The sequence below is a fragment of the Falco peregrinus genome, chromosome 2 (genome assembly GCF_023634155.1).
Source record: "Falco peregrinus isolate bFalPer1 chromosome 2, bFalPer1.pri, whole genome shotgun sequence".
NCBI classification, from domain to species: Eukaryota; Metazoa; Chordata; class Aves; order Falconiformes; family Falconidae; genus Falco; species Falco peregrinus.
Window position 1 is genome coordinate 16,975,486 of NC_073722.1, and position 72,089 is coordinate 17,047,574.

The following is a 72,089-nucleotide window of genomic DNA, read 5'->3' on the forward strand; positions in this document are numbered from 1 at the left end:
CCTGTAATGTTGGAGACAGAGGTTGTGAGCCCCTGGATGGCTGACACCAGCTTGTCATTCAGTCCCACATCACTGGTCAAAAGTTTGCACCTGGAAGCGATGACAAGTTACTCCCGCTGCTGGCTGAGCTGCATGGGTGGGCTTTGCTCAGACCCTAAATCTAAATCTCTCCTGGGGGCAGGGAAATAGAAAGAAAAAAAAATAATAAAAGGACTAAGCATGTCCAAAGACTGAATGTCGCCAAGCTTAGGGCTCTTACATCCTGGCTGTGCCTGAATAGAGGCCCTCTTCATATATGGGTGTGAAAATCTCTTGCCTGGAGAGCAAAGAACTGTTTAAAAAGGAAATGGCAGAGCAGAAGAGTAGATGCAGCTCCTTCTTAGCAGTTGGTATCCAACCTTTTTTCTGTCGGTTGTTGTATTTTCTTCTTCACTGATCAATCTGAGTTACAGCACTACTAAAAACGAATGCTGCTGTGTCAGAACCTGACACACAAACTCCTCATACGCTGTAAGCAACTATTGATGTAACGCATGATCTGTATGTGTAAACAGACAAAAGCATGAGTTAATTTATTTCAAAATTAGAGATTTAAATTATTTTATAAACCTGAGCAGCAGCTCCTTAAGAAACTAGCAGTCTGCAATGAAAAGTAAGGTTGAATTCTCTCACTCCAATTTAAGATGACTAAAGGTTTGACGTCCAAACAAGACCTACTCACAGTAGGTTGCCTTTCTATTCAGTACAGGAGTTTCTAGGAAGTATGCTTATTTCATCACAAAATAGGACACTGAAAACAGATCAGATGAATTTTACCTTGGGAAAGGCCAACTCATTCTGTGCACTGCCTACAAACAGGACCAAAACAGCCACCTCAGGTGCAAACACCTCCATGGCAGATGTTAGAAAGCTACCCAACCATATGGTCATGCAATGCAGTTCTTCCCACCAGAACTTTTCTTTTACATGCACACATCCCCCAGGATGAGAAAAGGAGCACTGTGCTTAGTCCAACCCACACCCAACACCCCACGCCCCTGCTCTGGTTCCCAGGCTAAGCACCACGCCTGACACTGTGCTTTTTTAGCCTATTTACCTGCCATCGACTTATTTGTCAGTAGATTACCATGCTGCAAAACCTTCCTGGAAAATAAAAAATAAACCAAACCAAAACTTACTGGTCAAGAAGCTCAGGAGCAGACCTTTAAATTTCTCATGACTTAGTGTACAAAGATCTTTCATTACATCCAGAACAGATTCTCGAAGGAGTTCATAGAAAAACAAGAACTTACAGCACTCGCCACTCCTTCACACTCACATAACCATAGTCTGTCAAACAAGCATGTGCAGAAAATGGCAAAACATTGCTATGATATTTTTCTTCCATTCTCCCATACAGTTTGGCTGTGGTATTAACAATGTTTTACTTGAAACAGTCCTTGTGCGACCAAATCCTTCTGCAGAGCCATCAGTTTCCCTCTTCTTCAATAAATAATTAAAACCAACAAATATAATAACAACATATAGGTCTAATATACTGGTGTGACATCTAGGAAACAGCAGTTGTAAGAAAGATTGTTAAAGTATATTAAAAAGCATGAAGAAAAAGAGTAGGACCTTAAGGCCAGATGAAAGCAGCTGATGTAATCAGAAATAATAATTAGAACATAATTGCATGATGATTATAATATCTCCTAAAATATCAATAGAAAAAGAGCCTAATGATTGGTGCTTTAACAGGAGGAGTAGCAAAAGACTTGTATTGACAAAAACCTAAGTTTACATCACCATAAAGTGAACCAGTGAAACGATGAATCAAATGATCTCTAACTTTGTGTAGAATATCTTTGCACACTGTAGAGAAGCAATTAATTTATTTTCTCTTATTACTGCATATCATGTCTTTTTCTAACTTCTTGTGTTTATTAGATACTGTTTGATGCAGAATGGTTCATTCATTTTCTGGGGGCTGATCTGCTTCTACAGAGGCAGTAGTGTCTTTGCGCACAAGCAAGTATGTATTCACACCACTCATACTCTCATCTGTAGATATTTGGTCTTCACTGGAGTAAAATGGGGTGTGCAGAGACCAACTATAGCCTAGTAAGATGTACAGAAGGCTACGTGAGCTGGGCAAGATTTAAGAAAAGCTAGCAGCCAGTACTTCATAATTTGCTGTACCCTACTGCTGTATTTTGTACCTGTGGGGATCTGAAATACTTCCCCTTTTTAACTCACTTGTGGATTTACTGTGAGTGGAACTCCTTCTGTGCCTCCAAAGCATTTGTGCTACCTTTTGCTGGGAGAATCTCTTTGCTCTGCTGTCTCAGGCAGTCACAGAGCATTCCAGTTAAACATAGTCTCTAGATGAGGGGCAAGCCTCCAGCACAGCAACATCTGGTGGAGAAGAAATAAAAAAAAATAATAAAAAAAAATATTCCCCCCTGTCCCTGAAAGCTGTTTCATTCTCAGAAAACTGAGCCTGGCAAAAAGGCTGTCCTCATCCCCTCCCAGTTCCTCCCTCGAGCTCTCATCATTCACACCCAATGTATTTATTCTTTTTATCAGATCAGAGAGCAGCATTTGGATTATTTCAAACAGCTAACATTAATCATCAAGACAGAACCTACAGTTTTTACATGGTGGGTCTGTGCTGAGCTGCGAAGCACTTCTGCAGGCTTCTAGCATGAGCAATAGGCTGAGTGAAAGCAACATTATCAAAGCCCAGGCTAGTGTCACAGGGATGGCTGCTCAGTCCGAGACTCCTATGGCCCTTCCTTTTCATCTTTGTTTAAAACAGAGATGCTAAGACAGAAACATCTCTCTTGAGCCATTCAACACATCGTCATTCACACAGTGAGATATCAGTAAACACAAAACATATTTCCCCACTATTCCGATGAATCATTACACTATACTGACTATAGTTATGTAGGTATTAGGCTATTTTCTGCATGCTGTACCTTTAAGTGTAAATTTGTCTCATTGGTAAGGGGCATTCCCTTGTCAATTTGAGATGGCTTTTCATTATTGAGTTATTCAGATATAGTGTGATCTCCTTCAGAAACGTTCCTCTCCCTTCTTGCTTCTCTATTTCTAAAATAAATATTTTGCTAACTGAAAGAGCATTTGTTTGTCAAAGGAAAAAAACAATGCTTGAACTGAAACCAGACTTCCAGCAACAACTTTCCCTAACATGGAGCCATTCATCTGCTCTTTGCAATACGTCCCTATCTTTCAAGTTGCTCTTTGTTTTGAGTGGCTATCATTCAGAAGCAAGCTTCAGAGCACCAGGTGGTCTGATATAATATTTATGGGTTCCAACCTTATCACTAGCTACTCTTCTGTACCAAACTACATATAATAAATACAAGTTTTCTCAGGAAAACAAATTGAAACTTTAAACAAATGTAGCCTACATTATACAGGGGGTCAGAGGAGGTGTGCATAATAGTCCCTTCTGGCCTGAAAAATCTAGGAATCTATGAATTTTGAAATAACTGCATAAAATACTACACTCCAACCCTAAATTTTGCAGTAAACCCTTTCAAATATTAATAAGAAGCTGTGCAGCTGAGAGAGGATGATGCCCTTGGATCCTTGGCTAAGGGATGTTTGCCAACCTGAAAAAAGCCCACCCTTTTAGTTTCTGAATGAACAGAAGTAATTGCCTTACATGCTGGAATAGTGAGTAATGAATGTATTAGCTCATTAAAAGACCATCAACATCACCTACAACATCTACACGTACAATTGATGTACAATCTACGTCATCATCTGCAACAAAACAACCAAGACATGTTATTGTCTGAGTTATGTACAAAGAAATTAATTAAAAACCACAGGTGACACCTCTGAGGTTGCTAAGACCTGTGTTTCTTTGCTGCTTTGCTGTTTTTCCAGGTGTCACATATGGGTGGAAGATTAGCAGCTTGGTCTCAGCAATGGTGCTCTCTTTGTCCAAACTCCAGGCGTAGTAACAGGTCACATAAGCCCTGGACTTACATGGTCACTAACCAGCAGTGCTTGCAAAAGACCCATGACACAGACCAACACAAGCACAGGCCAGTCATTCCCATTAACTCTAAAGCCCTGCCCTAGTCCAGCCTGGATTTGGGGATGCCACAGCAAAGCAGGTGAGATCATAAGGACCGCAGCAGTGTTGGCTGCAGATCCTCTCTCAGTTGTGGTTGTGCTGGCCAAAGAAGATACTGGTCCTCTGCCACTTGCTACTGAGCTGCCTCAACAGCTCTGTGCCCTGTGCTGGCTACTGTGGAGGATTTTAAAGAACAGTTCTTTGTTATTTAGGTTGAAAACAATTAGTGGGCTTTTATATGATGGAGTTGTGGACTAGAGGATGCACTACCCACTGGGAGGACGGTGGGGATAAACAACTGGAAATCAGATGAGGGCAAGTGCCTCCTCCTGCAGGATGGCTGTAGCTGTTGCATACAAACATTGCATAAACCTTAGGGATGCAGCCAGCCTGCTCTCACAGCCCAGGAACAGAGAGGTGAACACAAATGTGCAGCCTCCTGACACACAATAACTACCACCCAGCAGGCAGAAAGTACCATGTTTCCCCGTACTTAGGTGCAAGGAGACAGTCCTCTGCAGGCATGTTCTGTTGACCCTACTTTCTGTGCATTGGCAGGCATAGTATTTATCTCAATGCATGTCCTTCTGTCTCTACCACTTAGATACATATAGCACAGAGCTGCCACATGGCAGGACTCTCCCATTCCAGGTGCTGCTGTGAGCGCTTGGTGAGGCTGGTTTAGCACACAACCCCTACGTGCCTTAGCTCTCCCCTTTGCTAAGATGATCATTTTGTGTCTCTCATCAGGCTTCCACTAATTAATTCACATCTCTAAGAAGTGTTGAAATGTTTCCCTTTTGCCTCTTAATACTCCTTGAACTTGCTTGAACTTGAAATGTGTAGAAAACCTCCCAGGCTGGCACCTGCATGTAGCTCAGACTCATACTGCTCTTCAGGGCAGTCACAGGACCCTTTCAGACAGCATTCGTTTTCTTTTCCACATTCTCAGCCACGAGGCCTTCTTCACTCACAAGGAATGATAAAAAGTCCTCTCACTTTTATCCGCATCACTGATATCAGTACCACAATATTGGTATCAAATTCTGAAGAGTCAATTTGAAGAAGCAGCCAGGAAAGAACATATGGCTGGCTTCATAGCCTAAATCAGCATGCCAAATGGTTTAAAACTTCTAGGGAAGCTAGAGAATATATCATCGCCTTGGTGACAGCAGTTACTTGCCTTCTAGAAAGGAGAAGGAAAGAGAGACAGGTGGCTAGGGCTTGAAGAGTAACTTCTTTGAGCAACCCTCTTCTTTTATGGAGGTTACAGCCCTTCTTCTGACCACAAGTGAAGGTGGACATGACAGCAAGCACATGGGACCGTGAGGGAGCAGACTGAAGTGCATGCCATTCTTCAAAAGTACTCGTGCAGATCGGGGCTGCTTACTCTGCTGAGCTGTTTGGTTCTGGAAAAGGCTGTTGTCTAGTTCCCATGGTTGAACCAACATTGCACATGTGCATGACATACACACAGTAACCTCTGCCTCTTCTTTGAAACATGACAGGGTGACTTGTCATTGTACACGTGGAATCTGGGCAGGTAAGATATGCTGAGCTAAATTCTGCCTCTGGTTCTTTTGACAATGTGCTGGAGAGACTTGAGTCACTGGGGTTTGCTGAGGCTCTTTGTTCTTGGAGAGGAGGTTTGCTTTAGAAGTTGAGCATAGACAAACCAAGATTACAAAAATAGCAGCAGCAGCAGCCGCCACCACCACCATCTAAAAGTTCCTTTACATTCGGCTCAACCACATTTCAGCCAGCCAAACATGGAACAGAGTTTTGTAACACAAACCACCGAAAAAGCAACTCAGTCCAGAGAAGTTTACATGGTGGCATTGCTGGGCAGGTCCCAGAGAAGCAGGAAAGACTCCTGAAGTGGCCTTCCAACCCCAGAGAATCTCTGTCAGCTCATACAAGGCTGACCCAGGTAATTCCCTTCCCTAAAGACAAGAAGGCGTCTGCCTGCAGGGATCCCAACTCAGGCACAGCCAGATCCAACAAGTGAAATTCTTCCCCCACCGCCCCTGCACATTTGCGTTGTAGCCACATATGCAATGATGTGAGCTGTCAGACTGCTTGAGTGGGCTTGCTATTAAAAAGGCTGTAAAGAGGATAGCCAAGAAGCATAGTAACATTATTTAAAGAACTTTTACAATAAAGCCCTCCCTCTTTACTTCACTTTTGGCGAACACTCTCAGCTGCAGGAAAAAAAAAAAAAGAAAAAAAAGCACATCATCGAATTTCTTAGCAAACACTTCTTAGTAACTTCAAATCCTTTAGGGAACAGCACCTCCCACTTTCCCGAAACAATTAAGAACAATAGTGAGATTAACATATCTGAAGAGTGTGTTCCTGAGCGGAACAAGATAAGTCCTTTAAAAAACTTTAAAACAACCGGGCAGCAATATCCCCCACAGTGAGTCTAAAATTGTCTTTCCACCAGGAAAGAATAGAAACTCTCCTTTCCAAGGATGCATCTCCAGAACTTGATTCATCTTCCCACTGTTTGTCCCATTTGTGTAGGGGGCCACACACAGCCACGCCGCTGTGTCATCTGAGACCAAGCTGCTGGCACAGCCCTGCACGGAGGGTTACTTTTGAAAACTCTGTGTACACAATGCTGTATGTGGATTTAAATCTTTTTCAGGATTTTCAAAACACTGAGCATTCACCTGCCTATTTCTACAAGCTGTTCTGAAAACTGGCCTTCTCAGAGCAGCTAGTGGGGAAAAAACCCCACAAATAAAAATGGTGCTGCAGGCAGAGACTTCTTTTTGCAAATCACATATTCAATGTTCAAGGCTTGATTGAGAGCAGTGGCGGACTATAGCGGGGAATAACCATTTTACTTTAGCAGAAATTGCAGAAAAGAGTTTTTTTTTTCCTCCTCTATCAAGCAATCAGGTTCTTTTCATTGTATTCAACTCACTTGTCCTTTTCCTCAGCACCTTTTAGAAACAGAGGAAGTCTTGGCTAATGACAGTGACAAAGATCTTGCTGGCTTCACTGCAATGAGGTTTGTATCTAGGCTCCTGGCAAATGCCCATGGCAGCCCACCCCAGGCCACCCTGGCTCTGTCAATGACAACGCACCACCTGAAGTTCTGAAAAGAAGGGAAGCAGCGGAAAGGAAGAAGGGAAGCTTGAGGTGATGTGGCATGGCCTTAGAAAACATACAGATAATATTGCTATTACAGTCTCACCCTCCTCCCATGAAAAATCATGTAAATGAAAGAAAAAGAAGGTAAGAGCTTATCTGGACAGGGTGCATACAAAAAGAGGGCTGAATGGTACCAACTCCGGCCCCATACAATACCTGGAGGATCCTGTAATAAGTGAACCCTCTACCACTGCCTGCAGGGATGGCTCCATCTAAAGTAACTGCATTGTAACCAAGACTTCTCAGAGGCTTTTGAGGTCTCCAGAAATACCACTGTTATTTATTTTTTGTATTGCCTAGTGCCCAGCACCCACTGTCACAGTTACGTTACAAATACAGAGCAGAAAAACCTTCCCTGCCAAACAGCTCATGGTGGAATAGAGCTAACAATAATTTAAGCCCAGAAGCCATCACACACTAATAGCTTCTTACACAGAATCTGAGGTTTTCAGATTTGTAGATGCAAAGAAAATTTACTTACACAAAGCACCACTAGGAAATGTTCTCTTTAATGCTTCCAAATTTGAAGGGAAAATCACTATCAGTGCATTTCTCTCTGAAAACCCTTCATGAAAATTTTCAAAACAAGAGGCCTGCCATGGCATGTATGGAATCCACAGCTAGGTATGACATGACTGTCAGAGGTCCTTAGGTGCTAGAAACCATATGTGCTGAGCCATGGAAAACTGTGAACTGACTGGTCATTTGTTGAATGACAGGGTAAAAAGCCAAATCTTAGAACTTCAAAACAACAGGGAGGTGGAACATTTGCACCTTTGTTCCCAAATGCATTAAAAAAATAAAAATAAAAATGAGACTGGTCACATTTTAGGCACTTGCAGTGCACCTGCACTTTCTCTTTCATCCAGCATGGGTCCTAGGATCCAATTTACCCACTCTTCAAATGCTGTTGCAAAAATTAGACTTTATGGATGATTGGAAAGACATCTGTTAGGCTTTATGTGCGTGTAACTCTTGTCCTAAATAAATACATAAACACAGTGTGGTATGCACATGCAAAAAAACTCCACCAAGACATGTACTGATAAAAGAACTGTAGATGGTATGAGCTGGGGATAACTGCTTTGGCCACAGGAGGAAGGTTTCTCCTCACCCCTCTTCCCCTCCCCACTCCCAAACATTGCCGTGTCACAGGAAAAGAGCAGGGCAGGCGAAAAATGGATGAGGCATTGGTTTCTCAGCTGGAACCATGAATGTAATGAGAAAAGGGAGAAAGAGTCAAGGTTACTGGAAATCAGTCACACATTCCGGTGGCTTCTAGCCTCCTTCCTGCACAAGGGACACAACATGGGCTCTGTGTTATCTGGTTATTCGGCAATACTCCTAAGGTTGAAAAATGTGGCTCATTACTGTATTCAAATCTGAACACATCCTGCAGCACTCTATGACAGATTCTCCATTAACATCATCAGCTGCACACACCGCTAATTGTAGAGGCTGCTAATCCGTCTGAGAAGCTAAAATGATATTAGCTTTCAACAGGATTTACATACATTCAGTCTTATTTCTGCATCAGCTACCAATTACAGCTTAAACTGTTGAACATGCAGCTTGCTGTAGGCCTAAGTAATATTTAATAGCATTAACAACGCACTTTTCAATAAGCCTCCAGGATCTCTTTGCAGGCTCATTGACTCGCTAGCCTTGCTGCGCAGCACTGCAGCCCTTTGCCCTCATGCCAGCAGCTCCCCAAGGAGGCACTGCCACACAAACCACTGCCCAAGCGCCTGCTCACCCAGCCCAGCGCAGGCAGAAAAACGTGCTCAGTCCTCTAGTAAAAGGGGCACTTGTGTGTCACTGCAAAGCGGACGTGATCACTGGAAGAAGAAAGCGCTAACAGTGTGATGAAGATAAATGCTCAGAAGATGGTAGTGGCAAAAGCCCGAAGAGGAGAGCGAGCTGTATGCTGGCTAGCAAAGTAGCTGCTTTCATGGCACACTGACTGAGGTCAGCCTATATCCTTCCTCCGACCCTTGTGACCTTCATAAAGCTGGGCTACACGATCATGCCCAGCAACAAGATTTCACTGCCAGGGCCCACTCTCTGAGCAATGCACCGGAGGAGGAACAAGGTAAACTCCTGCCTGAGAAGTGTGCTTTTTATCTTCCCAGTGCTGTTGTCTGGTGAGCTTAGGAGCACTGATGGGCCAAACACACTCCCTTGGAGACTCCCATCGCCTGCTGGTGGCTCCTGTGGCACACAGCATTTTATTTACATTCAGAAGCTGATAAATTAGGGATGGAAATACCATCTGGATTGCATGGGTGATATGCTCATACCTGCTGTCATCAAAACAAGTGGCAAAACTTTCATTTTCTTGACATGGAACAACAGTTGATGTGACTTAAACGTAGGCTTAAAATGAGCACTTGTGCTTCTGTGAAGCAGAACCAGAACTGGGCTGCCCATGCAAAACATACAACAAATACAAAATAAGTTTTTTGAGTATCCCTGCCTATAAACCCTTTTGCTAGCATTTTCATAGCAGTGGAGCCTGAAAGGTTACATGTTTGTTCACAGGGAAGCCATTATAAGTACATGAATTGGATGACTCTGAATGACCATTTGTTAATTCTCGTGCAGCATTCACTCTGCTCTATCAAATTGTTATTTTCATTACCAGAAGGATTTAACACAGTTGATCTGCAGCAACAGTCATCCACTATTATATCATTTGCACTTCATTTTCATTGTCTTGGCAGCAGCAAACAGACTCTCTTTTCTTGTTCTTTAAGCGTTTTATACTTTTATATGTTATTATATACAATATTGGAAGAGAAAGAAAAGCCAGCTTTAAAATAGGGCTGTCAGCACTGCTTTACCTTGGTTTTCCACCTCTGCGATGTACTTAATTGACATCAAATAAAATCAAGCCAATTCAACTCAAGATTAAGTAATCAGCTAGGGAGACAGACAAGTACCAGGCATATATGCATACATCGAGACAAATATGGAGAGCGGTATAAGGAAGCCCTCAATCAAAAAGAATTAAAAAAACCTCACAGAGTTCAACATGTACTGATTTGCTGTAATACACAGCAGTACTTAGATACTGCAAGAAGATTTTCCAGCCAAAGATCTTGCAGTATGTTACAAAAGATTATATTCTTTCAGATATGGGGAAACTGAGGCCCAAAGGAATGAAGCAGTTCTTTAAAATTCATCAAGTCAATGGCAGAGATGGGAACCAAACTGAGCTCTTGTGCCTCCAAGCTCCAGGGGATACTGAGTGAGAGCGTGAAAGAGGGAGAGGTCACAGTTACACAAATTGTTTTGTCATCACAGCTAGCAGCTCTGGCTTAGCCACTTTTTTCAGTATGCTTTTAAGTTAGGGACTGGCTAGACAAACTCTGAATGCGAGAGGTGACAAAGCTTTCCCAGGAAAAGGAGCAAGGACAAGCAACAAGGAGACCATCAGTAGCCATTTGTTTGTCCTTCATCAGAAATTACCAGGCTGAATGAAGTGGGTCTTCATGTTTACGCAAGTTTCTGCTCCCATACAGGGGTACTCCAATGTGCAGAGATGCTAGCAGGACGTTGGTTTATCCAAACAGATAAGCTCATCTACAGAACAAGTCATTGTGGGTGCCACTCTAGCGCTGGGATCCCCTGCGGATATGGCAGTGCCTTACTAGGACTCCCACTGGCATGAGACTATACAAGAAACAAATCCTCCGAGACCCAACTACACTGCAACAGAGGATGCTGGCACAAAAAAAGAAGACCTTGGAAATTACAATAACCTCCATAAACTGAAACAGCTTTGGCACCTTCTTTTCCTCCAGAGCAGAGCTGTGCTCCCTTGTTTTGTTTCCAGTGCTATTTTATGAGTAGACAGTTATAAGAGTGATATTTGATAGTGTTTTTAGCAGTTTAAGAGAAATCACTCACAGAGACAAAATGCCCGTTACCATCCTGTCACACAATTTACGTTGTCAGTGGAGATTTGAGCACCTCGCTGATGGACCCCCCAGCCTCCCTCCGCATCCACAACAGGCAAGTCCAGCATACAGCTATAATCAGGGCTGTCTTGTTACTGTAGTCTATGAAGTCTCCATCTCTAACATCTGTCTGATTTCTGGCGGGTCCTGTGACCAGGTAAAAACAGTACCTGGGGCTGAACTTGGGTACTGGAGCTACTGCAGCTTATAGATGCCAAAGGCCCAGCTCTCAAAGAACAAACCTCCCTTTTTGCCCTATGTGCGTGTATGCAGAAGCGGATTTATATGTGGTTTTGGGCAGACACCAGCTGACCTCAGAGTTTTAAGAAAAATAAAAAGCAGGTGAATGGCTTTCTCCATGTTTCTTCTTGGCTGTATTTAGTCAGGCTCCGAGACAGATGAAGCTTGTCACTTCCGTACAAGGATGACTTAATAAAATGATTGGCACCTTATCACTGCCTCAAAGTCACTCCACTTTTAGGGATGTCCAAACAGATTAAATATCAAAAACAAACATGAAGGGCAGTTTAGTGAGCTGCAGCTTACGTCAAGATCAAAGAGAGGGTTTACAGATAGTCCTTGGGTTCACCTGGAGAGACAACAGGGGGAGGAGTGAGAAAAACAAAAGCTGATAAAAAAATTCAGCAACTCTGAGCCATGAGAAGTCAAGGTTTTTCTGCAACAGAAAGACAACAGGCCCCCCTACCTTACATAAAACATCCCTGCAACTGCATCACATCATTAGGGAAAACTAGGTGCATTTAATGGAGGAAAAATAAAAGTCAGTTACAAACAGAAGAGGAAAAGGTTGGAAATCTGAGAAAATGACAGGCTTGTATTTTACAGCAGCAGACATGTGAAGCCAAGGGTTATAAGGTGTGGGTACATAAAATAAAATTATATAAATTGGAGTGAATAAGGCAAGAAAGGCATCAAATTACAACACTACCTAGCCTTGCAAATCTGTACTGGTGCCAGTAGCTATATCAATCCATTACAAAGGCAGTATTATCACAGCTGTATTTGCACTCGGTACTTTTTGCCTCTTCAGGATTTTTATCACAGGCTAGTGGGACTGCCCACGTGGTACCAGTGTTACTGTGAAAGCCACTAATGTTAAATGCCTCAGAGTGGTATTTTGTATCAAGGTGCTCGGTCTCACAAGGCAGCAAGCTGGCCCCAGCACTGCTCTGCTACTGAAGGAGCAGGTAACTAAGCACATAAATTCTCATCTCTTACATGAGCAGCACGTCAGGCTATCATGTTAACTCTGAGCTTGAACGCCTGTGTGCATCTCAGTTCCCTGGTCAATCATATTGCCTAGGCCTTGCTCATGATACTGGTTCTTCCCTGGCATGACCTGACTCCTTGTTTGTAAGGGGATCCAGGATCTGGCTGGTCTGGTTCACACTCCACCCCTGTAAGAACAAGTCACAACTAGCTTAAGCTCCCAGTCCCGGTATCTCCTGCACAGCTACCAAAAGGCACAGCAGATCACAGAATCATAGAACCATTTAAGATGGAAAAGACCTTTAAGATCAAGTCCAATGGTTAACCCAGGCCTGCCAAGTCCGCCACTAAACCAAGTCCCTGAGCACCACAACTATATCATTTTTTGAATACCTCCATGGATGGTGATTCCGCCACATCCCCGGGGAGCCTGTTCCAATGCTTGACCACCCTTTCCATGAAGAAACTTTTCCCAATATTTAACATAAACCTCTCCTGCTACAAATTGAGGCCATTTCCTCTTGTCCTACTGCTTGTTACTTGGGAGAAGAGACCGACCCCCACCTGCCTACAGCCTCCTGTCAGGCAGTCGCAGAGCGTGATAAGCCCCCCCTGAGCCCCCTTTTCTCCAGGCTAAACACCCCGGCTCCCTCAGCCGCCCCTCACAGCACTTGTGCCCCAGCCCCTTCCCCAGCCCCGCTGCCCGTCTCTGGACACGCTCCAGCCCCTCAGTGTCCCTCCTGCAGCGAGGGGCCCAAACCTGAACACAGGATTCCAGGGGCGGCCTCACCCGTGCCCAGTGCAGGGGGACGGTCACTGCCCTGGTCCCGCTGGCCACGCTGTTGCTGACACAAGCCGGGATGCTGCTGGCCCTCCTGGCCACCTGGGCACGGTGCTGGCTCATGCCCAGCCGGCTGCCCACCAGCACCCCCAGGCCCTTTCCCCCCAGGCACTTCCCAGCCGCTCTGCCCCGGCCTGGAGCGCTGCGTGGGGCCGGTGTGACCCCAGGGCAGGACCCGGCACTCGGCCTTGTGGAACCTCATCCAAGTGGCCTGGGCCCGTGGATCCAGCCTGCCCAGACCCCTCTGCAGAGCCTCCTGCCCTCCAGCAGATCAGCACCCCTGCCCAGCCGGGTGTTGGCTGCAGACTCGCTGGGGGTGCACTCGATCCCCTCGCCCAGATCACAGACAGAGACACGAACCAGGACCGGCCCCAGCGCTGAGCCCTGGGGAACACCCCGTGTGCCCGGCCGCCAGCTGGATGTGGCTCCATTCCCCACCCCCCTTTGGGCTCGGCCAGCCAGCCAGCCTTTTACCCAGCCCGGAGCGCACACGTACAGGCCGCGAGCAGCCGGTTTCCCCAGGAGATGCTGTAGGACACGGTGTCAAAGGCTTTACTGAAGTCCAGGTAGACAGCACCCACAGCCTTTCCCTCATCCACTAAGTGGGTCACCTTGTCACAGAAAAGAGATCAGTTTCATCAAGCAGGACCTGCCTTTCATAAAACCCTGCTCTTTGGGTCTGATCACCTGGTTGCCCTGTACATGCTGTGTGATGGCGCTGAGGATGATTTTCTCTATAATCATCCCTGGCACTGAGGTCAGGCTGACAGGCCTGTAGCTCCCCAGATCTTCCTTCCGGCCCTTCCTGTAGATGGGCGTCACACTGGCTAACCTCCAGTCAACTGGAATCTCCCCGGTGAGCCAGGACTGTTGATAAATGATGGAGAGCAGCTTGGTGAGATCCTCTGCCAGCTCCCTCCGTACCCTCGGGAGGATCCTATCCTGCACTGCAGACTTGTGCATGTCCAAATGGAGCAGCAGGTCATGGACACCAGTTTCCTCCTGGACTGTGTGGACTGCGTTGTCCTCTTCATCCCTGTCTTCCAGCTCGGGGGGCCCAGCACCCTGAGGGTAACTGGTCTGGCTGTTAAAGACTGAGGCAAAGGTGGCATTAAGTACCTCAGCCTTTCCCTCACCCTCTGTGGCAGTGTTCACCTCCCACATCCAATAAAGGATGCAGATTATCCTTGGCTCTCCTTTTGTTGCTAATGTATATGTGAAAACATTTTTATTATGTTTTACAGCAGTGGCCAGCTTAAGTTCTAGCTGGGCTTTCACCTTTTTAATTTTCACCCTTCATAACCACACAACATCCTTATAGTCCTCCAGAGTTGCCTGCCCCTTCTTCCAAAGGTGACAAATTTTGTTTGTTTTCCCCCCGAGTCCCAGCCAAACTTCTCTGTTCAGCCAGGCCGATCTTCTCCCCCACCAGCTTGTCTTTTAGCATGCAGGCACGGCCAGCTCCTGTGCCTGTAGACTGCCGTCTTGAAGGATGCCCAGCCTGCCTGGACCCCTGGGCCCTTCAGGACTGCCTGCCAAGGGACTCTGTCCACCAGGATCCTAAACAGGCTAAAGTTAGCCCTCTGGAAGTCCAAGGTAGCAGTTTTTCTGACTCCACTCCTTACTTCTTCCAGAAGTGAAAACTCTATCATCTCATGATCGCTCTCCAATCACCACTTCCTTCTCTGCTCATGAACAGCAGCTCCAGCGGGGCATCTCCCCAGGCTGGCTCCCTGACCGGCTGTGCCAGGAGTTATCATCCACACACTCCAGGAACCTCCCAGACTGCTTCCTCTCTGCTGTGTTGTATTTCCAGCAGATATCTGAGAAGTTGAAGTCTCTCATAAAAACAAGAGCTAGCGATCATGAGACTTCTCCCAGCTGCTTGTGCAATGTTTTGTCTACCTCTTCATCCTGGTCAGGTGGTCTGTAACAGACTCCCACCCGGATATCTGCCTTGTTTGTCTTCTCCCTGATCCTTACCCATAAACATTCGACTTTTTTGTTACCATCATTAAGCTCTAGACAGTCAAAACTCTCCCTAACCCATAGGGCTACCCCACCACCTCTCCTTCCTTGCCTGTCCCTTCTGAGAAGTTTATAGCCACCCATTGTAGCACTCCAGTCATGCGACATCATCCCACCATGTTCCTGTGATGGTAACTGTGTCTTAGTTTTCCTGCTGCATGATGGGCTCCAGCTCCTCCTGTTTGTTGCCCATGCTTTGGGCATTGGCATAGATGTGTAGATATTCCTATTGAATACATATTCCAGAGCCAGTCTGGACCAGGGCTAGAGAACATGCCTTTACAGCATAAATGTGTTATACATGACGAAGCAGAGTGTCAAAACTCCTGCACTGCTGCTAACTTCAGTAGTAATGGCTTTTGCTGGCACAGAAGATTTTTAAAAGCAGAGGTGCCTGTCCCTTAGGCACCCATTGGTGAAACATGTGCTAGCTTAAAGGTGCTATGCCTTTAAGAAAGTTATTCCTGAAGTGTCCTGAAATTGAGCCAGTAAAGCTCCAAAGTCTGACCTCGTTCCAATTAAAAAAGATGGGGTTTAATGGGAACAGGTCTAATCACTAAATCTTCCTTTGGGGGAAGGGGCAGAGGAGGGGAAGACAATATTACTGAAAGTATCAAAATTGCTCAAAGCTGTACTCAAGTCTGCTTTTTATAAAATGAATTAGTAAAATTTACATGGAAATAAGTTAGTAAATATATACTGCATATACTGAATCTAATACTGTGAGATTCTATAGCTACCTGTCTTTTTGTATGGACATCTCCATTTATACAAGTAGACAGCGACTTGGAGTCCATGTGCTTAGGCTCAGATCATTTGGGTGAGGCACAGCAAAGTCTCCATAGCCTTTATTAAAAACCAGACATTATTTAAGGCGCTACGCTATTAAACACATACCCTCCCTACACCCGGTGCTCACAGTCTGGCAAGGATTTCTTTTTAATGATACCTCTGGGCAGGCTGCAATATACAGAAGATTCATACAAACTCTGGCGTATACTACAGGACAGGAGGTCAACACGTTTGGCACAGAATAAAAAGATTCTTCATCACAGGTCAGTGGAAATTCACCTAGTGACTTTAATGGGCTCTGGATAAGGCCCCATGTAGACTGCCAGATGTACAGGTCAGACTTGCATCTAAGCAGGTTTTCCACCCTGCACAAAATCACTCTTCTGAAAAAAACTGCAGTGTTTAAAAGCCACAGACTGGAAAAGTTGACTCTGATCCACCTAATGTTATAGGCTGTATTCCTAGGAAATAATTCATACATCAAAAATTAAGAAAGACGCCGATTTTCTTTTAAAAGCACATTGTAGAATACATGCTAAAATACTTTAAATGGCAGTAACTCATACACAGAGATAATGAGTTTTTTTAAGTGATGAGTGCTAAAGCAAGCCATGGCAGAAAACCTCCCTGACTTAATGCTGCTGATGAAAAAAAAAAAAAAAAAAAAAAGGAAAATATTATTCATATTATTTAGGATACCTTCATCTGGTATTTACTGTAAAATTACTGTAACGCTTTGTACTGAGTGTGTGTCACAGGATGTGCTGGAGGCAGTACAGCAAGTTTGGCTTGGAAAAGAAGAGAGCTCCCTTTCTGAGAAAGCCATCCTGGGTCATCTCCCTTCCCAAGCTGTAAACCTTCCTGACTGTCGATGTAGACGCTGAACTGCTTCAGCAAGGTGACTGAGTTCAGGGCTGCTGTAAGGCTCATGAAAGCACAGGAACTCATCAAGGGAATCCAGGGCTGCTTTTCACTTGGCAGCAGTTCAGTTACTTTCTCATCATCTGACTGGGCACCTGTCTCATCTGATTCATTTTCTTCCCGCCTCCACCCCCCCCCCCCCACCCCCCCACCCCCCCAAAACCAGCTCTCTATCTTCATCCGTGAAATTTGAGGAAGTTTCCGCTGTGTATCCTGCCTACTGCTGAACGCCTGTGACATCTGCCTGTGACCTCTGGCAAGGCTGTAGGTGCTCCAGCAGCTGCCGTGGGGCGAGGAGACTGCCGCGAGACGGCAGTGTTTCAGAAGGCTTTTGCTCTGTCTGGACAGACCCCGCTACAGCTTTTGGGGATACATGCTGTTTTATGTTAAAGCCCAGGAATAATTCACTGCTATAGGAAGACGACCTCTGGAGAACTAGAAAAGAAAGAAAGGCCAGGCGGCACATTTTCCTGTTATTTAAATTTGGTTGTTCAAGCAAAATTGTGTGTCATCTGCCTCACATTTCTCATTGTAATGGTCACTTAATTTTCATTCCTTTCTTTTGCAGCTTTGGTGTCAGCGAGCTCTGCCTGAAGCCATGTTATATTGCAAGCATGTTTGAGATGATTGGAGCTGCTGTTCTCTCTAGATAACATTGTCAGAGCTGAACATGTTCATCCCTAAAGGTGAATGACAAAGCCTTTGTAACGCGTATTTTTACAACTGTAAATGATCCCAGGTAATTTAGAGAACATGGGCAAATGCCTGCCTTTAATCAAGAGGGTGAGGTGCAGGCTATCGAGCTATGCCAGCTCGTCACCTGGCACCAGAGCCTTCCTGCAGCTGCACAGCTGATGTGTCGAGAGTACTCCAGCCTGAGGGGAACTATTTGCCTCTTGCATGTTCAGATCTTGCTCTGCCCCCCCATCAGTGAGGAGGAGCGGGTACACCCCACTGGTTAGCGCAGCAGTGACAAGGCCTTTGCGCTTTCCCACCACACTAGTGCTGTGCCTGAATCCAAGCATCCAAAAGCCTGTCCATGTCATCAACAGAGCATTGTAGGAAAGGGGAAAATATGTCCAAACAAGGCCTGACTGCAAACCCTTTTTATCTTTACCCTTTAGTATTTATCACTAAAATATTTTATTTGAATAATTTTTGGACATTTCCATTTGGATGACACAAGGTATTCCAGATAGCCCTTAGGAGGGATTATGCAGTTCTGGGAACCTCATGCCACCATTGGGTTTCAATGCTGACAACAGCCAGATTACCTGCTTTGCTTTCCTTCAGCTGGGGCCTGCTGTGTCCTCTGCCTTTACTCACCCTAGAGAAACGGGCTCGAGATACCCAAGCTCAAAACGATACCAACAGGTCCAAAGACGAAACACACTAAACAACAATGCTAACAACAGCTACCAAAAAAAGGCCAAGTTCTTAAACACGAGGGGACTGAAGCAATACCCTCTGAAGCCCATGGACAGACTAACAGATCATGCTGTAGCTTCTAACAATCCAATATTTATTGTTGCTGATGTGTGAGCCAAAAGCAACGTGGTTTGACTTTCAGCTTCTAGGGAGACTGTGCACTACTGACAGTTAGGAAAACCATTGGGTTGCTTGTACCTAAGCACCTCTGATAAGAAATTGCTGGAAGAGGGCAGCCACAAAATGCCACAGTACTATTTTTAAAGTTGCTTTTTGGAGCCAGAACTGCACAGCTAAAACCACAGGATTTTGCTTTTCTGCCTGTGTATTAAGAGTTACAAAATCTATAGCTTTTCTGTATTCAGCTTCAATAAAGTGAACAGCTTTTCTTGTGTCAGCTGTACCAGCTAATTGACATACTTGTACTGTTATCAATGAGCTTCAAAACTGTCCTTTCATCATCACAGCTGTTGGGGAATCTGCCATTAAAACCAAGTGTAAACAGCATAATCAAAGCTCTTACTTCCTACCTGCCTTTCAGTCAAGCCCTTTTGCATTCAAAGGCTTTAGATTCTTTCCATTACTACCCAACTTTTCCATTTATGCTTGAATTGTTTAGTAGAATGCATGACATACATATTAAACTCATAGCAAACACAGAGCATGTATATTCAATAACTATAAACCAGACCCTTTTCTGCATATGAGCTCATTGCTTATGCTTGTCTGGTATATTAAAACATGCATTTCTGGGAAGCTGCAATAAAATAAAGTTTAGTAAAACATACTTCATCACAGTGATAAAGAAATAAAGTTGCATCTGGACTGAAAGACCATTCTAAGTAGTAACAGAGATGATTATATCTTGCCTGGTGGAACCGCCAGGGAAGTTTAAGCACAATATTTATCCTGAGTATTTGCATAGCATTTAAGAAGAATTAGGTCCAGATTCTTTTTGCAAGACAAGAACCATTTTGGCAGTATTTCTGCTTTCCTCCTCTTCTGCCCCTCTCTATAGCGCAAAACACAAGCACCCTCATGGAGTGATGCCCGTAACGCCTAGGCTTATTGAAATGTACATCCTAGTCCATTACTGTATGTCATAGCTTCATATATGTATGGATATCCACTGTCTTTCCTAAGACTCTGCCTTCTCCCCAACCCCACTAGACACAGCTAGGGACAAACCATATCCACAAACACAATACTCATTTTTAAATAGCACAGGGTGAAGTCTAGCTGGCTGGTAAAAATACATATCAGTGTAGGGTAGTTAGAGAAGGGGCCCAGGACTGGAACAACATGGTTCTAACACTCATCACTGATCACAGCATAAAATCTCTGGAAAGATCCAGGTCTGACCGACACTTGGTTTATATCATTGTAAGTACGCTGGAGCTAGCACTCTGGATTTACTCCGTATTTCCAACGGGGTTGATCCTCCCACGACATCTCCCTGCCTCAGTGCCCTGCCATTATTACTTAGCACTGTACATGACCTGCCCATCCTCAAATCAAATGTACTTCTCATAAAAAAAGAATAGATTTAGCTCTTATACTGCATGCAGTCTATTTCTACTAGTGCTAAGGTCTGTCCCAAGCTAGAACAGCCTATTTCTTCTCATCGTATCACTTAGAGTCTGGGTTCTTTGGGGGAGCTGCTGTGTGGCACACTGAGCCCACTGTTGACGCTATGCAAAAGCATATGGTACTCTCTCACTAACATGCACGCTGCCATTCCCTCCTGGGGATCCCTGCTTCTCATAAAAGAGATGTGTTACCTTTTGGTACAGCAAATGATATTTACCTCTAATCTGCCCCTCTTCAGCCTCTGTTTCTTGTTTTCTCTTCTTTTGAAATACGGTGCTTTCCAGTAGTCTTGTCATCATTTCAATGTCAATTCACAGCTGCCTGTTGCTGGTTTGTTCTGTGGGTCTCATGCCTAGATAGATATGAGCACTTTCTGGGAAGAGATTAGCACAGATACTGTCAGGTAGCTAACCTCATCACATATTTAAGTTATTTGACTTCAGTCAGCTGACACTGCCGGTAGAAAGATAAAAACACTAGGAAGATGAGGACAATATCAAGCCAGCTTTATGTAGCTTAGGAAGTTTAACATTTACACCAACTGTAGAAGTGACACAAACCTGCAGTGCCCCTCTGTAAGCTAACCTTTCCACATTGCTGTTATAAGGTAGCATCATATTCTTACTATTTATGTCCCTTATCCTGGCAGAGTTGGAGATGTTGAGGAAGAAACCACCTTCAATCTAGCTCTTGACTGGGTCACCACAAAGAACTATGATGAAACTGATTGAATACTGAAGTGGAATGTTTTTTATTACTAATCATGTCCTGCAATTTTCTTTGAATGGCAGTTCTCAAACTGCAGGATACAAGCAGTAATAAAGTGATATGTTTAAGGCATTAGCATAAAAGCCCTTTATAACGACTTTGGCTAAAGTTACAGTCCTGCTTTACCAAGCCTGTTGGAGTTTAACTTGCAGTACATCAGTATGTCTTAGCAAATCCTTGCTTGTAAGTATGCTTTCTGAAGTTTAACTGTGTCACTGCAGTTAGCTTTCAAAAAACCATTCAAAGTGGCAAGTGCTTATTTGTGGCTTTGTGGTTTATTTACACATGAACATAAGAAATCCCCAGCTAGAAATCTGAGGAATTACTCTAAATGTTTATAGATACCAGCAAGCTGAAAAATAAAGCAAGATACATCTGTCAACAGAAGTGCCTTTTTCCCTATTTCCGTAATGATAATTTTAAAACTTCTTATTAAATTAGAAAATTTTGTCTGAACATATTTGAAGCTGTAATTTTCAAAAACCTACTAAAAAAAAAAAAAGTAGAGCCTAACAGAAAATGTCTTTTAGGATAACTTGAGTAACTTCAAACAAAACCTCTGCTCCCAGACCTGGCACATTGCACTTGTGTTCGACCTTTAAATTGCCACGCAAGTAGGATGTCCAGGCACCAGATTACAGCCACATGTAAGTTCACCAAAAGAAAAAGTAGAAAAGTAAAAATTAACAGCCACCTAGGACAGCCACAGGTGTTGGCTCACTCCAAGCCAGGCTGTAATGCAAGGAAAGCAAACTTGCTTCAGTACCCAAAGTACCGGCAGTACGCACCCCTGGGGCTGGATCCCTGCACGGCGTGGGGTGTAGCTACAGCCAGAAAACTCCCAGCAACACAAATACATGCAGATAAGTTGGAGGTTTACTCCTTTGCATGTTTCTTTTGGAAATAAGGTGTGTTTGGGGTTCTTTGGGACTAGAAGAGGCAGATGAATGGCCTCTGAGGTAACTGCTTGAATCCAGTTCTGAATTTTTCTGTTGTTTTAGATTATTCATGTGATCCACAGGAAAGCTTTATGAAATTGTCATTCCCATTCTGTTTGCAAAAGCTGTCCTTCACCATGGCTTTGGGAGCGCATTCCCCTCAGGGCATCCCTTGGATATCAACACACCTGGGTTTACAGGGTTCTTTGTAATTGATACATCATCCAAACAAATTACGTTGTAGAGCACAACGTGGCATCTTACATCATTCCCCTCATGCAGAAAGACGGCTCTTAAGTTCAGATGGAAAGACGTAGAAAGATGTTCCAAGCCCCAAAGTGGAAAATGAGGAAACCCTTAGAGTACAGTTGCCATGGGAGGCTACTGTGACATTTCAGAGAAATAAACATATTTTGATCTTCATATCTTAAATGTTTAAAATTATTTCCCCTCCCCCATCCTCATCCATAAAAAAAAGTCTCTTTCTCCAAGGAGGACGATAAGAAGGGAAATGTTTTACTATAGCTTCAGCTAGCAAGATTTAGTTCCCAGCACTGCTATCAAGTCTGGATGTTTCATCTCACATTTTCTTTAGCATTTTTCAGGATGTCACAAATGTCATCATCTCTGTTTCTGCTATCAGGAAACTGTGAAGTTAGGTTCTCAACCATTGGTGTTTACTCCCCCCCCCCCCCCCCCCTCCAACAGAAGACTTTCAGCTCTTTCAGCTTACTTTCAATATTTACAGTTAAGCTGGTGCCTTCCTGCCACCACTGAACAGAAATAATGAATGCCTGGCAGCATGAATGCCACGCTGCTTATGAAGACTGCTTTCATTGGAAGGCAGTTTGGAGCAACATATTTTATAATTATTAACGCATTAGCATTCCAACAAAAGATAAGTCTTTCTTCTACTTTAAGAGTACCCAGCAATAACACCATCACCATAGTAGTTAAAACATTACCCTGGCCTGCCAGAATCACTTGCTCACAATCTGCAAAGCTGAATTAAAATGTTCCTTCTATTCCCACATACTTTACAGGTTATTTATGTTTAACGTAGCTTTGGGTTCATAAACAGTAACCACACTGACACCGTCCCTTCCTTTCCTCCCTCCTCCTCACACCTCGGCATGTGTGAACCTTGATTACTAGCTTCCCACCCTAACCACAGCTAGGCTTTAAGCATCTTTTGTGCTATCACTGCTATAGGGCAGGTGAGCAGCCATCTCCTGTGTTTGCCAGCCTGCTACAGAGGCGACTATAGATTTCAGCTCTCATTGCTCCCAGCGGGCACTTGCTGGTGCGTGAAATCTCACAGAAACATGACTCAAGTCTGGGTATCCTTGTAGTTAACCCTGTTAAATATTGCTCTGTTATTCCACTTTATGAGCAAAAAGACTACAGCCTTGGGTGCAATTATTGCACCTCTGTCGCCTTGGGTAGGTGATATATACAGCCCAAATACAGCAAGTAAATCACAATCATATTCATGCCTTTCGTTTTGGAAAGAAAATACCGTGGAGGTGCCACAAGACTGAGGTGAGGCAGGACGCTAAGGCAGGGGATGTGAGCCTGACTTCCACAACTACTACGTTTTCCTTAATAATACTTGGCGGGTTGGTCAGTGTGATGCCGAGGGCCAGCATCTGTCCATTCACTGACACTTGCCCAGTTTCTGTGTTTAGACTAAAAGCCTCAGATACTCTCTATTCATATGTGGCGCTCCTACTACAAAAGAGGCTTTGATCCTCTGATCCAAATGAGACTCTGATCTTGGTTGGGGCTCATAGGTACAAATGCTAGAGAAATAATAACAGATGGAATATCACAGTGATATATTAATTACCATATAGAACCATATAGAGCTAATAGGGGAATGTTTCTGGGCAAAGATCTCATAAATAAACCAAATGCGAATGCATAAATAAGCAGAATGCAAACACATAGGGCCATTATAAGGGCAGATGTGTGAAACTTTTTTTTGTCTGTATGTTAAGCAGTCCTTGACATCTCTTTTAAAACTTATATATTTACACTGGCAAAAGAACAATCTTTTCTACCTAAACTACAGAGAGAAACCAAAAACATGCTGGATAGCTTTCAGATCTATTTTGTCTTTCTTTTCAAGTATAATCAAATTCCTTCCCATGCCTACCTGCCCATTACATTTCTGAAGAACTACGTATTGGAGTCCGAGGAAGGTATTTGAAATCATATGCATGCACTGAAGGTGAAAATCAAAACCCAAGTAATGTCTTACTGGAAGGAGGCATTATAAATCTTACTGGAAAAAAAAACAACAAAACACCAGAGACCAGGCAAATCTTGGTCCTTAGAGAGACACTGGGCTTTCTAACACTGGTGTATTTTTCTCACTATCTGTGTTATATGAGAGGCTGAAGGGACACAATTTTAAAGGGCAGCTGGAGAAGCAGAAGCACACAGTACCCACCGTAGAAGTGGCAAGGACTGACGAAAGATCTTGCCCTCAAAGCAAAGGCCTCCTTGTGAGGAGTCTGACCCCTCTGAAGCACTGCGGTTCAGGCAAATGCTTATCCCAGGGGCGCTTGGTCCCCACCCGCAGCAGCGCCCAGTGCTGCTGAGCCCCTCATGCAGCAAAGCCCCTTGGGCAGGCCTTCCCCATCACCTGCTCTCCCCTCATAAATTAATAATTTCAAGCCCCCTCACACTCAGCCAGGGATCTACCAGGTAAGTGGTAGTGCAAACATGAATGTTAAACATTTCTTCTAAAGCCAACAAGTATTCATAGTCATATGAACATAGGGATAAGGGCTTAATGTACATTTTGTATGGCAGGGTTTTCCCTAATATTCTAGAGCAATAAGTTCCTTCAATTAATTGCAAAGTAAATTCTGTAATTCTTTTAAAAGATAATTTCCTTTAAACTGTGTAATATAGCTGGCAGGCTACTTTCAACCCTGGCAAAGGATTTCCATTATAACTGCTTGTCTGCTATTGCTTGTCATTTTCCTTAAGTTTCACCTCTCAGACTGACATTTTCCAAGCTTGAAGTCTGCCCAAAACAGAAATTTTTTGGAAAGCTAAAGGAACTTTCCCTTCAGTTCAGCAGTGCAGTTTTAACAACGGTCCCTCACACAAGCGCAGTAAAACTTGCCTCACTGGAACCAAAACCAACACACATTTTGGTGCCTATTGCTGCAATCACGATACAGAGATGGGACAAAAGAATTATTCAGCCTAAGTAAGACTGCTGGACCCAGTAGGCTAAATTCTTCCGTGGCGTAAGCCCTTGCAGCTTTCCCAAAGCCAATGGGATTACACTGCTTTACACCCAGGCTGAGCAAAGCCGGCTCTCATCCTGCGAGCAAGCAGCTCAGACTTTTTCTCATTGCTCTCCATGTTATTTAAAGATTTGTTTTTTGTAGCTGGCAGGCTCTCCCTTTGAAGCATTCAATCCACAGAGAGTTCGCCTGTTGTGAGTTTAAAATGTTTTTGTGCCACACAGGCTGCTGGTCTCTCCACGCAGGGCTCCATGAATACTCCCTGTCCCCCTACACCGCCTCCCTCCCACATGCACATCTTGATCCATTCATTCAGGTCTCGCCTTCTTTTTTCTCCATTCCCACTGTTGCACCTCAGGCAGAGCGGTCGGCCGGCTCTGCAGCTGCCAGCAGCACAGAAAATGAAGTGTAATTTTGGGAAGGAGTGAAGGGGGTGGAAGGCAGTATAAATGCTAGTTAGAAAATTACACAGATGTAAAATAAAGATTTAAGGAAGAAGAACACCACCCTCACCATCACAGAACAAGCCTTGACCGCTCCGAAGCCTGTGTGAAAGCCAAGTACCATAAATGAAACAGAAGCAATGGACTTAAGAGGCAGGCCACAGGAGGTCTTAGCAGAACTGGGAACACACAGAAAACCAGAGGTCCTCTTGGTGGTCCCCCAGAGGAGCCACAGACACCAGCCCTGTCCCCACTGAGCCAGCCCTGCCAGCCGGCAGGCCAGGGCAGCTCACCTCTTCCCCTCCACTCCCCAGCACTGCAGAAAGCTGTCTGAAAGAGAAACCCGAGCTCTTACTGCTCATGGGTTCACTGTGGAAGAGGAGTCAGGACCAAGGAGAAGCACTGATGGCAGCATCTCAGCCCTGGCAGGTTTCTGGGGAGCACTGAGCTGTTTTAGCAGACCAGAAAGAGAAGTGCACTCTCGTACCATAGCTCGTTGCATGAGCACTTGTAACAGCAGGAGAACTGCTCCCATTTTTCAGTACTGGAAAGACAGGGGGACTGACAGCAAGTCCTCAGATCTGACAGGATCTTGAAGGGCAGCTAGAAAGGAGATATTCTCTCCTGAGCAATGGGAACGCAACAACCTTTTGTTTATCTGAAATAAGAGGGGTCTCATCTGGCCCTGCTGTCAGGAGGCAGGCTGCACAGGGAGGGTATGGCTCCCACACTGATTCAGGAGGATCATTAAAAAGTGGCCAGGTTGTTATTTCTACCCCCTTTTTCTTCTGTACTTTTTTTGGCAATGAGCCATGTTTCACAAGGACTAACCCTTCCTCCCCACAGACCTCCATGCTCTCTGCTGGGATTCCCGTGCCAAGGCTTCTGGTCAGAGGTAGCCTGCAGAAAGAGCTATAACAAAGCCAATCTGCCCTATGCGGGCTCTGCTTCTGCAGGTCTCGAGGGTCCTGATGAACCATGTCCATGGAGAGGGGGTTACATGGTCCTCCACTGGTTCTAGTGGCCAGCTGTCCTGCCCTTTCCCTAAGTCTACAGGGTCATGGCCTGGCTACCACTTATGCAGGGCCTTTTGTCCCAGGAAAACACAGCTAGAGCCCTTCTTGTGCCAGCTGTGATTCTGCTAGACTTTCATCAGGAGGGGCTGAGTGCTTGCACACCTCACTCACATCTTCCACCCTCCCCAGATAAGACATCCCAGACAACCCTCTAGAGATACTCAAAAACAGCTTGATAGAAATACCTGAAAGCAGTGAGAGGACAAATCTTACTGGCTCTGAACAGGACTCCTGACCTTAGATTCCTGAGAAGATTTTTTTTTTTTAGTAGTACTTGTTTGAGTGAAAATCACCACCTTGCTATGTTTAGAGAAACAGACTTTTTGCAGCTATTAATTATCTGCTCTTTAAACACAAGCCTTCACCCAAATGTGTGTTGTGTTTGCCCTGTGGGAAAAGTGTGCCTTTTTCACACCTCTCATTGTAAACCAGGCGGCAACTCAGGCTGATGACAGACAACTGTGAAAACCACCTGCTCTTATTCAACAAGATATATCACCACAACACCCCCTTCAAACAACCCTGCTGGGCAAATAGGAAATAAGGACCTTATGGTGTATTTATTGGAATAAAGAAACAGACCAAAGCCTAAACACAAAGAAAACCCACCACCCTAGAATCTCCAAGTTTAATAAAAATGATTACTCACACTTCTCCAACAAATTCAACCCACATTGGCAAACAAAATCCCTCTTTGTCACAGGTAGAAAATGGTTCCCTCAGTTATGCATACAGGAGAGTGATCCCACTTGACACTCTGAAAAGAAACTCAGCAACTACTGACATTAGCTTTATTGTTTAGTATTTTTTGCTCAGTATTCTGCTTTGAGCTGTTCCCGGTCTGGGGTGAAGACAAGGATGAACACTGTTGAAAATAATTACCTTGCTCATCCTGGACCCAGCCAATTTACTTATGGATGCAACTGTGAAGAAGAGGATGTTAATAAAGAATCAAGTCTTTTCCCACACCAGAGGCCTGATTCTCACTTTAAACTGTCAAGAGGAATTACGTGTAAACGGCAGAAATTAACTTAAAATTAGAGTATTTATGCCTGTTCTTTCTCGCAGAAAGCTTATGGTGTCGGATTCCATAACGAGGAATAAAAACACTGTGACCGATGCATCCTTATCACAAATCTCCTGGGACTGCTGCCGAGCTTTCTGGTACTCCCAGGAGCAAGCGCACCTTCTGAGCTGCAGAAGGGCTCAGCAGCCACCAGGTGACACGAGAAGGGAATTGCAGCAATAGGACATAGAGACAAGGATGTAACTGCATCACGCTTGAGGGCTTGGGTTTTTTTGAAAATGTGTGATGGGTACATAGGAGGGAGTGTACAAAAGGGAAACACTGAGGAGTCAAGTGCCCTTATCAGTGAGAGCGCGTGTGCTCGGCGAATTGGCACGAACTGAAAAACCCCCTTAAGTACAATGACATTGTATTGGTAATGACAATCTATTCTGTGATAGTACTACTTTTTCATAGAATCATTGAATGGTTTGGGTTGGAATGGACTTTTTAAGGTCATCTAGTCCAAACCCCTGTAATGAGCAGGGACATTTGTAATTAGATCAGGCTGCTCCAACAGCACTGTCCAACCTGATCTTGAATGTTTCCAGGATAAGGCACCTACCACACCTCTGGGCAACCTGTTCCAGTGTTTCACCACCCTCATTGTAAAAAAATTTCTTCCTTGCATCTACTCTGAATCTACCCTCTTTTAGTTTAAAACCATTACCCCTTGTCCTATTGCTACAAGCCCTACTAAATAGTCTGCCCCCCTTTATAAGCCCATTTTAAGTATTGAAAGACTGCAACAAGGTCTCCCCAGAGCCTTCTCTTCTCCAGGCTGAGAACCCCAGCTCTCTCAGCCTGCCCTCATGGGAAAGGTGTTCCATCCCCCGATCGTTTTTTGTGGCCCTCCTCTGGACCCACTCCAGCAGGCCCATCTCTTTCCTGTACTGATGACCCCAGAGCTGGAGGAAGTACTGCAGGTGGGGTCTCATTTTGTCTGGTTGGTTTTAACTACTCCAAGTTCTTCAGTTTCTTCCCACAGCTAAGGACATTTTTGCCATGTTTTAGGAACAAATCCTTTAAAATTCCTAAGGCTCCTAGAAAACCCTGAAAAAAGATGACTTCTTTGTGTGTTGTCCTTACACTTTAGATACTGGCACTGCCACATCAGCTGCACTTGCGTATCCCTCCTGGTATCATGGCTCTAAAGTGGAGATCTTCCACCACTTGAGATGTTTTTTCTTTTTGTTTACCTTAATGATTTTCATGCTGGTGTTCAAGGTAATGGCATTGGTCAAAGGAGTTACATCTGTGGAACCTAGAGAGCAAATGCACAGTAAAGAACTGAACAGATGGAACTCTTCAGCCTGGAGGAGAGATGACTGAGGCATCTGACAAACATGAGAAAGCAGTCTGGAGAAGGTGTATAGGAATCAACTATTTCTTCCAATACAAGAACTTAAGACTGAAAAACGACCGTAGGAGTCAAGTTCAAATCAGACAGAAATGGCTCTCCATACAATAAGTTGGAAACATGAGGAACTCCTCGGCAAAGGCCAATGTGGATGTAAGAACTCTGCATAAGATGCCAGATAGTCAGCTAAGAAGTATTTACTGGGGGTTAGTCAATAGGCAAACAAGAGGGGGTTTGTGAAATCTCTTTACTGAGCAAAGGATGAGAGACTATTGAAGGGTGCTATCACACCTGTGCTTGCCCCTTTTATCTATTTTAACTCTTCTCAGGTGCCTGTTTGTGGCATATGGTTATGGCTTTCCAGCTTGAATTCCCCTCTGGCTCGTGACATATCTTTAGATACACACAAAAATGAGTGAAACAAGGCTGCCCTCCATAGCAGAGTTGACTAAGGAAAACTACACATCATTCACGTTTCTAGAGAAGAAGCCAGCTCTAACGAGATGAAGACATTAGGTTTGGACGAACTAATGTGTTCCTCTGATTCAAACATCCTGTGGTCAGTAAAAGGTGAGCTCACCATGCATATTCATTTGTGACTGAAATGGGTCTCTGCATCTAGCTCCACTTAATCCCGTTCCCAGACAGAGAGGTCATTTCGATTTTCCCCCTCCTCTTGTGCATATAGTGAAACGGACATCTGAAATATCGCATAACCTATACCGCATTAGCATTGTGCCTTTGGACAAGAGCCACCTTACACCTTCTAGTTCTGCCCTGCACTTGGTGCATTCACATGCTGGGGTCAAGGGCCTCAAGCTCACAAATTCCTGTTAACTCTGTGACTGGACTACAAATCTCTCCTTCTCCCACCCTTCCAAGTATCAGAGCTCATCACAAAGACCCAAACTTACAGAAGTATAAGGAGAAGGCACATAGTAAGTTTTGGGTCTGTCTGTCTGTCTTTTTTTCCCACCCTCCTAGACAGCAGAAAACCCAGAATTGCCAAGGCTTTCCCCTCTCCCCTTGCCAGCCTTTCAGAAGCATACTGTACGGAACATTAACTTGAGAGGAACTCAGACAGATGCTTTGCTTAAGCAGGTTCTCTTGATCCTGAACCTGGGAACATTTGAGTTAATGGGAAGTAGTTAACACTTAGGCTTGATGAAGTAAATGTAGCAGTTTATGATGCAAGTGTAAAGGAAGCTTGTGCAATCTCCGGGACAGTTATGCTGCTATCAAGGTGAAATAATGTATGGGCTCAAACTGCTCAGATTTTCTCAATGGAAGGAAAGGAGTTTTTATTATATTCACAGTAACAAAGGCAAAAGATTAACCAGCTTTTCATTAGCTGCAGAATCTCCCTTTGATTAAATCTGGTACTTTAACTGTTCACTGTCAGCTGAAACACGTAGTGCACAGGCTACATGCTTTTGTAGCAGCATGAGGAATACTTAGCCTAGTACACCGATGTCCTCTTCCTAATGCTGACTTATGCCACTTACAACAGGTCTCATAGCCTTTATGTAACTCATTTGTCAGTCTAAGACAAATAACACCAGGCTGAATTTAGGGGATCTCACAAGGCTTAAGCGTAGTTTGTCTAACACACTTTTCCAAACTTAACAAAAATTCCTTTGCAGTTTACAGCTGGAGATTTTGTTAATTCATTAGGCCACCTCTTATGCCATAAAAATGCAGAAGTGATTGCTACTATTGTTTCTTCTACTTAAAATGCAAGATAAAAAGTGAGATGTCTAAACTTGCTTGTGAAGATGGGGTAAAGAAGTGATAATTGAATTCAATTTATGAAGAAAGTGAGAGATTCATTGCCACTGAAAGAGCTAAGATCAAGTGACTGTGTGTGCGCCTGCTAAATAGAGTGTCTGCAATTCTACACCACAGCACAACACTATTGATTTGAAAGAATTTGGTCCAAGTGCCGCAAAAACTGCTAAACAGGCAAGGAATATACTACTGGCTCTGAAAGACATCATTTCAGCTGAGGTGTTTTCGGAGGTGCAGGGCTATCTATCAACAATGCATTGATAATGGAGAAGAGTCACAACTTTTACAGGGCTGATGGAAAAACTGAAACCACAAATTCAGCATGGCATTGAAGTTGCACGATAGTAACAGGTCCCTTGGAGTCACTAAGTTACAATTAGACACATTCCTTCTTAGAGATTTTCCCTGAACAGAAAATAAAAGCAAAAGCATTTCAAAGGTGAATACTCACTGGAGGCAGGAGATTGTCTTCCAGCTATATTACCAAGGCGAGGTGTTTTTACGAACATTTTGCAACTTGCACAGCAAATGCAGGCAAATTTTTTCCAAGATGCTGTCAAGCCAGAGGATCTGTGAGTAAAACAGTGATGACAGATGTGGAACTACCCTTCCTGGTTCTCTTCCCTCAGGAAATCTGAGGCAATTTGTAAGGAGTTTTTTTTAAAAAGTGCCTTCTAGCTTGTATATGACAGCTTCTGTTGATCGCTAGCTTTTTCTTTTCATGTAGGCACTATGGATTGGCTGGGGACCAGAGGAAGATGAATCTCACAAGGTCAGAACCGAGCGGTTGCCATCTCTGAGCTGGTTCACCAATGGCTAGAAATGAGGGCCAAAAATAACTTCAAGCTACGTTTTTTGGCCTCCTGATCCTGAAAGAAATTAGTCACTGATGTGGTTCACAGCGTAAGACAGATTCACTTTGGTCTTCTTATCTCCAAAATCCAAAGCTTTTCCTGCCTTTTAGGCTGCTGGGAAGTAGCAGTACCTGCCACAGATGCTGTTCATTGCACGCTTCTTTAATTTCTTCATATAATATATGGGAATATATTCGTATAATAAAAGGAAAAAAGAACTGAGAGGGGAAGGACAAACCCTACAGCAGCCATGTTGTCTGGCAGTTCCCTTCAAATACAAACCAGCCACGCTTAACATAGTAAATGGTTGCTTTCTAGAAAATCATTAAGCCAAACACAAAGAATTCAAATGACCTAAACGGCTGTCTGGCTTCAGGCTGAGAGACAGCAAAATTTCATTAAGTCCCTCCGGTTTCCGTAAGAGAGGCTGAAATAACGAAGCAGGCTGTATGATGCTCGTTTCTTACTCAGTGGAAGAAAGAGAAGACTATGGAAAGCTACTTTCTTGAGGATTAAGCCCATCATTTCGCTGAGTGCTTTGTACAGCATGTTTGCCAGTACTATGCTTAAAAGTCTGCCTGCGCTGTAAGCCATTCATCTTCAGTTTGTGTTCTGTTTACAAGACCACCACATGCGTTTCTTGCTTCAAAAGCTTTTGATGACTTTGGAAAGGATATGGGTTTACTGATATAGGAAAGGTCAATGCTTTATATCTTTACTTTGTCATTGGTGGTAGGCATACAGAACATCCCTTCTGGAGATAAATGAATGGTTCAATGACAATTTATATCAGTTAAACTCTTACAAACCTATCCGGACAGGAGAATGGGACAACAAGGGGGTGGGAAAGGAGCTGAATCCCCCTTTGGAAACGAGTTGCCAAAAAGCTGGTCAGCAGCTACACTTCAGGTGCCCAAGATAGCATCATTCAGTAAGCGGCACTCAACCCCAAACACCTGGAAGCTTGCAATATCCACAGTTCATTTAAATTTGTGGCTTGAATTAAGTAGCAGTCGGCACATCCAGAGGACAGAAGTCAGTACACATGGCAAATCCTCACTACCCAATCCAGCCTGATGAAATGTAATTTAATTGATTTCTTCTCCCCCAAAATCACGCGCTCTGGAAGTTATCTCTCTGCTGATGCAACTTGTTGGCACTCTGAGGGCAGCAAATACACTTCTGCTACTTGTCACTAGTACTGATTTTTTTTTCCTCAATGACAAAGTACTGTCCTCTAACTTGGGTGAGTTGTAACTCTTCTTCAGTCACAAGACTACAGAAAAAAAAACAAATTCTTTGAGCTGGCATCTTATTCCAGATCATCTTTTCCACTTCCTCACTCACTTCCACGTATAAAAGTCTGAACATATGAACTCTTATACAGCTAGAGCCACAAAAACATGCATACAGATTGGAAACAGCAAGAAGAATGGTAAGGAAACGAGAGGAGGAATTAAGTGAAAGCAATTGAAGCAGTAAGATTACTTCCGATCTGGAAAATTATGATATAGTTTTGGTAAGGTTTATGAACGTAGGAGATGGACAGGGGATGGGAAAGTCCATTTTCCTGAGCTGTGGGAAAGGAAGTCTATTTTGGCAAGTATGTTTTGGCAGATGGCAGGGGACAATGTGACAGGCTGTGGAGGTAAAGAGATGGGTTTAGTTTGGTAGGCAAGATATTGGCATGAACATGGAGTTTGACAGTGGATGAGTAGGAGGCCAGAGGATGTATTAACCTTAAGTTTTTGAGACTGTTCCTGTACAGACATCAACCTGTTCCAGCCTAATGCCTCTTCCTGCAATTTAGTCCTTCAGTACCTAAGGGGAGCACAGCCACGTACTCCACTAGTTGCCAGGGTCTGTGATTCCCCACAACTCCCGTGCAGGGTGTACCAGGTTGTCCGTGTTTGTACCCCTGAACACAATTCTGGGCAGGAAGTATTCAGAAAAGAGCTTGGACTCTGATGGCATGGTACAGATGGTGACAACAGGTGCTCGTCTGTACTTGCAGGCCAAGGTAGGACCCCTGTACTACTGAATGGACTTCCCTGACCAGAGTTTCTGCATTAAGTTCCCAGAAAGTATCAATGACATTGCTGAGCACCAGCACATAAATGGATCCACAGTTCCCCAGGTGTCTGATCATGCAGCCCACCAATAGCAGGAGGCAAAACCTAACAGACAGAATACTACTAGTGAAGTTAGGTGCATTGCGGGTGAGCAAGGGAAGGTTGGTCAGGAGCCCTGAAGTTCAGTGAAGAAGTTGGAGAGCGATAAAAGCTTCTATGGAATATCATATTTTCATTACGAGCTACCAATTTATTATGTGTCTTACCTCAAACCACTGAATTAAGGTTCTTCTAAAGCAGTATAGATGGTGGAAGAGGGAAAAATCTAGCCACACTTCTTGGGACTACAGACTTTCTCATGAAACTTTCATTACTTCCTGCTTCAAGGCAGCACGTCAATACCACAAGCAAATTATTTCTGGGAGCTTTAATTTGACCCTTCCCTGTTTAATCTAATCTAGTACCAATGTGAAGGCTCTCTCTGTAGAAGTTATTATAAACAAGGTTCAATCAAGTATGTAATTTGCCAGTGGCTTTTGAAACAAATCCGAGAGCTCTGAATATCCCTTTGGCATAAAGGCTTTCAAAAACTGCATTTTGTGAACACATGGAAACAAAGATCAGAAGAATACTTTAATGCCGTTACAGGCAGTTGAGCAAGGCAGAAAAACAGAAAATGAAACTAAATCAACAGGGGAGCTGATGCCACACAGGCTGTGTTCTGTGCAGCCTGCAAGCCTCCTCACCCCCCCCCGCCCCCCCCCCCCCCCCAAAAAAAAAAAAGCCAATTATACCAAGCCACAGCAGGGCATTAAAAACATCAAGCATATCAGCAGTGCTGCTAATTCTGAATTAGATATAGCACAGCTCATTCTTTCATAGCTAATGGAAAGAAAGCCCGAGAAATCATCACATCTTCTCTAGTAACATGTGTGCAATACTGCTGCTGCCAGCAGGCATTCATGACTGAACTTTGGACCTCTATCACCTTTCCCTCAGGGAGATGAAAACATCTGAATGCTGGTGATTGAGCCAGAAATTAATAGCAAAATACTCATCTCTGATATTTTCAAGCTGGATTTTTATAGATATGTCCTATATATATGTCATGTATATATGCAACCTTGTCTCTAATATTTTAACAACATGCACTAGTGAAATATTCAGGTGCTGCAGAGTTCATCCCAGCTCATCTTAGGTAAATGCAATCCCTTTCAATTTTGTGATAGTGCTGAAAAAGGAAGAAACCTGTCCAGGTTGCACAGCAGACACCAGAACTCTTCCACCTTTGCACCTATGGACCAGGAGACGTGCTAGATCATGCTCCAGCTCTCTTCTAGTCCACACATCCAAGTTCTCCTTGCATGGAAATGTAAGGTAGGAGATACAGTGTATGAGGCCTGTTCCAACATCACATTTCTTCTTGGTCCAACACCACAGACATTCCAAGGTCAAACAGCAAACCTGAGGCCATCCATAGACCCAAACTGAGATCACACTCTACTGGTTTCACCACTAGACAGCACATCCTCTGGTACAGTTACAGAAGTTTGCAGCAGAGATCCACTTCAACACAGGTTTGCCCAGTTTAATGCACATTAAAAACTAAGCAGGGCTTAGATGGATTTTTTTAACGCAGTGACTCTTTCTTATTATAGACCTTCTGTGCTATTAGCACAGCAGCACACAGCGCAGCTTTGAGTGCAGAGGTCCCCAATTCATTTGCGTGTCACTGCTAAAGCTATGATGCTCATCACCGGTTTGAAATTGCATATTTTGAAAAGCAACCTATTCTGAAAATATTCAAGTAGGAACAGCTATATATATCTCTATGTTTATTTATTTACAATAATTTTGCATCTCTCCTCCTTCCTTCTTTATAAAAACATGGAAGAAGGAGACTAAGCATAGGACGTCCATGCATAGTATCCTGGGTTTATAATCCAAAATACTTAGAACCATATTATTTCAAATACATTGGACATGCAGATTCCACATTTTTTTAACCAGTAAAACCCAGTCATAAAAACTTCTCCATTAACAGGAGGACAAAATGTGCCTATTAGAAAGCTACAAGGACTTCTACCATTTTCTCGGCTTGCCCTAGTTCATATACATTTAGTTTCTCAGCTTTGTACTATGTCAAAATAATTTGGTCAATATTTTTCTTTTATTATCTCTGTTTACAGTGGAGGAACTGGAGGACAATTCAACAAACATGCTGCTAAATAAAAGCTAAAATCATAAAATTCAACAGGTTCCATAATTATTTTGACTTTTTAAAGCATATATTTAACAAGATGAACACATGGTGTCTTATTCCCCTTCCACACAGACAAATGTACGTAAGAAAAATATTTAGGGTGACTTTTCAAAACATCTAAACTTACCTGTTAGGTATGTCATATGCTCATCTAGAATTTAAACAGAAAATTTAAACAACATATGCTCCTTTTCCCAGCCCTTACCTTTCTGCATGGAAATCAGTAGGTTTGGAAGCAGTTGTGAGGACCATCCCTGCTGTGGAGTTGCCACTAGAAGATGTGGTTTATGATACGCCTTCAAAGGACTCCCGACCAGGCATGCGGTACAGTCCTGGATCACTTTCAGTATCAACATAGACCATCTTCAGCAGCATGATGAACCTAGACATTAAATCCAAAACACATTAAGGGATACAGGGTTTCTAGCCTTAGATGATAAGGAGTATTTCCCAGTATCACACAGTTACAACACAGGCTTCGCTGGAGCCAAGATACAAAAAAGATTGTTAACAAAGGTCTTGTACAAACCACGGTGCTTAATTCTTAGACTAGAACTGCACATATCTCTTAAGTACCCATAAGGTAGATTAAGGGGAGATTTTAAATTTACCTGGGCATGATTCAGTTGCCTAAAAGATTACATCTCTCACCATTTAAGACAGTAAAGATGCCTACAGTAGGCTGGCAGATATGACACAGTAATGACTGGAGAGCCTTTTCTTTCGAGTACAGCAGCTGGAGCCAGGTAGGAGACCCTATGTGTCTTTTCGGGGGAGGCAAACTCTTAAGCTTTTGGTACCAGAAGTTTTAATTTGCTTTTGCAGCTACGCTGCACTTCATATCATTCATTGACTGCATTAAAGGCAACTCCAGTTTGCTTCCTATCTGCCTTCCTATAGTGTTCTAAGCTTCCTACATTCTCACCATCTATTGCAAAAGAAAGGCTGGAGGGGAATGTCTCTAGGAAGGGAGGATATCGGAGGGTATCCATACCAAATCAGCCATTTAACAGTGAACTGTGATATCCTATTGCTACCAGGGTCTCAAGCATTGTAAAAATCTCAGTGTCAATGGCAAAGCCATTGGGAAGAGCTGGCCATGACCAAGTCTGCCTTTTGGCAATGTCCAGACAGGAATCTAGGCTGTGGTGGTGGTGGGAAGAGGCAGCCAGAACTTTGCCAGCCTGTGATACCATACTATTGACTACTGGCCTTTCTAGGTATCTGGGATAAACTGTAAAACATAAAAAGGCATTCTATCAACCCATTTTTCCTCTATAGTTAATATAAAGCAATCAAAATGTGGGAGAACACACAATAAAGACAACCTAGAGGAAGATGCCAAATAACATGTTACTGAATATGCTGCTGCCATGCAGATATCCCACGGCATTACAGCCTGGGTCATCAGAGCCCGAAGCCCACTGCCTCCATCGCCCAGCAAGATGTGCAGTGCTAAATTCAGGGTTTGCATTTCAGTTTAAAAATTTACATGTGGTATATTACAAAGGAAAACAAGAGCAGCCTAGGATCTCTCAAGAGATGGAGAAAGCGTGAAAAAACAAAGCAACTGAGTGTATTCTTAAAACCCAACAAAGAAGTTGTTCAATGCAAGGAGAGAATCAGCTCAGCTTTTGCAGATTTCTTAATGGAGTAGCAGGTCATGCTCTGCAATGCCCAGAGCTGTACAGAGAAAACAACAGTTGCTTTTAAGTTTGACCTGTGGACTTGCAGGGGAAAACATCAGCAGAAATGTTGCACTCCTGCTTAACAACAGAAAACAAGAGACAGCAGAGGCAAGCAGCTTGTATGGGCTGGAGCTGCTGCAATATGTTTTGCAGTGAAACAACTTCTCTCCCACCTTTCAATAGTTTCTGTCACATTAATATGATTATTGGATACTAGGATACTACAAACAACAAAATGACATCACTTGTAACACAGGAAATCATAGAAAACTGGATAAATGGAGCTTTTCAAGGCTAAAGAAAGAAAGAAATAGTAGCAGATTGTACAGACTGCTTCTGTGTGACAATCCAATGAAAAATGTGGCCAACTGAAAAAATACTTTTACTACGCTAACCTGAAAACTTTCAGTAAATTAGTACACACACTGATTTATTCAAACATTAACTAACTGCATCTATCTGGATCAAAACTGATCAGAAGTTTTTCACTTCGGCAGTTTCATGAAAAAATTGTAGTTTTGTCAAAAGCAAAGCATTTGATAAACATACAGATTGTGACAAAATCTAATGCTTCGAGAATATTCAGTTTTTAAGTCTCAAATGTCATTCCAGCTTTTAAGTCTCAAATGTCATTCCAGCTTTTTTGTTTGTGTATTTCTTATCTGATCTCATAATTTTGTATGTGGCTTGCTAAGTTCTCCTGTGGATGCAACTGTAATAGCTGTTTGCATTCCCTGCTAGGTATGCTGCTTTGCCTACACTTGCTGAAAACACAAGCGTGTATGTTTGTGCTGTAAATAAGAACTGGACAATATTTTTCAGCTGTATCCACTCACTTTCCCCACCATCCCCACCCAAGCATTAAAGCTCTCTAGAAATGCATCAGTTTGCCAGGACTAATACATCTCCCATCCCTAACCATGTTACATGTGTCACAGCGTCACACCACTATCAACAGCATCCTAGTAATGGCCTTAAAGAATTAATAGTTCCATATTGGTCTTCACAGAACATTTAGCAAGAATCTGTGCCTTAAGGCTCAAGATAACAATTGCTGTACAGCTCACACACACTGCCCTGCCTGTGAAACCCACAGAATTGATGGTTCTATAAAGAAGAGAGGATGCTGCACCAATACCACCTTGCAGGTGTGCCCGAGGCATGGCCCACAGCCAGGGTCTCACCAGGCACTGAGGCTGGGGGTCTGCAGAGCATGTCCCAACTCCTCATCATGCCACGCAGCCACCTATCTTCCCCTTTGCAACTGAGGTACAATGAAGGGGAAGTTGCTTTGCACCATGACCCCACTGTGGGATCAAGATGTGGCCAAGGACTCACCCGTGCTTGGGAGTGCAGCAGCAGCCACTGAGGTTAGATATAGCCTATGCAATGACCATGTAAATGTCGTCTATACATTGTATTTACATGAAAGAGCTGAATTAAGATTATGTAAGTTATCTTAATGATGCTGTGCCTTTTTGCATGTTTGGTTTTCTAGCATTGCTTATAAGCTATGGAAGGAACAGCAAAGCATGAGTGATGCACTCATCTGATATAGCCAGTAGAAAAGAATGGGAGATATGGCCTGTCAATCATTGATCCCGAAAGCTTTCAGACCAGGTACAATCTCATGCAGCTGCAATGATAAATATCATACTCCACCACAAGAGAGTGTGCCAAGAGGTTGCCAAAGGTGAGTGTTAAATGGCAAAATTGCAAAGCACCAAATGAATCTGTGTCAGTGGCCACAAAGTCTACGGCAGCTAGGCTTCCTTCACAGCCAGAGGTGCCAGCTGTACTCTGTAATGCAATCCACTCTAATCAGGCTTTACAGCAAGTTCAGTTTTCAATTGTCCCAGTCTATTCCATTTATCATCCTGTGACCTCACCCCAAAAGAATTCAAAAACCCACATCCAGCATTTTTTTCTCGGTGTAGTTCTCATCCCTTGATTCCTCCCCCCCGCCCCCCTGCTTTCCAGAAATTGCCAGCATAAATGAATACCTGCAGTGTTTCTGTTCCGTAAACGGTTTCAAGCTTAGCAGCAGGCACCAGAAAGGTTCAGTTCTTGCTCTGATCCTGTGTTTATACTGAGCTGGAGGTGGTTTTAAACCACCTCCCATATTTGGGGTCTGCACAAAGCTGAGTGACCTGAGGGCAATCTACTGATGCTCCATCTCCTGCATCCACAGAGAGGCCCTTTTGTGCCTTGAGCAAGTACAGAACCACCACAATATGCTCCCTCTCTGCCTCACAAGAATTGGTGCAGAAGCTCTGTTCTGTAAACAGACATATCTGTGCCCTGCGCCTGCCCAGAGAGCCACAGAGTAGCCTTACTGTGACCGACAAGCCCAGAAAACAGGAATGCGCAGGAGAAATCCATTCCCCTTTCCATGCTTTTTGGATAATGGACAGGTTTGCCTGAAAAAAACAAGTCTCCCCTGAGACCCCCAGGACTCCAGGCATCTATAAGACTATGCAGACACAAGACCATGCGAAAGGAACACCCCGATTCCTCGCCAGGCCTGTTTGCCTTTTGTTAGATGCTGGAAACCGTGGGCACCGCGGCAGGCGAGCTCTGTGGTGAGGGGCACAGCACTGGCACGGCCAGCCCACCACCGCCCCAGCAGCCTGGTGCGAACGAGCCACTGTGCCTCACAAGGTTATGCCAACGAGCAGCACTACGAAAGAAATGATAAATTGAGAAAATCTTCCTTAATGGATGATGAAAAAAATAAGAAAAAGAAAGAGAGAGGGGCCACTTGAGGCACCTAAAGCTGTTAATAATGACAAGAGAAGAAGGGATTTCTGGTTAATCAACATCAAGGTCACAGTCTCGTGGAATAAATTTCATATACAGTGAATAACTCACACAGGGTGATGGCATGTTTAGCATCAACTCTTGGCAAAGATTTGTTTGCTTAATGACTTTTCTCTTTTTTTTTTTTTTTCAGGCCAGCCACCTTTGACTGGAGAGAGCTTGTTAAAAGAGCTAAATGTCACTGAAAATGTGCTGTTAATCCTACTCATCAACAAATGTTAACCACGAAGTGATAATAAAGAGAAAAAAGAAAAGATGTGGCTCCAATCAGGATTATGCTTGGTAAGTGCAGAGACCCCCACGACTCTGTAACAGGCGGCTCTCATACTGTTTCTCCAAATATATGTCACCATCCCTGATTTTGCAAAAGTGCTTTGATGTTCATTTGCAGACTGATACACTGTACTTTCCTTTGGCTTGTACAAACAAAGAGAGGCATTTTGGTTTTCTCAGCAAATACTGTCAGATGTTTTATGTGCAGCAATGAAAATTAAGTAAATCTTTGATATTACAAGTCTTCCTCGCTTGAAACAAGCTTGGCTCAGCTACTGGTGGATGTAAAGAAAAAACATGCATTTTTTTCCTAGATAAAGAAGTTTACAGATGTCCATAATGTTTTGAAGATCTCAGCATTTGACAACTTTAATGATCTCTGTGGAAGCTATTGGGAAGCAAGCACGTTAAACCGGCCCTGAGCTCTTCCCAGATTTTGACCTTTTCTGGACACATCCCTTCTAACTCTAAATCATCTCATTGATCAATATAATTAAGTTGCAAGCAACTATTCTTCCCTGAAGTTTGCTGTTTCATTTTTATACTGAAGGAGCATGTGAACCTTCAAAAGCTTGCCTGTTCCTCCAAATGCACCAGTTCAAATAAAAACAGAACTTCAAATCTAAGAGAAGTTCACTGTTCCCCCACCAGTGCTAACCTCCCTCAGGCTGTGGTGTTCTACTTTTTCCCAAGGAAAAGCATCTTGCCATCTCCTCTCTCTGTATATTCATTTTAAGATCAAGCAGTAACATTCTCAGGATGCCTGAAAAAATTCTGACTAATAGTAAGCTTTGCAAAGTTGTATATTTCGTAAAGTACAGGTTTTGAGCCTTGAAAGAAGTAACTTTTTCATAGCTAGGCCAATGGTAATTTTTTTAATTACTTCTACTAAAAGCAGTAATAGAATAAGCCTGAGGAAACACAGCAGAATTCCTTTTTCAAAAGCTTATTTTTTCAATTATTATGTTGAAGAAAATAGTGTTTCAAAGACTTGGGTTTTTTTTCTTATTAGATATTATAAAATAGTATAGATAAGTATATCTAGGTATACTATAGACAAACCTATGTGTAAGATAGTATAGATAGGCACAAAAGATCCTTAGCCTCCATCTCTTTAATGTCTAAAGATCATTCAGAGTTTTGCTGTACTTTCGTAACATTTATGGGAATAAGAGTGCTTTTTTTTTTTTGACCATTTCTGTTGTGTTTCCCTTCAGTGTTAAAAAATCCAGTTTCTTAATATCTTGGAATCTGAAGTAAATAGCCGTATAGCTACATGTATATGTTTGTTCAAGCTTTTATAGCAGGGATGGAGTAATTTTGAGACACCTTTACCGATCCACTAACATTTTGTTTTACTTTTGTTTTTATACTAGCTGCCGCTTACTGCAGCAGTTAACTACAGTGAAGCAAATACAATTTCTTTCTAGAAGAGTGCAACAGCTTCTCATGTTCTGTGGTTTCAAAATACTTGGGAGAAACATGTGCAAGGTTTCTGAACCTTACAGAGAACTACCTCTGAGGTGAAAAGGAAGCCATGAAGCTCCAGCTCGCAGGGCTCCCTCTTTCAGAAGCTCTCAGATCTTCCACTGCTCCTCAGTTTCACAAGCCTACAAAATAGTTTATGGTTTTATGAGCAGTGCACATAGTTTAAGAGACTTTCTACACTACAATTTTAAAGTTATTACTTCTGATCTCATGAAAGCATGAAAAGGTTCATTTTTTTAACCTCGCTGTTGCTGTTCAAATCAAGCAGGGATTTCGGCTGGGTGCCTGTAGGTTTTTTTGACCATTTCCCCCGAGCTTTCAGTATTAATATAACCACGGCTAGCACTATTTGAAATTAATTATATCTAAGACTCCAGCAACACAACCTGGAAAGACTGTGACCTGTAGAATTTAAAGCAACAATAATTCAACTTGTTATGAACACAACAGCTGGGAGCTCCTCCGCTCTTTGTACTGACTTCCCAACCCCATACAGAGTCCAGTTTAATGTCCATCTTTCTACACTGCAGTCATCGTGGCAGTGGTCCTGTCACACTCAGCGGTATTTCACAGCCACATCCTACCACAGTCATCACACTGCTGACAAAGAAAGTGAACTTTATCAGCATTCAGGATAGGATTGAAAAATTCTCTCAGAAAAAGGATCTAACTGAAAAAATTTATCCTTCTCCATCCCTTTCAAAATAATGCTAGTCTGCACTGTTTTCAGTAATAAATGCAAAGCTTTTCCTGAATTCTGACAACCTTCAGTAAGTATGTATATACAAAGACTTCAGTAAATGAGTTCATGTACTACTGCAGTTGCACAGGAGAAGAGAAAAAGGCAGGCACATAGGATTATTTCTTCTTTTAAGGTCTTAGGAAATATTACATTAATCAATGGAGTGAAAGCAATATGAATGTCTTCTCAGAAATACAGATTACCTCAAGATCTGGGATGAGAACCAGTCGGGTTTGGAATTTTCCTGCAAACACTCCAAAGCAAAGTAGAATCCCAACTTTGAAGAAACTTCATTGTGCACTTTTAATAAAGATGCCCCCTCCTCCTGTAGGTTAGATGTTATCCCTTAGCATCTCAGTCTTTTCCAAAGGTCAAAATAAACAGTTACTACACACAGACATGATTAGTCAGTCACTCTCATCTGAAAGGATGAACAGTGAAGATCAGGAGACCCCTGGCAAAGGGCTATACACACTCCATTGCAAAAGGAAATTATGCTCTTGGCATAATTTCAGTAGTTCTGTATGTTCTAACATCTCTCCTTACAGTTTCACCATTCGTAAAACAATTCAAAAATCTTGAAAATATAATTAACGATCTCACTCATCACCACTGTATCATCTAATTTCACTTACTAAAACTGTATATATATGTGTGTGTACACCCTCCCCAAAGTACTTTTGCATGTGAGCACACACTCATCCATATTGTTTTACATTTAAATATATATTGCTTTTAAATTCTTAACATAGATGTGACTGAGATCATCTCTGGTAGCAGAGAAATTAGATTGTGAAGTCAAGTGAGAAAGCCAGGAAATACAAAAACATTAAAATGGCATTTTCCATTCAAGGGGGGCAGAGTTTGATCTTCTCTTTTCCAGTATAAACTCAGTGCAACTCTGCTTAAGCTGTTTAAAAAAAATGGAACAACCAGGACAACATGCCTTTTCTTCCTAGATACCAGGAGTCAAACTTTAAGGCATAAGCCTCTCTTTTCAGTGGTTTTGAGCATTTGTAGGTCTCTCGAATCCAGATGGACTGTCACAGCTTAATAGTCATGGCTATCATGAAAAACATGTTTAAAGCAGGCTTTCATGAACTTGGGATGTGCTGAGTGCTCCTGGTTCCTGCAGAAACTTGCAGCAGTTCTAAGGTAACTATCATTATCTCACTTCTCTACTCAGGTACCTATTAGGAGAGGTGTTATCCACTTTCTTCTGTAACTTCTCATTCTTCCAAAGAGTTACAAGATAAAAAAAAAGGACATGTGAAACCAGGACATCACATTAGCTGCACTTAAAAAGAAATTTACAAAAGCAGTCACATATTCAAAGGACACATTTCCTTTCTATGGATATAAGATCCACAAAATTCTTTCATGTGTTTTCCATGTGCAGCCAACTGCTGATCCAGAATATCCAGCTGCATTTCAGTACACATCACAAAGAAATTAAACTGAGGGAAAGATGAAAACTTCCCTTCTGCTATTTAAAGACATGGTTAAAGACTTGATTTTTATGCTGCAATGCTTTAAGCAGAAGAAATAAATTAAGTCCTCTGTCCCCTGGCAGAAGCACCAAAGCATAAACTTCTCAGTTAACCCTATGTGGACAGAGTACACAAGGTGGACTTTTATTACCAAACGGTGTACAGTGGGAATAAAGTAGATGGTTCTCCCTGTTCATCCACTGCTCTTTCATCAGCTGCTTCTGCCAGAAAATATTTAAAGGGAGAACAGCTATGCTTGCATACCTGACATGAGCTCCAAGCATGCAGTTATGCAAACTCACTTTTGCAAATAACAGACTAAATTATTCCTAGAGCTACTGAAACCCACATGCAGACAAATCTTACAGGTATTTTGCTACTTGTGCCTTTCATGCTGTTGCCAATGTTAGCCAGATTCCTTGCAAGGCACTACAGAAACTCAAGAGAATTAGTAAGCAAATTACCATTTCATAACAGGGAGTGGTAGTCATTATATGAAAAAGCTGGGTCACTCTGCAACGTATAGCAAGTAATGTGCACTCCAGTGATCCACTGCAACACCAAGACTCAAAGGGCTTTGCTCCTCTGCTCTTGCTCCCCTTCATATCATTAAATCAAACATTCGCGTAAGGTATTTAGGACCTGCGTGCCAGATTGCAAAGGTAGATGTTGTTTTTGGCTCTCCCAACAGAGCTGAGCCCTGAAGTGAAGCCAAAACCTGTAATCATTTGCCTTGGCTGAAACAAAAATAAACATACCCTGTACTGTATGCACTTCTGAGGTAATTACTGCCATTAGATCACAGCCTGGAAATGAATTTTCAACCACTCAAAGAAACTGAATACAAAAAAACTCTATGTTAAAATCACATTAAATGTCTGATTGTAACATGCCAAAGCAAGGAGGGCTCAACTGAAAGAAGGAACTTGAGCTCCAGTCCACCTTGTCGAACACAGCCGTGTCAGCCCACATGGTGAAGTTAAACTGTCTGTTGGTAGGGGATGACCCACAGGCCCAGCAGGTATGGGTCAGCTCCCCCATTTGAGGTAATATTGCCTCTAGAAAAATAGACATTGTGTTCCTTTAGCACTGCTTAAAGCGTACATTATGTCTACCATGTGTTCCCCCGCCCCCCATTCTTTAATTTCTATTTCTAGCTGCCTGTCTCCTCTGCCACACATGCACCTACCAGCTGAGCATCACTCCCTCAGTCTCAGTCCATCCAGTTAATTCCCCACAGATCTCAAAAGCCCCAAGGGGGGGCAGCCTTAATTTCTTTGTAAGGATCACTGGAAAAGGACACAATACATTGAGGGGTTGAGTAGGTTCCAAGCTCTCAATCAGCTTGGTAGCCCAGCACAGTAGCTTTCCCGTAATGCCACAGCACCTCCCCATTTCAATCTGGTTTCACCATTCAGTGCTGTCGAAACAAAAGCCACCCTGCTCTCCTCCAGCTACCAAAGACTGATGGGCCTTGGGGTGTGGAATGTGTACCAGGATCAGTAAGAGCTCTAGAGGAAGAAGACTTCCTGCACCAGGACCTCTGCTGACCAAGTCGCGTACTGGTGGGCAGTACTCAGAATTTCACACCCATCCACTGCCAGGACTATGCATAGCCCTGGCTCTTCAAGTCACGCTCCTGTAACAACTCTCTTCTACAACCAGATTTATGAATTGTTGCACCGTTCTACCCTTTAAAGGCAACAAGCCACAAAAAAGCCTGCTCTAGGGTTTGCGTGTGAGGCAGAAGAGGGGACAGGGTTTGTGCTCAAAACTTGGCTGCCACGAACACCCTCCGTGGCCACATCGGTGAGGCCGGGACAGTGCTAGCTGTGTTTGCCTTTTCCCTGACCTTGCTGTTACTTTGAAGCCATCAGAGGCTGCTGCTCACAGAGGCTTCAAGGTCCTTTGTTAGACTTACTGCCATGGACTCGGTGACAACGACACGATGTCTTTAACTTCTGATTCTGAAAACGGTCATTCAAATAAAGGATACACTGACAGCCCATTAACTACAGCAAAGATTGTTGTTGCCGCTACAGTTTCAGAAAGACCTATTTAAAAATAGATTAGGGTCTTGGAAACCACTCAGCTTATTCTGCCTTCTTCCCCCTCTTCCCTGCGAGACAAGTTACCAAACCAAAACTGGCATTTGTTTCCTCCCTGATCTAGTTACAACTTCATTATAGTAATATTGGCCAGCAGCAAGTAACTTATTAAATAAATGCCATTTAAGTGCTTCTACCTGGATAGTTGATTCAGATAACAGAGAGATAGGGAGAAGGAAGGGGCTGGCCTGGCTCTGCCCACTTTCTGCCTTCCCGTGCAGCAGCAGGGCCAAGCAAGCCATTCCAGTGAACCAGGCAATGATGAGCAGCATTTTCCAGTGCTGCAACAAGAAGAGAAGTCATATAGCCCTTTCACAGCCACATCGGCTCTTTACAACAATCATCCAAAAAAAAAAATAAAAAAAATCTTAATTCTAATTACACAATCCTGGTCCTGTGCGCTTTGACAGGTGTAGCACTGTAGAAGATTTCCGTATTTTTACTTCCTTAACAAAAACACCTTTCAACCACTAAAATGATTTTAAGATATTGCCCCCGAAAGCTGACAACACATGCAGGGAGCTGCCCTGCCTGCAGAAGGAAGGGGGCAAAAGACTCAGCATAGACAGTTTGACATTTATAGCGTGTCACCAGAACGGTGATGCTGGCTTGGGGCCAAGAAGAACAGGTATTTCTTTTACTCACAAGAACCACCCCCTCCCCAACCTTCTGAAATAAATGTTCCACATCAGGTGCTTAAAACAACAAGACTAGCCATAACCACCATACTACAGGCTTCTGGGGTTGGCCTGCTCTTGATATCACCTCTTGATGTTAGCTCCAACAGCGTTTAAAGAATAGCTACACATTTAACAAACATACAAAAGAGTGATTACTACCTTCATTTCATTCAAAATACTAAGAGACGTAGTACCTACTACAACGACCATTAACTACAGAAATCACCACCACCATGTTTCCCCTCACCCCTCCTATGGGAGGCTACCCGCAGCAGAATTACTCAAACAAACAAGGTTTGTAGAAAGCAGGTGACTGTTTCTAGTTGTTTCAATAACACGGTCAGAGGACTTAGCTAGGCAGGATTGTTTCTTTTGTTTGTTTGGGGTTCTTTGTTGTTTGATTTCTTTTTAGACTTTCATGGGTAGACAGGCTTTATAAGGGGATCTGAAAGAAAACAGTAGTGAGACCAAGAATATCTGACTCAACATAAGTGAACGTACATGTATATTAACATACCTATCTATACACATTTACGTTTACTATTTCTTCACACTGTTTGCAATGAACAGGTATTTCAATTCTGACATAGTAGAACAGAATGAGATGAACGCTCAAAATTCATGACACACAACTATCGGATTCAGACCCTTTCAGGAACGATGGTGTTCAGAACATTTACAGGCGAGACCTGTCAGCATGCTGCTTATGCCGTTTCAGATGATCCTATCTTGGTTTCTCATAAGTATTTATTTCTCTGCCCAAGATCACAAGCCTCAACCATACAGAGTCATCCAAAGGAGAACACTTGCAAATGTCATCAGATCTGTGAGATATGAAGTTTATCAAATCTGTGATCCATCATCAGCTCTCCTGCTCTTCTTTCCAATATAATTTCTAAAGTACAATAGAAACTTCAGGGGGTTTATGTTTTAGAAGGATCATTTGAGGCAGTCTTCCATTAACTTTGATGTGTGCTTCCTTCAATGATGTAATATACTGAACATCTCCTTCCTGACCCAGGAATTTTGCAAAGATCACTGTATTATTACAAGAATGTTTACTTACCATCTAACCTCACTTTAAACCAAACGTACAGTGAATTTTTCCCCTTACAAAGAGAAATTGTTAAACAACTTTTTCCACAGGCCTATAATCAACCCTTTAAATCAAACTTGAATAACAGACTTTCATTTATCAATTGATCCACTGTTTTTTGGTGGGATTTTTTTCCCCCCTTCACTTCTTTGGATGCAGCAGATAAAAGACCCAGTTGTACTATCATAGCCCCTTGCTTTGTAACCAAACTCTGCACGAGAGACACATTCCTCTCTTTTTTTTTTTTTTTTTTTGTGATGGGGAGAGACGGAAAGTTAAGTTGGTCACGTCCCCCCCCGTCCGCCCCCCTCCATTTTGCTCCTCAGCTTAAGCTTTGTTACTGTCGTTGTGAGGCTTTGGGAGGAGGGTGACCGTGGTGGCAGCGGTTCCTATAAAATCTCCGAAAGCCATTGTGTAGGCAGGTCAAAGAGAAACCAAATTAAAAACTAACAACTTTTGAATTTCAGCAGCCAAAGTTAATGTTGACTAAGAACCAAAAAAGAAGGGGGAGGAGGTAGAAAGAAAAGTGTCCCTATGGAAAGCAAGGGCCAGCTGAGAGATCTAGAGGACGGCAGGCTCTGAAGGGGCAAAGCTGCTCCTTTTGATGTGGGAGGTCTGCAAGTAACCTACTGGGACGCTCCCTGGGCTATCTCATTAACCATGTCACCAAAGCCCCCCAAGGTCCAGAGAATCATAACATTATCTCTGACATTACCACACAGATACAAGGTTCCTTAGGCAGTCTATAAACATGCCTGTACGAACCAATTCATCGTGGCTTGACACCCCTGCAAGGGCTGGATGCCCTTTAGTGAGCCACATGAATTGCCCCAGTCATTCATCAAAGTTTCTCAGAGTGCATTTCACACAGCATTAAATTTAATTAAAGCAACATTGACTGCATTGTAATCCTCTGGAGGCTCTTTGTCAGAAGGAGCTGGAACACTTTCTACTTAAATATCTGTTGTTTAGGTGGGATTTTTTTTTCCCCTCTTCTGTTGTCTGAGCCCAAGTGATTTGCTGCCTCTCCCTGTTTTTTATTTAAAAACTCATGTGTCATGGAAAAGTTCTGCTGTGCAAACAGGAATCCCAGCCTGATAACAGGGTTCAGCTCCTATGCACTTGTCTGCAGATGCTGAAGAATATAGAAGGTTGTTGTAAAACTAGCCAACATGTAAAAACATAACCCTCAACACACACAAAAGAAGATTAGCAGCAGAAAAGAAGCGTGGAGCAAAAGCTATTTGTCAGCATATCATGGGGCATGTCTTCTTGTTTTGGTGCATCAGCCATGGGCCACTATCACCTCCCACTGGTGCTGTAATGAGTGGTGGGTCCAGATGTTCTTAGAGCTCCATAGTCTGGGCAACCCTTGCCAAGACCAGCGGTTACACCAGAGCCCCACATCAACAGGGGGCTCTAGCAGTTTGCATTCATCTTGGTGGAGGAAGCATCAGGTAGAAACCAACACTTGGTCTCTCTTTTGCTAGGTCTGTTCTTCCACACTGGAATCCCATTTTATTTCATTTATCTTGTATTTTGCTGACCCCTCCTAGACCAGCATCAAAAGACAAGCTTTGTTTCCATCCTGCTAGCTGTCCCTGGGTCTTTTCTGCCAGCCGCCAGTCTAAAAGCTCTACTCTTCTGTTTGGGGGGGGATGTTTGCCTGGGAGAAGACATGGAAAACAGGCCACACAATACTCAGAAACAGAGATTATTCCAACACTGTACTGTGGTGAAAACAGCTGTTGTGTCCACTTGACCAGGAGCAGTTTTTGAGAGCCATTTCTCTGTATGCAGTAGGCAGAGTGAGATCATATACCTCTCACAAACCACAAAGGTGAATACATCCTTTGCTGCTGCAAAAGTGAACTACAGAATAGACTAAGAAAATCTGCCTTTAAACACAGTCCTACGTTATCTGCAATAAGACTTGGTGGTTAAACCACTGACTCTGCTACCCTACTATCTCCTTACTCATATATAACTTAGCTAACTTCTGTTGTAGTGGTGGTGTTGTGTTGTTCCTGTTACAGAATCATTTTAGACAACAGAGACCACTTCCCAATCTGTCAGCTATGGACATGCTAGGAGTAGCACCTTCCTTGCTTCCTTCCTACATGCAATCCTTCTGAAAAGTCAACCTCGTTATTACTCCGGTAGCCTGGGAGTTCCAGTTCATTCTATTTCTTTGTGGTTTTGATGAGAAGGGTCAAATAGAAAGCACTCGGATTGCCATTGCTCACAGTTATCGGTAGAAGGTTGGTTTTTTTAAAAAAAAAAAACCACCAAAACCCCCCCCAACAAAAACAAAAAAAACTCAAAAACCAAGAGTCAAGTATAGTTTTGCATTTCTCCAAAGAAAAGCGATTCTGCCCAGAAAGGGACCTGCTTAGGCTTCGAGGTTTCAAAGGACCTGAGAGGGGGGGTCTTGGGAGAAATTCTGTGTTATGCTCAGCCAAGATCAATGTTATTGTTTATCTCAGAGAAGTATTTATTTCCAGTTCTCAGTACTTCTCATGGCTCCTCATGTGAGATCCTCTGCTGCCATGCCGTCATGGAAATGGTTCCATAAAATAACAGGAGGTGCTGAAGAATTAGATAATTTTTTTTCACCGGATGTACCCATCTATACCACAAACACATGGACTAGGGTGTACCATCATGCCTACCATCTCAGAACTGGTTCCTTATTGCCTGCCAGGTCTAAGATTTAAGAGAAGACCCCAAAAAAGATCAAAGCATTGCACAGGTCCCGAGCCCCAGAGCACATCCCTCACCTAGGTAAAAAGTCCATGCACGGTTAAGCAGAAGTAATGCAAATTCAAAAGCAAAATTGCTATTTCAAAGCTGTAGGCTGAAAGTTTATGCAAGTCTTTAGCTGGTAAGAACCAGAAGATGCTTTACAGAAGGTATGGAGAATCTAGTCAATTAGCAGCTCCAAAAGAAACAACCCCTCCTCTCTGCCTCCTTACAACTGTGCCTTGCAGCAAACAGGAGTGCAGCTCGGGTAGACATAACCAGATTAATTCAACCAACCCTGTCTCACTGGAGTGCAAATACCACCTTTCTACTCTTCATACACACCCACTAACTGAGAAAAGAACCTTACCTTACCAATGCAGCATACTAGTAACTAAATTCTCCCCAGAAAATGGTTTTCTAAGTCAACATTTTTCCTTTAGAGAAAGACACAGCTGAAGAAAGAAATAGCCTCTATTTTTATTGCTTTCACATGAATTTTGCCTTGTGCTATTTGAGTAGGATGGAGCTAAATACAGAGCTGAAATAAAGGTACAAGTCCTCTATGTTGCACACACAGAGAGGCCATCAGATAATGCTATTAATGCTGCACTGGGATTTTGCCATCTGTGGAGTGCTGGATTAATTATGCATGGCACACTGATTTTAATACTGTAATTGCGCACATATTCACCCCCCCATCACAGCCTTGATGGTAAAACTTGTGCATAACATTATACTTTAGACGACCTCCTGCTGGCTTAGAAAGAAAAACCTCTAACTTTATCCTATTCTCCCATGGTATTTACTTCAGTTTCCCTTTCAAGCTTCTCAAACACACAATAAGCTTTTGATTATCAGGGTTTTAAGTGCTCCACTGGACATCCAGTGTGTATTTATGAATGGAATTAATAAAGAAGCAATCCAACTCCATCAAGGGAGCATTTGCAGCTACTCTTAAGCGTCACTGAGCAACACAAGTAGAAATTGAAAAGGGCTAGAGGTCTCTGGCCTTCATTTTTTACATTTATTTAGTCACACCTAGTAAAAACCTTAGAAATTCATGTTTGTCATTCTGGGATCTGTATACAATCAATTCATTTACTGAACTGAAAAAATATTAGAGGCTGCATACACAAGCAGTTCAAACTATAAAGCTACTTGCCTTGCTAAAAAAAGCCAGTAATATTTCTGCTATTTAGGACAAAGCATTTTGGTCTAGGTTTCCCCCTCCTCATCCACAAAGATTTTTTCAAGTCACATTTTCATGCTTTTTGTTGCAATTGTCAGTGAATTCTCATAGAATTCCTTTAAGCCCAGACTGTGGGTTTCTTATCAATATATCATGAACTCAAATGAGTCACCCCAAAAAGAGAAAGGGAGAAAGGGTGTGTGTGCTAAACCTTGCTTTGACAATAAACACTCTGTCCTTAATATTAAGGCAAGAAGTTTGTCCTTAGCATTAAATACGAAATGCTTATGAACATTTCATTTACCATCGATGGTTGTATTTATACACATGCCTAAAAGCAAGCTAGTTTCTTTGCAAGACACTGCCTATGTCCTGAAGATAGCAGCCTAGCCTCTGCAGAGTTAAGTTTTTTGATGCACCAGAGATCAGGAAAAAAGTGAAAAGCAAAAGGGAGGTTGAGGCATTTCAGGTACAACAGGGATCAAGGACTAGTTCAAATCTCTCTAAGGAAAAGTGTTGGGATGAAGTATTTCCCAGGCTAGATAGGGAAGAGTATGTAAGGCTTCCAAGGACTTAGCAGATACTTGCACTGTACTTGTGCTTTTGCTCTCTGTGCAGGAATGCACACTTTTCCTAGTGTGCTCGGTTGCTGACATTTTTCTAAGACTCATCTCCAATCAACTCTCTGCCTTTTTTCCAGAAAAGGTGAAGTTCAAAAGGCTCCTCATGACAGTGGCATGCATCTGGTGTTCAGTACAGCCAAGTTATTTCTCGTGCAGCTCTCACCCTGGCTACTACCTTTAAAATGAGATTGCACGTGAAAAAGCAGAAAGACAGTAAAACTATTTCATTCTAAAAACAAACAAAACCAATCTTGCCATGAAAGGGTGCTCCAGCAAGCGGTTGCAGTACAATCCTGAAAATGGGTAAATACTCAGCTGAAAAAATCTCCTTTCTCTGCATTGTGACAGCTGTCTGCATTCAGCAGCTGCCACAGGACCAGGGGTGCTGGTGAGCCACACTCTGCCAGGCAAGAGCTTACTGTGGAAGGCAAAGCAGGGGAGGCAATCCTTCAGCTGTTGCTTCCACAACATCAGGTTTTAGCCAAATTCCTTTCTTTATCACTTAGAGGCAAGACCACCTCTAACAAGAAGAAAGGAACATTTTTGCATTTGCCAGTGTCAAGGCACCTGCATCTTTGAGGCATCCTGACCTGGAAATCTCATGTTCGTTTGCTTTAATTCCAATGTCACAGCTAAACAATAATTGTGTCTTAGGAAAGACACCCCAAAATGTGACATGAGAAAGATTAATAAAAATGTGGTACCTCTTTAATCAATATACTTGAACTGAGGAGGACATTCTCCCACACAAGAGCCAAGTTCAGGCCTCCCCCTACTTTTTCCACCTAGGGAAGTCCCACCCAATTTGCTAAGCCTACCCTTGCCTGAAAAAGGGAACCGTGTGTCTAACCAGTCCATCCTCTGCATCAAAGGCGTGATAACATGCTAGATGCTCTCCCCAACAAAACCCCCATGCTGTGCAGCCACAGCAACACTGCTACCTCCTGACTCATTGTAAACGCCCAGACTAGGCAAACAGGAAGACTAATGGTTATTCAGGGAAATCTGGGCCACCATGATGGGAAAGGTGCAGAGGGAAAACATCATGACTGAGGTTCTTTTGAAACAACCTGACAGCTGATAGATGAGCATCCATAAAATGACAAAGGCTCCCTGTGTAAAGCCCCTTGCTACCAACATTTTCTCCCTGGGAAACTAATTACCCTATACTGTCAGTGAAAATATTATTTTCCTGATAATTATTTTCCCCTTTCAATGACAGACTGACCATGAAAAGTTCCCCCACCTCTCATTTTTGGCCATACTTGAGTTAAAGGCATAATACAATGCCGTTCATGTGATTTTAGCTAATGGACAAGGAACATGTTTTCACAATGCTGATTTCCACTTGCTGTTTGCAGTGTGTGCACTGGGAAAGGCAGTGGAGACAGCAGAGTTTATTGTCACACTGCTGTAGGAGTACTGAGAAAGGAATAACAGTTGCTAAAGGCAAAGGGCTATCAAAATGCATTTTTAACAGATGTTCGGTGGTGAAGTCTTTCTCCTCAAGTGCTGGGTTCAATCCCCTTTGATTAAACTTACATTGTAAATTTGTATTTACAATGCACATGTGTGAAAAAGCAGAGAGGGTCCTAATCCAGCCCTCCAGTTTAGTTAATCCCAACCTTCAGGAGGCTCGAGATCCAGACCCACACTAAAGTTTTAAAGCACTACTTGACTTTTATATAAAATCTGATTTACATGCTATAAGATTTATAGAGTTTGAAAGCTGAATCTGACTCCAGAAAGTCTTTTTAGGACAAGGGAATCAAAGTGAAGTGGCTTGTTTTGGGTTTGGTTGGTTTGTGGTTGTTGTGTTTTTTTTGGTTTTGGTTTGTTTGGTTTTGTTTTGTTTTGGGTTTGGTTGGTTGGTTGGTTGGTTGGTTTGTTTTGTTTTTTGGGTTTGGTTTTTTTTTTTTGGGGGGGGGGAGTTGTGGGTTTTTTGGTTGGTTGGTTGGTTTTGGGTTTTTTTGATATTTCAAGCCTTTGCAGAGTCTGCCATATTCTATAAATCTATGGAAATAAATAAAACTGAGCAAATTCTGAAGCATAAGCCTCAGACCAATTTTACATTCACCAGTACTACAAGAAAATAAAGTTCTTTCTTCACAGAAGAAAACAATTGATTTTATTACTCAAAACTACCTGCCAACTCAAGTTTTTAGTGCTAATTGTGAGGTTATTACAAGAAAAATGGGTTAATATAATAATCTAGCATCTAGCCAGAAAGACATATGGTCAACAAGTTTCCTAATCTGAATTGATAATCCATTAGGCACTAGCTCTCATGACAAAACCAATAAAAAGGAGAAATAGTGTCCTACAGCCAAGTATAAAGAGGGATTATGCTTAGCCACAGAATCCCACATTCAAGAATCACACAAACTGTAATGGCCCAGCTCAGCCTGTGTGTGTTGTCCAGAGCTAAGGACTGCTGCTGCTTCAGAAAACCTGCTTTCACCCCAGCAAAGAGCTGCTGCTGCACTGCCCACCATCTGCCTCCACCAGTCTGCAGGACCGAGGCGCAGTTAGCACAGGCAAACTGAAGCGGCTGACCAGCCCAGAGAGGAAGAGCTTCTGGGGAGAAGTAGCATCTTTTACTAGACTTGCTGACCACACACTCACTGGGATCCAAGTACACATAATTAGGTTTATACTAATTTATTAATAATATTTATTATTATTACTTCAACTAATAACTGATAATCCCTCTCTGCAAATCTTACTTTGCTATTAAGATACACACACAGGGCTATTTGAAAAGGCATGCTCATTTGCCGCTGGCAAGTAAATTGCCAGTGTCAGTAAGCAGTTAAGTCTGGTTAGAAACAGCCAAGGTCAGAGAGCGCCTTCTGATGATCGAGTTTAATTCCAAACTAGTTCTCTCAAACAGCATGACTGAAGCTTTCATGTTGTCAGCATAATGTGACAGTCTGGGATCTCCCAGTTGCTGCATTTCATGTTCCAGTTGTCGTCAGCTTCCCCTGGGTAACATTATCATCTCCAGTAAATATTTTCATGTGATCTACTAAAGACAAAAGCCTCTATTTTCCTGTATAATTTCTTCTACATTGCAGAGCATTCTTACCACCTCTGAGAAAAAGACTTATTTCTTGCTAGGCCTTCATTCAGAGGGCAACAATAAGGAGGAAAAAGAGAAGAGCTTCTCTGTTCATTTCATTCTGGGCCATCTTTGCATGGGTCAGGATGCAAAGTAACTCAAATAGTAAACTCTGTGTTGATTATGAAAAAGAGTAACAAGAAATGCTCAGCTGAAACATCTCATCCTTAAAAGTAAACTTGAAAAAGACACAGGTTACTTATGTAAATATGCAATATAGCATCTGTAAGAACATCCGTCCCAGGATAAAGAACCTGTTCAGATAGCTAGATCAAACCCCAACCATTTAAGTCTATTTTGTTCTTCACTTTTCCAGTTATAGCTTCTCCTCAGGAGGAAACTCCAGTGGTCTCTAACCTTGTGCTGCAGCCCTCCTCACCATGACCTCACACCTGTATGTGGCAATCCATTCTTTTAACTCACCACTTATCAAGTGTTCTGGATCTGATAACACTCGCCTTGCTTCAGCAAAGTGGCAAGAGGCAGCTGATAGAATAAATACCCTATTGGCAGTGTCCAAATTAAATATCACATGGAATGTGCTCTGTTAAAGAAAGACTACCCAGATAATTGCAATGTGAAAACAAAATTTGATTCTGAGCTTACACCTGTGTCAGCCAAGAGAGTGGGGTGAAGCCACAAAGACAAGCAACTGCAGAATTGGTCTGAAGCCCTCTTACGGACTTCAAAGGGTGAAGCAAACTTGCATTGGCAAGATTGTTTGAAAGATTCAGTAAGGTTCCAAGGACAGGATTGTCTGTCTTCACTAAAATTACTATGGCATTTATTAGATATGGCATTTATTCAAAAGAGGTAGAATATAATTCAACCCAAGGGCAAGAAAGGTTTTCAGCCACACAATACTTCAGCTGCTGTAACAAGTTACTCAATTGGAAAGAGTACCTAATCTTCTCTTATTCTGTATGCACAAAGGTAGAAATCCAGAAATATATCTTTGAGCTCCAGCCAGGTAAATAATTCAAAATACTTCCCACAATTATTCACAAGATCTGAAATTAAGAAAAACAACTATTGTAGCCATACTTACATTCTTTTTGGTTTGTTTCAACAGAAAACCACCAAGTCAGATTTCACACCTTCTCTCACAAATGAGAGATTAACATAACATTTATTTTCACCGAGAATTTGAGTGAGAAACTGCATTTTAGGGCTTAAGTTTCTCCATTTACAAAAGACAAGCAGTATCATATGACTTACGAAACCAATAAAAAGAAGGTCAGATTGCATTAGGTTTTTAGTATGAGATATCAAGTTGCACTGCACCTTTGCTAAAGCCAGACAGTATTTTAGCTCCAACTTCAGTAAAATTTTTCAATTCAGTAGTGTAAGCATTTCACACATTGCTTAAAGTATCCATAACCTTCAAAGGAAAAATCAAGGGAGACTTATTTCCTGCAGCCTGGACTGTAGAAAAAGGTGCCTTTTCTTTAGCCTGGTTGTTTGCCACCCCAGTAGAAAGCACTACAAACTGCTTTTTATGAGGCATTTGGTGTAACTACCATTAAGACCAGTCGAAGCAGGTACAATACAGAGCTGTCTTATCAGCCATATTGTACTTTAAGCAGCAAGACACTTAAGTGTGGGTTAAGAGTATATATTCAGAAGTAGAACGTGATACTGGTTTAGACTTCTGTGTCAATGAAAAGAAATCAAATTCCAGTGAATGAAGAAATAGGTCTTCTTTTAATGATATTTCTATCATTAATAATTAATGTTAGATTTTAAATTATATATTTTTTTAAATAATAAAAAAATTAAATAAATTATATTTATACAGTGAATGAAGAAATGGGTCGTCTTTTATAAAGATATTTCTAGCTGGGCTAGAAACCGGTTAATTGGTTAATCACAGCTTCTGCTATGCTTCAAAGTAGTACATAGGAGGTCAGATGACTGAGCACAAAGACGACATGCTTGCCATCTACATAATATTATGATATAGTTATCAGGGGATCAAAATATCTTCAAAGTACAGATGAACTGCTCTCACACCTTTTTTTTGCTTGTTTGTTTTTAAGAAAAAAAAAATCTTACCTGCAAACATTGCAGGGGGTCCACCATAGAAAACACCACACCAATTCCAGTGAGTACTGGTCAGTAAATTTTGTCAGTGTTACCTGCAATGATTAGAGCTGGGCTCAAGGTTCCAACATTAAACAATACAGTTTTTACCTTCTCATATGTCAAGTCCATCTTTTACTCACTTTTCAATGAATCATCACTGTACTAGAATTACCATTTATTAGAATAAAGCTCTTCAGGGGGTAAGAGACATTAAACTTGAGTTCAAGGCAAGGTTTAAAGCGATTTGTTAAACAGTGATGTGTGGCACACTGTACAGGTAAATTTTGCAAAAAGTTGCAGTATTTTTCATTTGCTCAGAAGGCCTAGCCTGTTCAAAGTACACATCCTGTTTACACTAAATTGATTTGAAATGTTACAGCTATATAGATCCCAGTGACTGGGAAACATAAAACATAAAACTTTTTTTTTTCCCTCCTATGATGGGGGTGGAGTGGGGGGGAGGAGATGGAAGGTTCACATATCATATCATTCATGAAAATGCAGTGGGAAATGAAAATGGAGGGATTCATTTACCAGACTGGAAATTTAACAACTAAGTAGTATAGTTCTGTGACAGGTCATGATCTCAAGAAAATCAGCTAATTAACTTACTTGGCAAAGGGCCAAAGAAAATAACTTTAATCCTTTGGAACTTGATAATCTGATCTATAATCACAAGGGCAAAATCCATACGTAGAGTTTCCACAATTCTAGTTACATGGACCATTATCCTAGCACAACAGGGAACTACAAAAGGCTGATCCACAGCCCAAAGCTAAATGTTTAAATATGCCTTCCATACACGTCTGGAAGATGGGATCCATTCCAAGAAAAAGTGACCCTCCCTCAGGGAAGAAAAAGAAAAATGAATCTCCAGTCCTTGGCAGAAGTTACATATGTATTTCTGAAATGTGCCATAGCAAGATTTGGAAACTCTTTGAAACCATTTTAAATACAATCTGTGGCCTAGAATTTGGCCTCTCCAAAGCAGATGGTGCTCAGTAGTCCTTGCACAATAAATACAACTGGGTGGTTTGTTGGGGTTTTTTTTGTTTGTTTGTTTGTTTTTACAATAAAATAAATCAATTAAGACTGTATAAGGCAAGTCATTAGATTAAAATCTCTATTTGAGACAAAAAAAAGTCAAGCTACATAAATTTTGTCAAATGAAACATTAAATCAACTTTAGTTCTTAAGTTGAACTACCTTGAATGATAAGCAATGGAATGAATCTTTGAAATGTTCATTTAGTTAAAGGGACTCCATGTAATGTATTTTAAATGCTTGGGCTTGCTTTTTGTGCTGCTAAGCAATAGCTTGCATACATAAACCTGATGATTCAAACTGAATAGAAGGTTACTAGTGAGGGAGAGGGACTTACAGTCTGACATGCAATAGCTGGAAGACCCATGACAATCCTGGAGGGGAACATTTTAACACATTATTTTCTCACCATCTAGCTTAATTCTGAAGACCTCATTCAGCCTTTGGTATCTCAATATTCCCCTTACTGCTTGTAACACTAAGGCAAAAGGTATGAGATCAGATACTCAGGCTGCTGGCCCTCTCTGAGTTTACAGCTCTTGGTAAAGTCACATTTCAGAGATCAGAACAAAAAGAAAAAATAAACAAGGATGAAATGAGTCAGTGGTGGTCCTGAAGAGCTATTTCTGTGCTCTTTGCTATTGTAAACTCCAGAAGGCAATGAGTGGAGTTCGCAGCATCTATGAATGGGATACTTCTATACTCTTAGCCGCTGTAATCCCCACAGAGACAGAGATTATATTACAAAGGTCAATGAACTACTGTAGTAATTGCTATTACAAACTCCACAGAGAAGACAAAGTGCATAATGTTGATGAACTGGTGCCCTCTGAAAGTCATACTCTTAATTCCAATATTATTTAGTAAATGTTAATTATTTCCAAGTGGTAGAAATCTCTTTCAATGGAAATCATACCATCATAGCAACTATTTAAGACTTCAAGTGTATAGTCTTTAGCCTTTCTTCCATAAAACACATTTCCATACATTTTAAACACTAATTTAAAAAATTGAAGGTCAGTTTTCTCTTCCTTTACTTGCCATGGTCCAAGTTTCACATTCTGCTGTTGCAGTAAAAGACATCACAGCTACCCAAACCAGTGAAGACTACAGAATTACATGTTTGTGTCACTGGCTGTTAGGAGACCCGAGTGGACCCCAAAGACAAGTCCTGGTGGTTTTTAAATATAATCTCTTTAATGGACAAACCAATATTTCATTACTCAGGCAATAAATGGTTTGTTTGTCTTTACTCATTGACAGCATATTCCCCAAAGGTGACTCAGCATTTACCCTTATTCTTCCCCTCAGCAGCCAGCAGCACATGCCTAGGGAAGGCCTACGGCTCGTAATCCACCTTATAAAGTCTTCTCCAACAATAAAATATTACTGCAGTGTATTCTTTTTAATTTATATACTGAAGAATCACCACAAGTAGTACAGGCGACGTGAACATCGGAAAGGGGGGTAAACACAAAGCATGATAAGTAAATCATGGCCCTCAGTGATTTAAAAGACTCCTCATGTGATTTACAAATCAATACCTGTCTGCATTTCCTTCTACGCTGCTCATACATCATCTGTACACACACATAATGGGGCCAAGAAACTGGATAAGTCTGAAGGCATCTTCCACACATTGTGGATTCCTCCCTGTCCAGCATGCATATTTGTTACTGTGGCTTTAGTGGTAACAAACCCTTTGTGCAAAAGTGAGATTTGTGTGCCCCATTGCTGACTCGAGCACACAAATTAACTGGAACCCTAAAAGCCAACTAGTGCGGATGAGAGACAATGAAGATGTCTTGTGAGCATCTGATCCTCCAATTGAAGCCTTCAGGCCTATTTCAGGTATCCAGGTAAAAGCCATTTTCATCATCAGAACCATGCAAACCCCATCATTTTCCATAACCCACTTTGTTCCATTTAACCTGCTGAATACTTTATCTAGTACTTTAGCACATCCAAGCAGAGCTATGCTCCATCTTAAACATTACCAGAAGATATAAGACAACACCTGTTAGACTTCCTGCTGCTCTTACAGGCTGCCTTGTTGCTAACTGCCATTTGAATTCCTTGCAGGTCAAATTCAGTAAGCAAACATTCCATCATTTCTACTGCACTGATGCTGGGATTCCAGTTTTATGTGGAAAGCCCTAACTTCTCTGCCTCTGTGCACACAGGCAATACAGTTTCTCCTGGTTAGGTTATAGGAACGGACGTACTGCGTCAAACCCCAAGTTTCATTTAGCTCAGTACCCTGTATTCCACAGCAGCCAACAGCACAAGGCTAAGGGAAGAGTAAAGAAAACAGAAGTATTGAATTATTTTGCACACACAGGCATCAACCATGTCCTAACAACTTCCTAAACCAGGGGTTACTATACTATATTCAAAAGCTCTAAGTGGCCCTTGACTTACTTTGTCTAAACTCTTCGATACATTTATTGTTTCACATCCACAGAATTCAATAGAGACAAGTTCAGAAAGGTAAACATGCATAGGTTTTTTTCCCTTCCTTTTTTTAAAAACCACCTCCACTTAAAGAGACCAAAGTCTTGCTATCGGTTCATTTTCCTCAGGTGACAATAAACCGCTGCTGTCTCTTCACCTTCCTCACTCCATTCTTGAGTTTACACATCTCTGATAAACCCCACAGAGTAACAGGCTAGAAACTTGTTCCTTACAAGGAAAAAAACCCCACCACACCCCAAACAAAAAAAAAACAGGAGAAAAATTCTCTTTGGCCTAACCAGCTTGCTCACCATACAGTATCCTCTGAGGAAGGCTGCATGTTCATTTTTCTAATCATTTAAAGAGATTCAGTTGTGGGGCACAGATCTGGATCTAGGACAATTTGTAGGTTTGGGCGGGGGTTTTTTTGTTTACTTTTTTATAAGAAAAAGGTAAATAGGAAGGGACGAATTTCCATCCACCAGGAGAGCTGAGAAAGAAAATCCTTGGGTATTAGGTAATTCGTCTCAGGGTTGTCCACCACCATTTTCCCTCTCCAGACCTCACAAGAAAAAAAGGCATCTTGGAGCAAAAAAGAAATGCTGGTGGACGTCAAACATTTAGAGAAGAACAGAGGCTGCAGTGGAGATGGCAGGGCTGTGAGCAGTGCCAAGAGCAAGTGATGCATAAAATCATTAAATGTGAAGGTCTGGGCAACAGTGCCTAGACTTATCTGGAAGTTTAATCAGAGAGAAGAATTGCAAAAGAAAAGAATAGAGATGGCTGAAAGCTGCAAAGTTATGTGTTTGACCTTTTTATAACAAACTCCCCCTTCTCCTCTCAGCCAGAAGGGGTGGGGGTGGGGGCTGGGGAGGAGAAAAATAAAAAGAAAAGAAAGCCCAGGTAATCTCAGTGCATTATTGTGGTTATTATTAAATGAGTACACACTTATTTCTCTCTGGCTTTCCCAGGAATGCAGATGTGGCTAGAGTACAGGCTGACAGCTGTTTACTCAATACTGTCTCCACCAAGGGAGACCAGCTTTTCAGTTTTTGGCTCACAGAAGATGCAGATAGCTTGCCAGAAATACTTGGGCCAAGCAACACATGTCTCTAAATTACTAGCATCACTGGGCAGGCTTTAGATATCAAAATTCTGCAAGGAGATTGAAGAATTTCACGCTGAAGGACCTCTACGTCATGCATGCTGTACCCCCTCCCCCCCCCCCTAGTCAGTAGCTACTCTGATTTTCACCAAATTCTCCATACAAATATGGTGGGTTCTCAATGGACACAGACTGCGAAGGAGACCACACGACCCTTAGAGGAGATACTCCTCCTTTATCAAGCTCCCTGTAGGTATACTGGGAAATAAATGGCAAATGAGCTTTGCCATTCTTATCTTTGAATGCCACCTTCCTGACAGCCAGTCCCACTGAGAAGACTTGGAGGCCCATCAAAGCCAAGTGGGGCATAATAGAGCACAACTTCACTGTTTTTCTCAAGATGGAGGACCTGACCTGAGATAGAACGGCTTAAAATGGCTGCTGTTGAAATTAATGGGAGTGTTCTGAGCTACAGTTCTAGTACTAATAACCCGAATAAATCATTGCAATCTGGGTTCAGAGGAAATGGCAAGCTGTGGTTCAGATCAATGTTTAGCACATACCTGACAACGCCATTTCTACTTACGGAGAAGGCAATGCCTCATATGATAAACCAAAAATAAAAACCCCCAAACCCACTCCCTAACAGTGGTGTTTTAGCCAGGTACATCACATGTATTTCAAAAGTCATCTCACAGCCTTTGACAGCCTGCAAGCAGCAATGAGGCCCCATCACTGACAGGCACCCCACTGTGAAGGGCTACCATCATGCATTGGTGGAAACCAAGCATGGAGTGGGGAACCGAAGAGATATGTTCACACTCTTGACCCTGGGTCCTGAAATGATTCTTGGTTCATGAGGACTGCCTGCGTAAAATAACTTCAGGAAGGACAGTGGTGAGTCACTGAGTCCCTACCACCATGCAATGAAAAGCCAGCTGCTCATGTAGCACTCAAGCACATCACAAAAGGGTAGAAAGAAGAGCATGTATGTGTTTGAGACAGCCATTCTTCTTTCCTCTGTCTACTCCAAGCAACACAAGATAGCACTAGTATCATCAAAAATGTCTCCTATGTCTAACAATAGGACAGCTTTTAAAGAAAGCTTGACGCCCAAGAACTCTCCTTATTCTCCATGGGAACTGTAGGGACCCGAGTGCTTTCAAAACTCTGCGTTATGATAGGGGTAAGTAGGAAAAGAACTCTCCACAAAACTTGACCTGCTCCTTCTTCCTATTTGTTCAACCATTTACCTACTTCCATGATGCACAGCCAGCTCCATGCACTTTGGACCTGGTCTTAATCTTTTCCTCTTGGCACAACCAGCTTCATAAACTTGCAGGCAACATTTTCATGCAGCTGTGTAATAAAGTTTGAAGGAAAAAAAAAAAAAAAAAAGTGTCCTGCAGGTCATCTCATGGTGAACTGGTCTTCCTGAACATAACAAAGGTGTAGAAAAACAGCTGACAAGCTGAAATTAAATCCTTCCTCTGATGTGAGATGTCTACATATCCCTTTAAATGCTAATATCTGTCCAGACCTGTTTGTCTAGGACTGTTAGCTATGGATCTTATGGATACAAAATACTGAAACAGCACTGTCTGTGGTTAGCTCTGAATCACCGAGACAACCACTAACGCAACCAACAGGAACAGGGAAAGATGCTTCACAGAATCACAGAATGGTCAGGGCTAGAAGGTACCTCTGGAGATCACCTAGTCCAACCTCCTGCTAAAGCAGGCTCACCTAGAGCGGGTTGCAGAGTCATGTCCAAGCAGGTTTTGAGTATCTCCAGAGAAGGAGACTCCACAGCCTCCCTGTGCAGCCTGCTCCAGTGCTCTGCCACCCTCAGCGTAAAGAAGTTTTTCCTCATACTCAGCAGTTTGTGCCCGTTGCCCCTCGTCCTGTCACAGGGCACCACTGAAAAGAGCCTGGCCCCATCCTCTTGGCACTCGCCCTTAAGACATTTCTATGCATTGGTAAGATCCCTCAGTCTTCCCCGGGCTGAGCAGCCGCGGGTGTCCCAGCCTGCCCTCCCCCGGGAGGTGCCCAGGCCCCTCACCCCCTGCGCAGCCCCCGCCGGGCCCTCCCCAGCAGCTCCCTGTCTCTGGAACTGGGGAGCCCAGCGCTGGGCACAGCACTCCCGGGGCGGCCTCCCCAGGGCAGAGCCGAGGGGCAGGATCCCCTCCCTGCGCCTGCTGGCCACGCTCCTCCTCACGCCCCCCAGGGCGCCACCGGCCTCCTGGGCCACCGGGGCTGGCTGCCGGCCCAGGGGCAGCTGCTGTGCCCCGGCACTGCCCGGCCCTTCCCCGCAGAGCTGCCTCCCCGCAGGCAGCCCCCAGCCCCTGCTGGTGCGTGGGGCTGTGCCCCCCCAGGGCAGGGCCTGGCACCGGCCTCTGCTGGGCTCCATCAGGTCCCTCCTGCCCAGCTCTCCAGCCTGCCCAGCTCTCGCTGGATGGCAGCGCAGCCTCTGGGGCATCAGCCGCTCCTCCCGCCTTTGTACCAGCCACCAGCCTGCTGAGGGGACACTCTGTGCCTTCGCCAGGTCACCAATGAATAAGCTGAACGGGACTGGGCCCAGCACTGAGCCCTGGGGAACAGGGTCAGCAGCCGCCTGGCTACAGCCCTCCAGCTGGGCTCTGCGCCGCTGGTCACAGCCCTCTGAGCTCTGCCATCAGCCACTTCTCAGCCCACCTCACTGTCTGCTCATCCAGTCCACGCTGCCTGAGCTTACTGTCATGGGAGACAGTGCCAAAAGCCTTGCTGAGGTCAAGGCAGACAGCACCCACCACCTTGTCTACCCAGCCAGTCGCTCCATCCAGCACAGCACTGGATAGCGACCATCCAGCACTCAAGTAAAAAGGGCCCTCCTTACCTCGCAGACTCAAAGCTTCAGCAGCTGCACTAAAAGACTCTTCAGCTAATTGCAACAGGACCATGCTTCTGAAACAGAAAACGAACCATTTTTTAATTTCTCGTGCATAAACAGACGTCTAAGTACACTAGAATAATGAAAGTCACAGGAGTAAGTTGGACAACATGCCCTTACTTGTAAAGGAATTTGCAGTTGTGTTTCTCCTAATCTTTCACAGAAATGTGTGGGGATGCACAAGTTGTGAAGTGTCTACAGGCTCTTTGTCAAGTGGCATTTTCATATCAATGGCCTTTGAAAGGCCTTCCACACAAACAGGGATAAACACAAAGGGCTTAATCTCTCTTGCTTTCCCCAGCATTTACACAAGTGGTTGATATGCAGCCTGGGGCATTTTGAGGAGACCTGATTAGCAGTGACAGAAGAGTTAAAATTCAGAGCCTCACAAAATTGAGAAAGATCAGCTGAGGCTTCTAGAATTAACAGCTATGATCTGCAGGTTGGTTTTTTCGCTTTTTCTTGATATTTTGAGGGATCTTATGATACTACCACCCAAAGGAATACTTTATAGGAACATGTTGTTTATGAATAGCAAGGTTAAGTTAGAGCTATGACGCACTTTATCTCTTTTTAAAATTATTTTTTTCTTCTTTTCTTTCTCACTAAGTAGTAACACTACTTGATCTCTCTTCACCAGCAATGTTTTACTTATACTTTCGGGGAGTACATAGCAAATCTAGTACATCAGAGAAACTGCACAGTACCATACACAGCATGAGCCGAAATTCCATTAAAAAGGGTGAAACTGCACATCACAGACCTTGAGAGGAAAAAAAGTGACTAGAAGCACCATCCTTTTCTCCCTTTTACAGGGTAACTGTTAAGGTGGCACAGAACTGTGGGTGCAGTGGCTGGTGTTACCAACAGTCCTGGGTACAAAGGTGACCCTGAAGCAGTTTTGTGTTCTTGTGAGGACGCTGCCCCCGGTCTGAGTTCATGTCCCAGCTCTGAACACACAGCGCACAGTGGGCTCTGTTTGGCCACTGGCTCTCCTTGCAGCTGTGCCGATTGCTCAGTGGGGAACATGTCTGTTCTCACAAAGAATTTAACAAATTAACTATGAACAAAGTAGCCTGGAAACGACTAGATTAACACATGCTGTGTCATGCCAAGAAGCAGCTTGTCAGCTTGTTGTTTTCTCAAATCTGAAAGGAAAATTCCCAGGACCCACCAAATATATGGAAATGTTTCCATGTTTAGCTGTGTTAGAAAAGAACACAATCATTGCTGAGTAGAAATAAGAAACACGCAGCCTGGATAAAAAGAGTGTATAACAAGACTTCTAGGAAGCATCTGCAGCACAAACAAAATTAAACACAGGGGAGAATCTGTCGTCTTTGTGTAAACTCCACAGCCAAAGGAGATGCTAAGCATGAATGTGGGGAACACCACCTATAATATTTCCTGTTTACAAGCATGGAAAAACCCCAAAGGGAAAGCTCATGGATGTTTAACCCTCTTTGCTCCTATCCATGAAGGAGTGGCTAACACTCTAAGCACCTTCCTGGCCATAACATGAAATAAGTGTGCATTAGCCCGCAGCGTGCCATTAGCCAGTACACGTCTTCATGGGGGCTCAGCACAGAATACTCCAAATCTCTTCAAGGCAAAACAAACAGATGAACCCAAAACGTGTTTGACATAATCTCAGATAAGGTAATTATTAAGTCATCACTAGGTATTTTTTTTTAAGCATTACAAATATTGTCAGGTGAAAAAAAAGTATTTAAGAAAAGCACTGCTCAGAAAAACACGGGCTTTCATCTGCTACAACATAGGAGCTGCATGAAACACATTTTGAAAGTGACAAGTCAGTCATACAGAGTTGAACAACAAAGAAACATTTTATACATGTTTTGACAAATGCAAAATATTGGGAAATCATCTAGGTCACTGCTGAAATGCTCTGTGACAGAGAAACAGGGGTCAATGCATGGACCGAAAATCGCAGGAAAATACTAGAAACTGATCAAACTGCAAACAACTCTTGATTCTGTCTGACTCCCAGAAAACCTTGATAACACGCTTAAAAGATGTTTTAGAAAATTTCTTCATCAAATGATAATACACATATCTTTAAAAAAGCTTATAATAAAGACAGACAATCCTTATCAGTTCCAAAGGCTTTTCAACTGTCAAATTTTAGCCATATAAGCACATCAGCCTACAGCATTTTTGAAAATAACTACTCTGTCTTCTCTTCACACTAATTTCAAGCCAGTTGTGTTTCCCACCTTAATGTATCTTGCACATTTTGTGTTTCTTTCAGACAGGACCCAACCTTCACCTTTTTTCATACCACACATAGCACATTGGACTTCCCCGTCATGTTGCCATTGCAATAGTATTATGCAGATGGGAGAAACAGAGCCCAGGCCCCACCCCACAGCCAGTCTGGATTTGTCAACAACAAAGCTTGATGCTGAAAACATCTAACGTCTGTCAGCGATGGGCAACGGGCCTGGAAGGTAAGAAAAGCAACCTCATGTGATAAACAATGACTTTAATAAAGACTTTTGACATGTTTCTTTCATTTGACAGCCACATCACCAAGAAACAGTATTGAAACTGCCATGGGATGGGAATAAAACTTGTTGGTTAGCTATAGCTATAGCGTAACCATCAGTAGCTCACTACTTACTGACATGGAAAGACCTGTTTTGTGTGGGTTTACCAGTGTATGGTATTCTTCAATGCTCTCTAGTTCTTCTACAACTTGGGCTTTCCATTTCCATTTGCAATTAAATCTGCAGATTCTACAACAGTGAAAGTGACCTATCCTCAGGGACAGCAGAGGATTTCAAAATAATCCAGACTTACTGCATAAAGGGTATGGAAAAGGAGGCTGATATTCAAGAAAAGGTATTAGTGAGGTGAAACACACAAATACTTATTGGGGAAGGGCTGGTTAGGCATTGTTTCTTCAAGAAAGGACCTAAGATAAGGCTCACCAATATCAAGATCATGCTGCTGCAAAATAATAAACTGCCATGCAGGCATACCTTAATTTAGTTTACATGACTCCATGAGGATGTTCCTTGAGTTTTACATCATCCTGATAGTGCTACCCTTAGTGTACAGTGACACCTTTCAAGCACATCAAAAGATGGATGTGAAAGAACTGGAAAATACTCCAAAACCAACTAGGCTGATGCAAATCTAGGAAATCCATCCACTAAGAGTGAAGTCATTGGGTTATTTTAACCTAAAGGCAGTGAGGGAAAGGTCTAACAACAGGAAAATGCTTTTGCAAAGGCAAAAGGAGTCATCTGTTCCAGCAGTCATTGTTAATGGGATCAAACCCAACAGCATTAGACAGCAGCAAGGAAGACTTACATCAGATATAAGCAAAAGGTTTCCAATGGGAAATGAACAAGCTACACTTGCCAACAGTCCTGCACAATGGGTTAGGCAGACACTTGTGAAGGATCTGCCTTGGCTCTGGCAATTAGGCTACGTTATCTCCATGGGTCCCTTACAGCTCTATTTTTTTTTTAAAAATGATTTTACCAGACACCTCCCCCCTTCCCCCCCCCCCAAAAAAAAAAAAAAAAACCCCAACCAAAAAAAAATCCCAAACCACCCAATCATCCAAACAAAAAAGTCAACCAACCACAATCAAAACACCAAAACAAAAAAACAATCAGTAGAAGAAAGCAAGACAACTGATGAATACTTGAAATCATCAGTTATGAACGATGGCAGCTATGACACTAGGCTTGACCTGTATTTGGGTCTTGAAATGCACAAAATTAAAAATATTACAGATGCTAAGAATACAAGTCCACAAGCTAAATATGCAAGGCAATTAGGATGCCAGGTGAGATAGCAGAAAACCTGCCCTCCGGGGATGTGACCATGGCAGGGGAGAGCAGATATGGCCCCACGGGCAGGAGGAACTCTTCCCCATGCACCTTCATTACTCTCTGCTGTGACACAGGTACCCCTAGGCTGTGCCTCCTGCTAGTGTCCTCACAGGTCTCCTCCTCTTCCATCTCCCTGCGTGCCTTTGCCCCCACCTGCCTGATCCAGCAGCTCCAGCCACCTGCTGCAGGAACCAACCAGCCCTGGGTGGAGCCGGTGGGGCAGTGCCCTACCCCTCCTGCAGGGGGCGCTGCTGCCCTGCCACCGCAACTCAGCTGCCTTCCAACTCCTCACCTGCTGGCTAATTAACTCTGATTAACAGAAGCCTTCATTTGGGAACTGGCACTCCTGTTCCACCGTAAGAACCTGCCATAGCTCACAGATTCTCCTGGGAATCTAGACCTGAAAACTCGTTATTAGGAAGTTGGTTTTTTTTTAAGAAAACAAAACCCAGCACAGCATTCCTCATGCCCTTTCAACTCTTCCTTAATTGGGAAAAACAAAATCACAAGGATGTCGTTTAAGTCTCTTACAGGTCACTTTGAGATGCCAGGTTTGACTTAACAGCAGTACCCATGACTACTACCACTTGAGCTGTGCTTTACACTAAGCTTTACCACCCACAGGTTAAAACATAGACGAAGACGCAATGATGGGAGCCCTCTGTCACCAGGGCCCCACTGGCCCTGGCAAAGGTTCCCCCCAGCCACGCAGCTGCCTGGGCTCAGGAGCTGCCCTGTGTTAGACACAGCAAGAAAGTTTAAAGTTTGTGCAGCCAGATTATTTTAAATATGCCTAACATACCATTAGTTTACTCACTGGCCACGTATCATGCAGTTGCAAACCCAGAATTTGCATATCAAATGGGCATTTACCATCTCTTCTCCAAATATAATTTTGAAATAAATGGGTTTACTCAAAGGAGTGGAGGTTTCTCCTGGAAACAGTGCTCGGAGGCTTTGACTCACCAGCGTAGCTCAGAAGACTCCCATCAGTACAATGCATATCCATTTTCATCTACCACAGTATTTGATTTCAGCACACAAAGAAGCAATATTTTACACTGTCTAGTTTATGCAAGGTGAAAACAAATTTATTTTGATGGTGATAACCTGCAGTATTAGTTTTCCCTTATGAATGAGAAAGCTAGAATTACTCAAGAGTATACTTGGTGCATGTGTCCTCTGAACTTATTTCTTGGCTTTCATTATGAAAGCGGTGAAGCGGAGAAAGCTCAACAGTTGGGAGAAGGTCATTTTGATGCTTTCTTTAATAACAACTCCTACTCTTGCTGCGGCTGTAGCAGCAGTGCTTTTTTGTTTTGGAGGGAGGGGAGGCAACCAGTGGTTAAAGATTAATCTTTTCTTGTCAAATCTAGACGATATTTTATTTCAGAGAATTAGGAACAACACCTCACAACAGTTACTGGAGGCTGAAGGCTTCCCGGTTTGAGGGGAGCCGTGCAATTTCACAGGACATTTTAATCCAACTGCACATCTGGACTATTAATGTAGAAGTTAATGAAAACAAGGCCTAAAAATTAGGAACCAGCAGTGAGTCAGCATTTTAAATATTCTTGTGTTGAATAATTTATAGTTTTCATCAGCCTGTTGCCAAAAGAAAACACAGTGTGGTACCCATTAGAGAACAAACACATTTTTCTCAGAAAATTAATATCTGCAGAATCCTGGTGTGGGGAAAGCTGAAAGGTAACAGTTTGGAAAGGACAAGAGCAAAGTAAATTAAAATTTCATCAATTGGACAGTGTGTTTCATCTGACAGCTGTATCTGATATTAGTCCATTTCCTGATGTATTTGAACTTGCCTCTTGAACTAACCAGAGAAGGTCATATGAAGTGCCAGCAGTAAAAACCACCGGAAACACAGAGACCACCTTTGGCTGTCATACTGTTCATCAGCTGACAGCGGCCTCTCAAAAACCAACTCCATAGCTACTGCTCTCATCATTTGGCCACTCTGCAGACAGTTTTGAAATATGTTGAAAGCCTAGAAGTGTAGGCACGTGACTGTGTGTTTTCAGCTAGCCAAACCTTTCTATGTCTAAGTAGAAGCGATTTAAGAAGCTATCCATCAGTTCCTGCTGTAGCTGAACCTCAGTAACTAGCAGAAATTATCCTTAACAGTGCCACACATCAAGGCACGAGAAGGAGTAGACTTGATCCCTTCTAATCCTGCTAACCCTAAGGCTAAATTACTGACAGCCGCTGGAAACAGGAAAGACCACTGGCAGTGATGGAACAGGCAAGGAGACAGGAATGCAGTCATGAGAAGTCATCAAGATACATTTGCACACCCCTTTACTATCCTGCTGCCTGCTCATAGCACTCAACATAACACCACTGCACTGAAATCAACGGCATCATGTAAAGGGCAATAATCTTGCAGCAATCCGACTTCCCTTTGCCTGCTTGCTGCATGAAACGAGCCTTGGTGATGCTCTGCCACCTCTTCTAGACCAGCTCAGGCCTGATCACTTCCACAACTCTCTTCTCCCACAGTTTCAACTCGGCTGTCTTTAGAGGTGTCCCAACAGGGACAGCGATGTAACTGTGACAGTAATGGCTTTCAGAGTGAGGC